Raw genomic sequence first — 72,089 nt, 5'->3', positions numbered from 1 at the left:
ACAAAAGATTTGTATACATATTTATTCATGTAGTATTTTAATGTGAACTCTTATGCTGTAACAATACATTTCCAAAGTATAAATAAACCAATTTTCTGTAGATATTTAACTGTAGAAGAAAAAACAAGTGTTCGCATAAATATTCAAGCTCTACACATTAGTACTTTGTCAAGAACACTTTTGCTGCAATAGTGACCTTAATTCATTTGGGGTAAGTATGTACCAGTTTGAGCTATTCTTCCTCATTCTTCCTGATCGAATTTAGAGAGATCCACTAGGTAGCAATCTTCAAATAGTGTCACAGATTTTCAATAGAGTTAAGATCAGAACTTCGACTTGGCCATTCCAAAACATTCACCTTTCTGTTTTTGAACCATTCCAGTGTCTTTGTCCTTATGCTTAGGGTCATTGTTGTGTTGACAGATGAATCTCCTCTCGAGCTGTAGGTTTACAAAAGACTAGAACAAGTTCTCCTACAATACTGTGTGGTTATTTATGCCCAACTGTTCCTTCAACTCCGACAAGATTCTCAGTCCCAGGACATGGAAATCATCCCCATAGCATGATGCTGCCATCATCATATTTTACAGTAGGTATGGTGTTTGAGGCATGGGCTGTGGTAGTTTTACACTACAATGAGACTTTGTGTTGCAGGTTTGACAGGGCGAGTGTTCCTTAAAGGACAAAGTAGGGCTTTGAAACACCTAGCTATGGACTAATGCAGACTGGACAAAGTCTCCTCTTCACGGTAGAAACTTGCCCCCCCCAACCGATGTTATGCTGTTGGGTGCCTATTACAGAAGCTGGTGACCCTCAGGAACTTGTCTTCTGATTGGGTTGCGACTTTGGGTCAGCCAGATTTCTTCCCATCAGAGTTTCTTTCAGTTTCCAATTGTTTTTAGATTGTGTAGGACATCGTACTCACAGACACCGATTTTTGTTTTGTTTTTTGCCACTATCACTGGAATATTGTCTTAAGAAATACTTCAGAGGGTGTAGTAACACAGTTTGTTCCAACTCTGCTTTAAGATAGGCAGAGGGGTTTTAAGTAATCAATGGAAGTGGGACACCTGTGCAAATTATTTACTTCAACTTGCAAGGCTTAATTTACTTTAATTGCTGCAGAACATCAGTAGGTTGTAACCTCTTAATTGTTCCCTGAAGGCCTTTTTGTAATATTCTGATATTTCCTTTTCTCCAATTTTTGATAACTGCCAGAGGTTTAAATTTAAAGTTTAGGTTAACTGCTTACCCTTTCAGCATTTCATGTCATTCATTACAGTAAATTTGAAGAAACAAAATGGAAAAACTGAGCTATTCTAAAACACACACTTTTTAAGCCTGAATTGCAATCTGATTATTAGGTGGTTACCTAACAGGTTGGTCGGCCAGTTGGCGAACATCTGCCACGTCCTATCAGTTGTGAGAGGCAGATCATAGATATGTCATGTACTCTTTGTATTATTTTGGCAGATACTATTATGACATTTGTTTCTCCCTTAGTAGGGCTCGTAAGGTGTATGCACTTTTGCATCCCCTTACAGAGACCAAACCTTGGATGTCAACACCTGAAGCAAAGCGTCTGATGCTGCGCCATGGTGGCTGGTTCACTTATTTGGCAGGCTGAAGATCAGAGTACTACATTCTCTTTTTAGTCTGAACCGCAATCTGATTATTTGGTGGTTAAATAGACATCTATATATATATACATACATCTAATCTCTGAGCAAAACAGTTCCAATCTGACCTAAAGCAAGAAAATATCAAAAAAAAAAAAAAAAAATCAAAAAACACCTCACAAATAGAAGTTGTGCTGTATCACTAGGAAGTAATTCTTTTGCTTTGAACTTTCAGTTATTCTATTAAACCTCTTTGCATGACAGCGCTGAAGTTGGACAATCCAGAGAGGATATTCATAGTGTACTGCAGGTAACAGATCAAAACATTTCTTGGGTTAAGAATTTTGTTTGCCAAAAGTATACGATTTCCTTTAAAAAATATCTAAACATTCATTTGGAACTCAAAACACCCACGTATCCGAAGAGCGACCCTACAAAGACCTCAGGCAGAAGGTGGCATGGCTTTACCTAATTTTGAGTTTTATTACTGGGCAGCAAACATGCAAGCCATAAAAACCTGGACACAAATAAATGAACATACACAGGCTTGGTCCGCAATAGAAGTAAAATCCTGTAGTACTTCTTTATATTCCCTGCTCTGCTCTCCAATAAATGAAAGTTATCGCAAATATACTAATAACCCAATTGTGCTTTACTCACTCAGAATATGGAACCAAATTAGGAAGCATTTTAAGATGGAAAATCTTTTATCAGTGGCACCTCTGCAAGAGAACCACCTCTTTCAACCTTCGCAAGTATATCCAGTTTTTAATACCTGGAAAAGTTTTGGGATTAAAATGCTCAGAGATCTTTATATAGACAACATATTTACATCTTTTGAACAATTACATTCAAAATTTAACCTCCCAGCTACACATTTCTTTTACTATCTTCAAATTAGAAATTTTGTTAAACAGAAATTGCCCGATTTCCCCCACCTTGCACCCTCCACAATGCTAGAAAAAATACTGCTCAATTTCGAGGAAACAAACACTATTTCCGCAATATATAAAATCTTATTAGAGTCCCTACCTTTCAAAGATCCAAGAGGACATTGGGAAGAAGATCTCTTAATCAATATATCAGAAAACGAGTGGAAGGTAGCAAAGCAGAGAATTCACTCGAGTTCTATATGCGCAAAGCATAGAATTATTCAACTAAAAATTATATATCGAGCTCATCTGTCTCGCTTAAAACTGTCCAAAATGTTTCCAGGCCAGGATCCAACCTGCGAGCGCTGCAACCAAGCTCCTGCCTCACTGGGTCACATGTTCTGGGCCTGCACCAAACTAACATCATTTTGGACAAAAATTTTTAAGTGCCTTTCAGACAGCCTTGGTATCACAATCCCTCCTAACCCATTAACAGCTGTGTTCGGTGTTCTTCCAGATGGACTGGAAGTGGAGAAGGACAAGCAAACGGTGATTGCATTCACTACACTTTTGGCACGCAGACTTATTTTGTTAAATTGGAAGAATCCTAATTCTCCTCTTATAAGTCAGTGGGAAACCGATGTTTTATATTATTTGAAATTGGAAAAAATCAAATTTTCAGTTAGGATCTGTACAAAATTTTTTCAAAACATGGCAGGATTTAATCAATATTATTTTAGAATAAGAGAATTAACTATTATTGCATTTAACTCCCTTCTCCATCTCATATTTATATAGATATTTACTTCTCCCCTTCTTTTGTCTAATGTTGCCTTATTAAAAAGCTTAAAGCAATTTTCCTTTAGCTAAGCTCTCCTTCTCAGGGGTGGGGTTTGATTTGTCTTCAAATTTGTTGGGTTATAAATTGATCTGTTTGTATGGAATGATTACAATGAAAATTAATAAAATAAAAATATTAAAAATATCTAAACTGTTCATTCTAAATTTGATGTATGAAGGCTTCACAAACTCACAAACCAACTCAGGCAACACTTGATTCCCACTTAAGTCAATATCAAACAGCATCTTTCCAACTGTTCTATACACATTGTTGTTGGGAGCAGGAAGTAATGCAGTTACATTTATGCAAATGTCCTAAAACTTTTCTCACTACGTTTTTATCCACATGTAAATTGTTGCTCAGACATTCAAGGCAGAGGAAGGATTGGCATCAGGGGAAAAAAAAAAAAAAAAGAGGGATCTTACATTCAGATAAGGAGGAAAACTAAATTGGTTTGAAAAGACAGTCAGTACTCTACATGGATTATTATAAATTAAATTCATTAATCCTCTCAACATTAAGACAAAATCTGCCTAAAAATGAACCCAGCACGGAAAAGAAGCCTGCTACTGCTGGGCAACTGTCTGGACTTCAGTTGTGTGGCTAAGTTAGATGAATGTTACAGGATTTAAAACTGTGGCATGAAGGGCAATGGGGGAGATGAACCACACTATGCTGATGCAGACCACACAATGGCTATAGATAGCACATATTAAAAATGTGTTATGGATGGAAACTGGCCAGTAGACAGCACAATGTTGCGTTTAAAATAAAATAAAGCTGTTAAGAGAAATACCACAGCCCTTTCACTTCAAGAAACAATGTGGCAGTCATTTAGTAGCAAATAACATAAAAGCAAAATGCTTAACTTTACCAATCAGTCTTTATTTTATATAGCATGACCACACTAAATATAGTGGATTTTCGGGATTGGCAGAGTTGGTTCCCGTCTTACACCCAATACTGGGGGGTCTATGGAGAATGGATGAACACTTCACTACACCGCATTCCACCTGACAGTGCCACAAAGCGATGCTGGTAATCATGAAAGTGCATGTAACTCATTAATTCCTTTGTAAATCACAAATATATTGAATGGATCTTCTTCATTTTTTTCAGGTTTTTGCAACATGATGTGTAGGAACTTATTTTTGACCATAAATTCACTTTAAGGCAGGACTGCATAAACCATATGCATCCTTCATATACAATTCAAGTAATCAACTGGATCACTGCATAGAGAAAGCATGTTTTCAGCTTAATTGTTAATGTTTATAATATAGCTCTGTACTCAATGTGCATGAAAATGCATGGATACACCAGGTATAGTGTAATAAATCAGTCTATTTTAGAAATGTTAAGACTGTATTTTGTTTAAATACATTCACACAAGTTTGCTTGGCAGTGTTCACTTTAATTACTGTCATAATTGAACTTATAACCAATTGTAGTTCATACCATGTGGACTTTACTAAACACTTTTACTGCATCTAACTCTATGCACCATAAATGTAAAACTAAACACAGATTGGTCTGTTTTTTGTTTTTCAGGGGCATCATCAAGGTTCAAGTTTTGCTTAATTTGCACTTCGTTTACATATCAGCTACCAAAAGGAAGTAACTGGAAGTGCTCAAATATACTGAGCTCTGCATAAGAGCTAGTCTGTCTGGCTCAAGTGTTGGAAGACACAGGCATTTAGATAGAAAAGTTTTTTTGTTTTTTTTTGGGGGTCAGAAGCTTGATAAAAGAAGGTCGAAACGTTAAGATTTTAAGACATCACTCCAGGAACTGGATAACACCCATTTTTCTCAAATGTGTTATCAATTGTAAATTTCTGCCAATATATTGCATTTGTGGAAAGAACCGTGGTGCAGCAGTTTAGCATCACAGCTCCAGAGTCCTGGGTTCAAATCCTGGCCTAAGGACTGTCTATGTGGATGCACACATTGCCAGGAAACTCTTCCCAAGTGATGTACATCAGCTTGACTCCTAACTCTGAACATCCTTTGCATAAGCAAGGATGAGTGCATTAGGTTGCCCCGAGACCTACACAGCTCATTTCAGGGTTGGTTCCTGCCTTGTACAAAAGACTGCTAATACAGGCTGCATAACTCGGGAAAATGGATATGCATCTTTCTAAATTATCCTGAACACAAAAATAACGAAATTAAACACACATAGACGTACTTGCCAGGAAGCTGACACATTATTGCCAAACAGGACACAGGAGGTGGTTTACAAGGACAGACATTTAGTGAGTTTTTGGAATCTACAGTAAACATTTGACAACACATACAGAGCAACAGTCATGCAGAAAATAAACACACTGGCAGGGCAAAGAAGCAGCAGCAGTAAACAAAGCCAATTAGTACCAGTCAAACAATACAGCGACCTACCTACTGAACTTACTGTAAATCACATATACAGTGTCTCTTTGTTTTCGACTACATCCTGCATGTTTAAGGTCTCAAGCTCTCTATTTTTGACAAGAAGCTCTCCAATTCAATTATACACAATGAAATTCTTATCTAGTATCATAATTTAGAAGTTACTCTCTTCAGCCATTATTTGAATTAGGTTTTAGAATATACATATGAAGTTGCACATGTACATACTACTTTTTGTACAATCTAGAAACCACAGTATGTCTTTCAAAAAGTTACTGGCCCCCAATCTGCCCCACCATTAACCTGCACAAACATCTGAAATGACAAACTATAACAGATGCAACTCTGCTGTGAAAACTGCATAGGAATTAACTGTGGATAATGATAAACCAAATACAATCATGACCAAACAAAAAGCTTTGAGGTTACCAGTCTTTTTCTAAAGATCATAGCATTCCTGCGTAAATAATTGTATTTACAATATTACAAAAATTGAGGCTGCTGAAACTGTTCTTAACACCCTGACATTAGTCTTTTAAGTTTTTTTTTTTTTTTTAAAGCCACAAACACACAGAGAGAAATGCAAGAGTACTTCAGCCTGCAAAGCTCCATCTGTGTGTATGAATGTATAAAAAATATGTAAAAATAAAATAACATATACTCGCGGATAAGTTCTCCCGCGGATAATTCGGGACTTGATTTTACCGTATAATTTCTGGTATTTTATAATGTTGGTTGTATAGGTCGAATGCGGAAAACTCATGCTAGAGAGATTATGATATGCTAACACCCACCTGAGAGTGTTACAAAGGAGCACACAGGCTTTTTTTTTTTCCCTATGTATTGTGCCTACGTGACCACACGGTAATACCCTAACTATTCCGAAGAAACGTATGCACTGATTTGTGTTTTTTGTATCTCACATCCTCATACACATTTACCATAAGAGCATCCCTTATCTAAGATAGAATGTTCGATCAGAAGAAAATATGAAGCTGGTTTTAAATTAAACGTCATTGAAGGAGTGAAAGAAATTGATAAGTGCGCTGCTGCAACAAAATTCGATGCGTCTAAGAAACTGATGCAAGATTGAAGGAGGCAAGAAGATGTATAACAAAAAATTAACTCACATTTTTGAACAGGCGTATTAAGTCGGCGTCTGATTTTATGATTGATTTTTCAGGTTTCAAGACCCGACTTATACGTGAGTATATATGGTAGCTAGCCTGAAAATAAATCTAAAAGTATTATCTACTGTGGATGTTCCTTAATACTGTGGGACTGCTTTGCTGCCTCTGGAACTGAAGCCCTTGAACATGAAAATGGCACACCGAAAGTCTGCTACGTGTTTTCCTACTATAGTGGGATTCAATTTCCGACAGTGTTGCTTAGTGACAAACATGATCCAAAACCAAATCACTTAACCTTCTTGCCCTGCAGTAACACCAAATGCTTAAAATAATTGTGCTGCTCAAAATATTTGTACTATAAAAGGTGCTATGCAAGTGCTTACCCATAAGTGGAACAATGACAGAATACATCTTAATTATTATTACGACTTACAGTGCATCCAGAAAGTATTCACAGTGCATCACTTTTTCCACATTTTGTTATGTTACAGCCTTATTACAAAATGGATTAAAGTCATTTTTTCCCTTCAGAATTCTACACACAACACCCCATAATGACGTGAAAAAAAAAAGTCTGAGATTTTTGCAAATTTATTAAAAATAAAAAAATTGAGAAAGCACATGTACATAAGTATTCACAGCCTTTGCCATGAAGCTCAAAATTCAGCTCAGGTGCATCCTGTTTCCCCTGATCATCCTTGAGATGTTTCTGTAGCTTAATTGGAGTCCACCTGTGGTAAACTCAGTTGATTGGTTATGATTTGGAAAGGCACACACCTGTCTATATAAGGTCCCACAGTTGACAATTCATGTCAGAGCACAAACCAAGCATGAACTCAAAGGAATTGTCTGTAGACCTCAGAGACAGGATTGTCTCGAGGCACAAATCTGGGGAATGTTACAGAAAAATGTCTGCTGCTTTGAAGGTCCCAATGAGCACAGCGGCCTCCATCCTCCGTAAGTGGAAGAAGTTCGAAACCACTAGGACTCTTCCTAGAGCTGGCCGGCCATCTAAACTCAGCGATCAGGAGAGAAGGGCCTTAGTCAGGGAGGTGACCAAGAACCCCATGGTCACTCTGTCAGAGCTCCAGATGTCCTCTGTGGAGAGAGGTGAACCTTCCAGAAGGACAACCATCTCTGCAGCAATCCACCAATCAGGCCTGTATGGTAGAATGGCCAGACGGAAGCCACTCCTTAGTAAAAGGCACATGGCAGCCCGCCTGGAGTTTGTCAAAAGGCACCTGAAGGACTCTCAGACCATGAGAAAGAAAATTCTCTGGTCTGATGAGACAAAGATTGAACTCTTTGGAATGCCAGGCGTCACGTTTGGAGGAAACCAGGCACCACTCATCACCAGGCCAATACCATCCCTACAGTGAAGCATGGTGGTGGCAGCATCATGCTGTGGGGATGTTTTTCAGCGGCAGGGACTGGGAGACTAGTCAGGATAAAGGGAAAGATGACTGCAGCAATGTACAGAGAGATCCTGGATGAAAACCTGCTCCAGAGCGCTCTTGACCTCAGACTGGGGGCGACGGTTCATCTTTCAGCAGGACAACGACCCTAAGCACACAGCCAAGATATCAAAGGAGTGGCTTCAGGACATGTCTGTGAATGTCCTTGAGTGGCCGAGCCAGAGCTCAGACTTGAATCCGATTGAACATCTCTGGAGAGATCTTAAAATGGCTGTGCACCAACGCTTCCCATCCAACCTGATGGAGCTTGAGAGGTGCTGCAAAGAGGAATGGGCGAAACTGGCCAAGGATAGGTGTGCCAAGCAAGGTTATTATAGTTAACGAAAACTAAAATCAAAACTGAAACTATTATTAAAAAAAACATCTTCATAAACTGAAATAAAATAATTAACAAAACCAAAATAAAAAACTAAATGAAACTATTAAAGTAGCTGGAAAGACTAACTGAAATAAAATAATAATTTACTGAAATATTTTTAGTTTCCTTTTTTGAATGAATATTCTTGCTGTTAGTCTTTAACCCTTGTAAGTTTTAACTCAAACAGAAAGTCATCCACCACGAGCCGTCCACACGTATTCATCCAGTGAATGGCGGTTGGTGACGGAGGGCAGCTGTTCACACAGCATCTGCAGTGACAGAGCAAGCGGAGTGCGGGTGCGTAAAGCGTGAGAAATAGAAAGCGATTTGTGTGCCGCCTTTCTTTGCACTTGTTGTATATCAAGATGTAATTCAAGTGGCTGAAATCAGAATGTGCTGGTCAACAAAAATTTTACCATATGGACAGAAAAATCATGAGTGAGTAACATTTCAGTTTATTTCTCTGGTGTCTGCTTTTTGTTGACAGCAATTCACCTGCCACTTCGCACAGGAGAAATCGTTTTTACTTTCTCATATACGAAGTATACAGAAAGTATAGTAATCATGAAAAAATTCGACCTTGATATTTTGATGAATCTTGACGTTATAGACCTCCCAGCGTCCTAAAATACTGTTTTTTTGGAGTTGTGTGTGTGCATGTGTGTGTCTGTGTAAACACAATAACTCAAACGCAACTGGATAGATGGATGAAACTAGGCATGTGGTTGTTACACTACAATTGTAGATCTGTATTAACTTTTGGGCCAAATCCATCAACCGGAAGTGGTACTTTACCTGAACACATACGATATTTTTTTATTTTTTTTTTTATTTATGCAGCTGCAGAATCCGATTTATTCAACATTACTTTTATAATAATTGTTTAATATATTATTAATTTGATTTGTTGGTGATGGTTCCTTAATGTACAGAATATAAAAATATAATCATTGCCTTGCGGTTTACTCCTCAAAGATCCATCCCCATATATGAGTATACAAAAAAGTCGAGGGGAGACCACTCCCGGTTTTTGAAAATAAAACGGCACTGATCGAGAGACTGACTAGGTCATCATACAAGATCAGCACATTGTTGCTGACCAATCACTTTTGCTTTAAAAACATTGTTTAACAACAAATCGATACAAAGGTAGAGAGTCTGACAAGTGATGAAAAACTAAACATATTAATGGGTTTTTGTATTTATTCTATATTTATTAATTTATCTTTTTTAGTCATATTCACAACTCAAAATACCTGATATTGTGAAAGTAATCCATTAGCAGAATTATATTTTAAAATATTTGTCTCCCTTTATTCAATGTTTTTCTCTCTCTCAAAATGGATAGTTGAAATATCATTCTTTTTGTTCTTAACATCAGCCTTATCATACATATTGCATACTAGGGAGTTTTCCCGCCTTACATGTAATCCAAACCTTCTGGGGTAGGCTCCAGGTTTCCTATGGATGAACAGGTTTAGATAATGTAAATATTGTTCTTAATCTCAGACGCTGTCTGTTGTTTTATGCCTGTCCGTACTCCTATTACCTGCTCTTACTCTGCTCATTATGAGTTTACTGTCCTTTATGTTGGGCTATTCAAGACTCACCACCTCTAACCTGGACACTACATGCTGCTTGTTCTTTGTTTCCCTCAATACAGCTAGGTGTGGTCTGAACACTGATTCAAGTCTAAGAGCCCTGTTGTTCCTAAACCCCTGTGATTTTCATGAGAAAATATTTAAAAAATTATAAAATTGTGTAAAATTGTTCATATTCAGTATCTAGTTTTGATTATGCTTGTTTTTATCAGACAAAAACAAAACCAGATAGTAAACCAGGCAGTGTACTTAGCTTCCACTAATAAACTCGTATCCAAATCTGTTAATTGTACAGTTCTGTCTGATTGTGACACAAAACTAACTCCGTAGGCGCTCCATATTATTATTATTATACCATAATTACTTTATTAATCCCAAGGGGAAATTCACAGTATCTATCTATCTATCTACTAAAACTAAAACTGAAACTAATATATATAAAAATAAAATAGAAATGTCTTTGTGAAATAAAAACTAAACTAAAACTAAAAACACACGATGAAGGAAAACTAAAACTAAACTGAATTTCCAAGTAAGGTCAGAAAAAATCCTCTTTAATAAAATCCCTGTGTGCGTCCAGATGTCCGTGTGTGTGTGTGTCTTCTGGTGAAGTGCACATACTCGGGGCACGGTGCGATGCGCGATATTACTGTCAGAGAAAGTTACAAGCGTTTTACGGAAATACAAACCAGTATTACTGCGAGAGGAAATTAAAAGGTACACAATATAGTGACGCATATTACAGCCACATACAAGCCAGTATTACTGTCAGAGAAAATTAAAGGCATATCACCGATGCACACGCCTGTATTACCGCCAGAGAAAATTAAAGGTATATTACGGACGTACAAGCCAGCGGACGTACAAGACAGTATTACTGTCATAGAAAATTAAACACACGCAATACACGGCGGCAGCCCACGAAGAACGGTCAGCTCAGCAAGTAAACATCAACAAAAGCAAGGCTGAAAGAAAGAAAAATATGACCAACAAAAAAAATGAGGTCAAGGTCCCTTGCCATTTAATATAGACTGTTCCTACTAATGTTTATGCACTACTGTTCTAGCGCCCGTTATTGTAACGGGCTTAATGACTAGTACAGAAATAAAAACTAATATAAAAAGGCAAAACTATAATAACCTTGGTGCCAAGCTTGTGTGGCATCATATTCAAAAAGACTTGAGGCTGTAATTGCTGCCAAAGGTGCATCAACAAAGTATTGAGCAAAGGCTCTGAATACTTATGTACATGTGCTCAGTTTTTTTATTTTTAATAAATTTGCAAAAACCTCAAGTAAAAACTTTTTTCATGTTGTCATTATGGGGTGTTGTGTGTAGAATTCTGAGGGAAAAAATGAATTTAATCCATTTTGGAATAAGGCTGTAACATAACAAAATGTAGAAAAAGTGATGCGATGTGAATACTTTCCGGATGCACTGTATATTATTATTTGCTTCAATGGCAATAAAAAAAAAAGCTGAACAGTTTCCAAAAGAAATTAATTTAGTACATTTTGAAATAACTTGAGTCTTTCAAGTGTTTGAATTAACTATTTAGTTATTCAATATTTTTCAAAAACTATTAAAAAACTCGCCTATTATAGACAAGCCATCCATTGCAGGTTCCTTGTTGCAAAATTTCTTTTACTGAATCTTCCAAAGAATATCAGAATAGGACATATGCCCACATATACTGTATTTTGTTAATGCCTTTGTTACAAATGGTTAATACTACATGTAAAAATGTCCTATTATATTCTGAATGATTTGCACATCATGAAACAAATTCTGACAAAGAATGTTGATCACAGTTTTAAATAATCAATTTTACAAAGATTTGCAAATTTTTACCTGCAGGCAACACAAATATTAGTTATAAATACAGATAGTCGATTTATATTGAGACATTTTCTTCATCTAGGCAGTGTGCAAAAGTAAGTGTCAAAATGATGTTAGGTTAGATCATAGAGAAAAAACCTACGACACAGAAACACTCGAGTAAATGCAAAGAAGAGCAATAAGTGTATTCCTGGACTAAAGGGCTGCCCTGCTCTGTAAGGCTGTGGAACCTAAAAGTCTACAAAATTCTCAAAGGTATCAATAAAACTGATCCATGAGAATTCTTTCAATTGAATAGTAAATCATGTACTCAAGAACACCTATAGAAATTACAGGAAGACAGCACTTAAAACTAAAGCCAACAAACATTTCTTCACACAAAATGTCATGGGAATCAGGGACAAATAGTTTCTTCTTCAGATACTCAACTTCGCTAACATTTTAAAAAGTGCCTGAAACATTAGGACAACTCAACTAGCAGTTAACCAGCTAACAAGACAAGCCTGATAGTCAGATTAATTTCCTCTTCTTTGTCAAAGCTACGTTTTGCTCAATGTATCATATAATTCTGAAGGATTTACAGGAATGCTAGTCATTTTTCAGTAAAACATTTTGCAATTTGAGAGTGTATTAATAAATAACTAACCTGTACTATTAACAATTTACATCTTACTTCTAACAGAACTTTGGGTATGAGCGGTTGCTAAATATGAATGCTTAAAGCTCAGCAACAAAGAAATTTATGTTACAACTGCAAGTATTCAAACACTTTACAATACTGTATTTGAACAACAAATTGTAGTAGCTAATGGTAACAATAATTTAAAAAAAATGTTATAATAAAGAATTAAAAAAAAAACAAACAAAAAAAAAAAAAACAGTGCATGTCTTTAGGTGAAAAACACCAATCATAGACAACTATGAAAGAGCTCAAATTCATTATAAAAGCCTTAAACTTCAAAAAAATAACCAGCTTTTTAGGGGTGGGTTAGAGGTGGGTGAACGCCCCGGTAATTCTATTAAACTCAAGTTACGTTATACTTGCTGAAATGATCTACATTATGAAACAGGTGTGGCAGTTACCCACGAACAGAACATTCTCAAGGTAGTGAAGAAAATGTCAATCTCAGACGACGTTGCCTCATCATCATCCTCAAAGTTATAGTTTCTTTATTGTTGGACACATATACAAAAAAAGATTACTCTTGTTACAAGAAAACTTTCAAAATGAAGTTGTATGACTAGGTACTTGGTTAACTAGACATATACTGTAGTCTCTCCCCCTTTAAAACAGGAGACAACATACTGTATGCCATTTCCAAAGCTTGAATGGAAGACAACGTCTGTTATTTCTTTGAAATACATTACGTATCATGATTAAGAAACTTGACGAACATAAGTGGAGCTTAAATTTAGATGAACCGTTCTTCAAATGAAATATATAATCATACATAACGTGCCTTTGAAAAGGAAGTGCATTTAAATGCATTGCTAAACAAATCACAGGCCAAGGGAGTCCTGCATTATGGTCTAGTTGGCAGCATTTGGTGGTCCTTCAGGAATGAGTGATGTAAAAAATGTTGTAATAAAAGACCAGGCCAAGGCTAGGAGACCAGGGTTCTGAGCTGCATTAGCCTCTTGAAGCCCATCATTCCCTCTGTCTTCTTCCAAGCCTTCATCCATTAGACGTTCCTGCAATGAAGGTGCAAGAGGAAATAACTGGTAAATAAACTATGCCATAAAAAGTCTTTTGTGAGGTATGGATGCAGAGACTTTCATGGTTTCAAAAAAAAAAAAAAAAAAAAAAAGTTCCTTTTGCAAAAAAAAAAAAAAAGTTGATTTGGCTTCCTCAGATACAGTTACCTGTTTATTACTCATACATTCCTCATTTATTGTAATGTCAAGATAAAGAATAACTGGACCATATATGAAAGGCTGCCAGTCAGAAAAACTAATATTCCAATTAAAACCAAGACAATTTAGAGAAACAAATTAACTCAACAATAACATCAAGCATTCAAAATGTGATAGAAAAAGCTAGGATTTTAGGCCAGCATTTTAAATTTGTGAAGCAGAAGCAGCACAAACCACACTGGCCACAGTACTGGGTGGCAAAAGTTGTTTAATTCAGATATTTCAACTGAATCACAATGGCTAAGGACATTACTGTCAACAAAAACCTCACCATGATGTGTTAAAATTCAATGAAGAAAAAGTATCATAATGTAGATAAACCTCAAATAAGTTGTACGTCTTTGCTCTCAGACATTTTGACAGGACATATGAAACAATCATGGATGTACTAATTTCTCATGTAGTATGGTCCAGCATCAATAGCCTATCCCTATTACAAATGTTCACTATTATTCTGTCTTCATCTGTTCTTGAAAGTTTACTTTAAGGTAGGGTGGTCTACTGCCAACAGTAATACAATATAATGCTCATTTAAGATGCCACACCTTTTCCCTAGTTGAGTAAATCTGCCTCTCCTAGTTTTTGGTAAATCCCACATTAGAGGCACATCATCAATCACACTTCACCCTTCTGCAAATGTTATATTTATTATATATATATTTTTTTTTAATTAAAGGAACACTTTTTAATCAGAGTATAGCATCAAGTCAATGAAACTTCTGGGATATTGACATTGACCACAGTTAAGTAGCAGAGGGAGTCGTTAATCAGTTTCAACTGCTTTGGTGTTAATGAAATTAACAACAGGTGCATTAGAGGGGCAAAAATGAGATGACCCCGAAAACAGGAATGGTTTAACAGGTGAATGCCACTGACATTTCCCCCCCCTCATCTTTTCTGACTGTTTTTTCACTAGTTTTGCATTTGGCTATGGTCAGTATCACTACTGGCAGCATGAGGAGATACCTGGACCCTACAGAGGCTGCACAGGTAGTCCAAATTCTCTAGGATGGCACATCAATACGTGCCATTGCTAGAAGGTTTGCTGTGTCTCCCAGCACAGTCTCAAAGGCATGGCGAAGATTCCAGGAGACAGGCAGTTACTTTAGGAGAGCTGGACAGGTCCGTAATCCATCAGCAGGACTGGTATCTGTTCCTTTGGGCAAGGAGGAACAGGATGAGCACTGCCGGATCTCTACAAAATGACCTCCAGCAGGCCACTGCTGTGAATGTCTCTGACCAAACAATCAGAAACAGATTTCATGAGGGTGGCCTGAGCTCATGCATGCATACAACCACATGGGGGCCATACAAACTACGGAGTACGATTTTGAGTAGCTGCAATGAAATTTTGGCAAAATGGAGTAGCCTGCAGCATCATTTTTTCACTTTGATTTTCGGGGTGTCGTTGAATTCAGCCCTCTATAGGTTGATAATTTTAATTTCCATCAAACAATGAGTCATCCTTTTGTTCCTAACACATTACCCAGTCCATATCAGTACAGTGAACCCTCGTTTATCACGGTTAATCCATTCCAGACTCTACCGCGATAAATGAATTTTCGCGAAGTAGGATTCTTTATTTATAAATCAAATATTTTCGCAGTTAGAGTATAGAAAACCTGTTTACGACCTTCTAAATACGTTTTTTAACATTATTAGAGCCCTCTAGACATGAAATAACACCCTTTAGTCACCATTACACTCGTGTTACCCAATATACAGTTACTGGTCATAAAATTAGAATATCATGACAAAGTTGATTTTTTTCAGTAATTCCATTCAAAAAGTGAAACTTGTATATTAGATTCATTCATTACACACAGACTGATGTATTTCAAATGTTTATTTCTTTTAATGTTGATGATTATAACTGACAACTAATGAAAGTCCCAAATTCAGTATCTCGGAAAATTAGAATATCAATTAAGACCAATGCAAAAAAAGGATTTTTAGAAATGTTGGCCAACTGAAAGGTATGAACATGAAAAGTATGAGCATGTACAGCACTCAATATTTAGTTGGGGCTCCTTTGGCCTGAATTACTGCAGCAATGCAGCGTGGCATGGAGTCGATCAGCCTGTGGCACTGCTCAGGTGTTATGAGAGCCCATGTTGCTCTGATAGTGGCCTTCAGCTCTTCTGAATGGTTGGGTCTGGCGTATTGCATCTTCCTCTTCACAATACCCCATTGATTTTCTATGGGGTTTAAGGTCAGGCGAGTTTGCTGGCCAATCAAGAACGGGGATACCATGGTCCTTAAACCAGGTACTAGTAGCTTTGGCACTGTGTGCAGGTGCCAGGTCCTGTTGGAAAATGAAATCTGCATCTCCATAAAGTTCATCAGCAGCAAGAAGCATGAAGTGCTCTAAAACTTCCTGGTAGACGGCTGCGTTGACCTTGGACCTCAGAAAACACAATGGACCAACACCAGCAGATGACATGGCATCCCAAACCATCACTGACTGTGGAAACTTTACACTGGACCTCACGCAACGTGGATTCTGCGACTCTCCTCTCTTCCTCCAGACTCTGGGATCTTGATTTCCAAAGGAAATGCAAAATTTACTTTCATCAGAGAACATAACTTTGAACCACTCAGCAGCAGTCCAAAGGCGAGACGCTTCTGACGCTGTCTCTTGTTCAAGAGTGGCTTGACACAAGGAATGCGACAGCTGAAACCCATGTCTTGCATACGTCTGTGCGTGGTGGTTCTTGAAGCACTGACTCCAGCTGCAGTCCACTCTTTGTGAATCTCCCCCATATTTTTGAATGGGTTTTGTTTCACAATCCTCTCCAGGGTGCGGTTATCCCTATTGCTTGTACACTTTTTTCTACCACATCTTGTCCTTCCCTTCGCCTCTCTATTAATGTGCTTGGACACAGAGCTCTGTGAACAGCCAGCCTCTTTAGCAATGACCTTTTGTGTCTTGCCCTCCTTGTGCAAGGTGTCAATGGTCGTCTTTTGGACAACTGTCAAGTCAGCAGTCTTCCCCATGATTGTGTAGCCTACAGAACTAGACTGAGAGACCATTTAAAGGCTTTTGCAGGTGTTCTGAGTTAATTAGCTGATTAGAGTGTGGGGCACCAGGTGTCTTCAATATTGACCCTTTTCACAATATTCTAATTTTCCGAGATACTGAATTTGGGACTTTCATTTGTTGTCAGTTATAATCATCAACATTAAAAGAAATAAACATTTGAAATACATCAGTCTGTGTGTAATGAATGAATCTAATATACAAGTTTCACTTTTTGAATGGAATTACTGAAATAAATCAACTTTGTCATGATATTCTAATTTTATGACCAGCACCTGAATTAGACAAAATAAGAGAAAATAAGACATATTAGACGTTACAAATATCATATTATTATTGTACTGCACATTTAATTACACACACACACCTATGAAGGCACGAGCTCAGTAGTAGAGTCTTCAGGTTATAAGCTGGAGCGCTGATCGCACCCTCAGAGGACACAGACGCCCCTGGGAAAACCCCTGAAACAGCTGACTGTCTACCTTCACATTGTTCCTTACCCTTCTTACTTGCGCTATAACGCGCGATAAACCTCTCACGCAGTACTCTGCTTACTTAAAAGTATTGTGCAGCGCCTCTCAGCTTTGGAATTGGTTGTTTTGTTTCTCTCTCTCTCTCTCTCTGACATTCTCTGCTCCTGGCGGAACTGTCATCTCTGACTTGTCATGGAGCATGTTTAAACTTTTGAAAAGAGACAAATGTTTGTTTGCAGTGCTTTGAATAAAGTTCTTTTTTTTTTCTATAACCTCCTGTGTCTCTGTGCAAATCTGCAACCCAAGCATGACAAGGTGGTGCAGTATCTTCAGCAGGTGCGTCGTTGTCTTCTTCCGCTGAAGGAGTACTAAGAGTAGGCAGTGGGTGTCTGGGTGCGCGGCTGAAGAATATCTTGATAGGCAGTTGCTGGCGCTGTCTTTTCATACGCATGAGGAGGCTTTTGTAGGGTATTGCCATCTTTGATCATATCCAAGAGTTTCACCTTCTCCTGGATGGTAAGCATCTTCCTCCGGCGCTTAGTTTCATTGTCAGAAAAAGCAACACGTTTAGGAGCCATCGTGGGGCATAGATAAAAGTTCTCAGAAAGCGCATGCGTAGTGACGTAGGCGTGTATGAGAAAAAAAATTGCGATAGAGTGAAGCCGCGAAAGTCGAAGCGTGATATAGCGAGGGATCACTGTATAGATATCCAGCATTATTTTTCCCCATTGAGATCTGATGTGTTTTCAAAGTGTTCCTTTAATTTTATGAGCAGTTTATTAGAAAGGACTTGATTTTATATTAAGATAAATACATATAAAGAATTTTGACACAGACTCAAAAACTTTACAGCAAAAACTGATTGTAATTTCCTGGCAAAATGTTGTATCCATCCTCACACAAGAATATATTGGCTTTGACTGGCTGCAAACACAGCTTGAATTTGGCATGGCACTATTACAATAGCTAAACCTTACAGCTTTAGTAGAAATGTATAGACAACCTCTTGGAGTTTTGGTATCAATTTTCAAAAGGATAAAGCCTAATTATCTAATTTTAATTAACATTAGCTCTAAGAGATAGATAATACAATCTCCCTTCAAGATAAAAGTAATAAAAGCATTGTGACCATATTTCCAGTAATATTTAAGGATTGTGTATGACCTCAAAGCAGCAAGAAAATAAATAGTTCAGGTAAAACCTCCACTCTTGAACTTTCATAATTGATCTATACTTAAATCTTTCTAAAACTGCTTGTGCAAACTTTGATATCAGTTTTAATTGCTCAAACTGTGTACACATTGAATCTTTCAAAAGGAGCTGTTTTTGCAGCTGTGTGAAATATTTTATAATTAAAGTGAAATATTAACATTTCACCTAAGGAGTAGATGTACAAGATCTCTCATGAAGAGGACTATGAACACCACCCGTAACGATGAAATCAAATTAATTCATGCTCTGTGTATAAATCCTACAAATAAGTTATACAGAGGCTATGGAAATTCTTTCACATAAATAGTGAAATACAGTGTCTTCTACATACTTACAGGGGCAAAAATGAAAATGTTGCAGGATTAGACGCATGACAAAAATGTCACAGTCCAACACTAGATAATGCAGGTGCCATACTACCACAAATACAGGCCAAAATAATGTTGAGCATCCCAGAATTCAATGAGTAGTTGCACTAAGATTCTTATGATCATCATTTTAGAAACCTACATACAGTGCTGTGAAAGAGTACTCGCCACAGGCCTCTATCAGCAGGATAATGTGCCCTACCACACCTGCCAAGGTCTTAAGGAGCCCATGCCTTGATAGGTCATGGTTGTTTTGATGGCATGAGAGGAGCCAACACAATATTAGGCAGGTGGTTTTGATATTGTAGTTGGTCAGGGTATATATAAAAATACCCTTTGTATTAACAAATATGTTGTTTTTCAATTTTCCTTGTCTTAATCAACTAGAGCTACACTCATGTACTTTTCAATAGGACAATACAAATTTTATGATTTAAAAAAAAAAAAAAAAAAGAAAGTGCACAATTCCTAGAGTACACTAAAAAGACGCTTCATACCATTTCCTGCATGTCCTGTTGTGGCTCTGCTCCCTGCTCCTCGGCATTAAGATCACCACCTGGATTCTGTACATCTTGCCTGAATGGAAACCAGCCTGCTTGGTGCCTGTCGATAAAACCAGAATTAAGAGATTCTTAGGGCTGGGATAATTTATATTATTACGTTCTCTCTAGATGCAGAAAACAAAATTAGTATCACACACAATTGAACTAAGAAAGAGACCCAAATATAAATATTTTTGCAATAGCCAGTCAAGAGCCCTTTCCACAATTTCACTTACAAGTAAACAAGCAGCATGGCTCCCATCACCATAATGAAGCGACTGAAGGAGGAATAGAAGTAGACTATGCTCAGCAGAATGGCAGCTCGAGAGAATGTATACATCCAGTCCAGCCAGTCCCGGTTCAAGTCATCATCGTTGATCACTGGCCCACCTTGAGCATTCATTTGGATATTCTGGTTGACGGGTCTGTTCTCTGGAATAGCAGCATTTGGAAGAACTGGGGGTTCGTTCTGTGCTGGTGGTGGAGGAGGAGGAGGAGGAGCTACAGACTGTGAAGCCACTGGAGGGGCAGGCAGTATCGATGTAGGTGCATGTGATGATGCAGTAGCAGCTTGACTTGAAAAATTGAAGAGAAATACACATTTTAAAAAGTGTTGCTAAAAGTCCTTCAGGGGTTAGTATCTGATTAAACTAGAAAAGGCTGCATTAACAGAAGAAATGCATAAATTAGGTCCAGAAATTATTTTATAGTGTAGCTTTAACAGGGTTGTTTAAAATTGAAAAAAGGCAATGTGAGCACTAAAAAAAAAAGATTAACAAAAGTTGAAGAGCCAAGATTTTAGGAGTACAGTGAGTACATAAAAATCACTGTATTGTCACATTACAAATAAACCAACAGTAGTTTCCTATGGGGCGGCACAGTGGCAGTGCTGCTGCCTCGCAGTAAGGAGACCTGGGTTCGCTTCCTGGGTCCTCCCTGCATGGAGTTTGCATGCTCACCCCGTGTCTGCGTGGGTTTCCTCCCACAGTCCAAAGACATGCAGGTTAGGTCGATTGGCGATTCTAAATTGTCCCTAGTGTGTGCGTGTGTCCTGTAGTGGGTTGGCGCCCAGCCCGGGATTGGTTCCCTGCCTTGCGCCCTGTGTTGGCTAGGACTGGCTCCAGCAGACCCCCGTGACCCTGTGTTCGGATTCAGCGGGTTGGCAAATGGATGGATGATTGGGAGTCATAGGAAACTATCCAATGTAATATACTAAACATTGACTGCTATTATACAGTTTACTCATTTTGTGAGATACATTTTTAAAACATATACTTTGAGGTCTAAGGTCTTCACTTTTGTTTTATATCATTATCACAGAAAGCATACAGGCTTAATGATGCAGGTTATGTTACTGCAAAACTTACACTTATGTCAAGGTAGAGGTCTATAATTTACTATGTGTCTGTTGTTTCAGGCATGTATTCATCAATTGCCAAAGTCCTAAACAAAATACATCCAAGTAAGTGATTTCTGATTGGCTCAGGCAGTACATTTACAACTGCAAAGCAAACTGCCTTAAGTTGCACTGCTACCATATTAAATAACTTTACTAACTAACAGAATATAGATTTGCTCAATTACAAAATAGCAAAATCTTCGCCTCTCATATTTTATACATTTTATTGCTGTGTGCAGCATGCAATAGGTATTTTAACCCTGGTTAAAAAGTTCATTACTTACTACTGCATATAATAATGTCGTGCATATATTTGTTGCCACCAAAGAATCTGCACTGGGTTGTATGCTGGGTAGATGGGAAACCCAACTGAAAGTCCAGGTTGTACAGGGAGCTGATTAGCAAGGCTATAGAGAAAAACAAATGCACATGAAGACTAAGATTCTTTCCAAATTTTCAATAATTTTTAATTTTATTTCCTTAAACTACATGAAAACATACTGTAACAGTTCTCTCATTTTTACAGTGTAATTAGTAAGTGACTAAAAATTCAAACCATTTTTCTTTTTGCAAACCCAAGTTCAGAGTCATGGAGAAACCCAGAACTTGTCCTGGAAGTACTGGGCAAAACGCAAAACAATTCCATCCAGCCCATCACTGGGCATTCTACACACACACATCTATACCCGCACCTAGTACACCAATTTACAATTCTTAAATAGTTCTGAGGAGGGGAAAAAAACACAATTGCATTGTCTTTAATTTATTAAGCAAATTAACAACTCCATTTGTTTTTGTTTTTTAAGCCATATTTAAAAATTGATATCAAATTGTTTTATTTTTATTTGGTACTTTGGTGATGATGTTTCCAATCCAAGAAACTGTCCAATCACATAGAAAGCAAACTTTCCTTTTATTAATAGATTAATAAAAGCCTTTTACAAATAAAATTTAAGATTTTAAATTGTTACTCTGACAATCTGTGTAAAGAAGAAAAAATATTAACAAATGTACCCTTGCATAAAATACGGGGGAGCACGACTCTGCTCAGGGCTAACTTGCAATTGCTGGCTCCGATGTCTTAAACTCTCCATACTTGAACCTGCAGACTCAGATGTTGTTTCTGGACTTGCAGATGTTCCTGAGTTGTCCAAAGTCTACATGAAAAAAATGCTTCAACGTTACCAAATAATGCAATGACATATATGCAGATTTACGACAGTATCCAGATGTAACCATTTCAGCCTCAAGTTAAACAAAACTTTAAGAGAAACCCTGTTTTTATTTATGACTGACTATATTAATAGTCCCCTCCTCGAACCGCCACCTTATCGTGGTGGAGAGGTTTATGTGTCCCAATGATCCTAGGAGCTCTGTTGTCCGGGGCTTTATGCCCCTGGTAGGGCCACCCAAGGCAAACTGGTCCTAGGTGAGGGATGAGACAAAGTGTGGTTCAGCAGACCTTCTATGATGAGTAAAAAATTTGGACGGCGTTTTCCCTTGCCTGGACACGGGTCACCGGGGACCCCTCTGGAGCCAGGCCTGGAGGTGGGGCTCGATGGCGAGCGCCTGGTGGCCGGGCTTGCACCCATGGGGCTCGGCCGGGCACAGCCCGAAGAGGCAACGTGGGTCCCCCTTCCCATGGGCTCACCACCTATGGGAGGGGCCAAGGAGGTCGGGTGCAGTGCGAGTTGGGTAGTGGCCAAAGGCGGGGACCTTGGCGGTCCGATCCTCGGCTACAGAAGCTGGCTCTTGGGATGTGGAATGTCACCTCTCTGAAGGGGAAGGAGCCTGAGCTAGTGCGCGAGGTGGAGAGGTTACAGTTAGATATAGTTGGGCTCACCTCGACGCACAGCTTGGACTCTGGAACCAATCTCCTTGAGAGGGGCTGGACTCTCTACCACTCTGGAGTTGCCCCCGGTGAGAGGCGCCGAGCGGGTGTGGGCATACTTATTGCCCCCCGACTTGGAGCCTGTACATTGGGGTTTACCCCGGTGGACGAGAGGGTAGCCTCCCTCCGCCTTCGGGTGGGGGGACGGGTCCTAACTGTTGTTTGTGCTTATGCACCGAACAGCAGTTTGGAGTACCTGGGGACTCGGGGATGGGCTCCCCCATCTCTGGGACTGATGTCACGGAGGTGGTCAAAAACCCCAGGGGTGGGTGAGATTCGCCTGGAGTTCCTCAAGACTCTGGATGTTGTAGGACTGTCTTGATGGACATGTCTCTGCAACATCGCATGGACATTGGGGACAGTGCCTCTGGATTGGCAGACCGGGGTGGTGGTCCCCCTCTTTAAGAAGGGGGACGGGAGGGTGTGTTCCAACTACAGAGGGATCACACTCCTCAGCCTCCCTGGAAAAGTCTATTCGGGGGTTCTGGAGAGGAGGGTCCGTCGGATGGTCGAACCTCGGATTCAGGAGGAACAGTGTGGTTTTCGTCCTGGTCGCGGAACAGTGGACCAGCTCTACACCCTTAGCAGAGTCCTGGAGGGTGCATGGGAGTTTGCCCAACCAGTCTACATGTGTTTTGTGGACTTGGAAAAGGCGTTCGACCGTGTCCCTCGGGAAATCCTGTGGGGGGTGCTCCGGGAGTATGGGGTACAGGACCCCATGATAAGGGCTGTTCGGTCGCTGTACAACCGGTGTCAAAGCTTGGTCCGCATTGCCGGCAGTAAGTCCCGTTTCCAGTGAGAGTTGGACTCCGCCAGCGCTGCCCTTTGTCACCGAATCTGTTCATAACTTTTATGGACAGAATTTCTAGGCGCAGCCAGGGTGTTGAGGGGGGTCCGGTTTGGTGGACTCAGGATTGGGTCAATGCTTTTTGCAGATGATGTTGTCCTGTTTGCTTCATCAGGCCGTGATCTTCAGCTCTCTCTGGATCGGTTCGCAGCCGAGTGTGAAGCAGCTGGGATGGGAATCAGCACCTCCAAATCCGAGGCCATGGTCCTCAGACAGAAAAAGGTGGAGTGCCCCCTCAGGGTTGGGAGCGAGATCATGCCTCAAGTGGAGGAGTTCAAGTATCTCGAGGTCTTGTTCATGAGTGAGGGAAGAATGGAGCACGAGATCGACAGGCGGATCGGTGTGGCGCCCGCAGTGATGCGGGCTCTGCATCGGTCCGTCGTGGTGAAAAAGGAGCTGAGCCGTAAGGCAAAGCTCTCAATTTACCAGTCGATCTATGTTCCTACCCTCACCTATGGTCATGAGCTATGGGTAGTGACCGAAAGAACGAGATGTCTGGGCTCTCCTTTAAAGATAGGGTGAGAAGCTCAGTCATCCAGGAGGGGCTCAGAGTAGAGCCGCTGCTCCTCCGCATCGAGAGGAGTCAGATGAGGTGGCTCGGGCATCTGATCAGGATGCCTCCTGGACGCCTCCCTGGTGAGGTGTTTCGGGCACTTCCAACCGGGAGGAGGCCCCGGGAAAGACCCAGGACACGCTGGAGGGACTATGTCTCTCGACTGGCCTGGGAACGCCTCGGGATTCTCCCAGAAGAGCTAGAAGAAGTGGCCGGGGAGAGGGAAGTCTGGGCATCTCTGCTCAAGCTGCTGCTCCGACCTCGGATAAGCGGAAGAGGATGGATGGAATAGTACATCCTTATTTTAAAAAATATAAAAAAAAAAAATGGGGGCCACAAGCCATTTATATTGTACACTATTTATATATTTAAAGCAAACAGTGTTCACAAAGTTTAACTTTCCCTTCAAATGAAAATAATTCCAGGGAATCTCAGGTGATCTTTACAAACATGCAGTGATCTTGAATCTTGTTTCTTTCATTCTAGTCTGTTATTGGTCATACAAAGCAGTATTATATAAAGTTTGATCATCTAAAATGTAAATCTATTTTTCCCTTTACTGGTATATCAAAACAAAATACACAAACATTAAAATATTCTGTTTAATAAATAAATACTATGGACAAAATATTGCATTCCACTGCAGCTTAAGCCCGTGTTTTTACATGGGGATACCCATCAGAACAATTAAACACTAATTCTTACATTGTGACCACACACACTCATCAAAATGTCAAGTATGGTTAGCAATCAAAAACAATGCATCTGACTTAGAGAAAGTGGCCCATTTATCAGTGTTTTTAGATTGCTTTTAGGGTATCCAAGACCTTGGTGTGATTAAAATACAGATCTAACTTAAAAAGCTTTGCTAAAAACACACTAAGGCCATTAATTGGCCCAATATTTCCAATCCCAAACATTACTGTCAGATATTTAATACATAGTGCAAGGAGAAAATACGATTTTTAATGTATTAAATGTTTATGAATACTAATCAATAATTATTCATAACCCAAATTTGAGGACTACATGATTTTATTTTGAATGAAAGGGGAAAACTAGGATAACTATTACCTGGACTATGGGTAATTATTCAAAATAAATGAAGTATCAGGAAAAAAAAAAATCAGTTGTTTAGTAAAAGAAGATTGCTAATTAATACAAAAAAGAAATTCTGTGTGGCACAGTGTGCCTAGTACCCATAGTAAAACAATGAAGAGCAGTTTAATAGGTTAATATTGTTTTGGAGTAAAAAGAGAGTGTTGCTCTGCCGTGTTAGTGTCAGTGTGCAGTAAAGTACAGCACCGTTAGGTAATTAAGCACGGGTGTATGCATTATTTACAGTGCCATCTCTCATCAGTAGTTCTGTGGTCAAAACAGGGCAGGACCTACAATACCAATTATAAAATGTCAAGTAACAGCAAAGTAAAGAGGTGAATAGATTGAAAGTACGAGGGAATGAAATTGCCATCGAGAAAACGTTTATTTTTATAGCACATTTTCATGCAAATAATGTAGTTCAAAATGTTTTATAATGTCTTATAAAACAGATACATACATAGAGTGATAAGAAAAACAGAAAAAAGTCTAGCTGGACTAAGAAATGAAAGAAAGCAAGACACATGAGAGCTAGAAGAGGGCTGTGATGTGTGTGTGGTGATCTCTTGCTTAAAAATAGAACCCTCAGAAAGCAGGGCCAAACTTCCCCTGTTACAGCCAAGGCCAGACGAGACATTTTGGACTGGGGTTATTCTGCAGGTAGTGACATGAGGTGGCAGAAGCAGAGTCCAAGGGTCCAAGTACTGGGAACAAGGGCACGCCTACTGAAAGGGAGAAGGATGGATGCAGTGCTCATCAGAGGGGGAACTGCAGAAATTTAAGCAAGCATGAGTACAATGATGGAGTTGACAGAATAAGCACAAGGTTTCTAGAGTGCCATGTTAGTATTTATTTATTAAAGACCTGAAAACTGGAGTTGGATAATTTACAGTTGCAAAAAAATATGCACTTTGCACTGGTCTGTCCTCAGTGTACAAAACTACTAGGAGGTCAAGTTAACAACTGAGTACTGGGTATGTCCCAGTACTGTGACAGGTAATGTGCTGAAGCAGACCCCTGAAAGGCAGCCTGCTAAAGTTCATCTCAGTTTATTTCAGATTCCTATCAACAGAGTGCTATACAGAATATCCTAATGTATTCAATAAACCCATCTGTCATGCAATGTAATTTCAGATGCATGACTGCAAAATTAGTACATGGAAAGCCAAAAACTGTCTAGTCCAAAACCTTTATGCAAAGAAAACATTCTATATTTACTTAGGATTCTATAAAATCATAAACATGATAATCTTTTAAAGTGAGCAATTTCTATAAATTTATACTAAAAAGGTACGTACTGTTGTTCCCAGTGATTCAGGTGAGCTCCTGCTTTTGCTCATGCCAGGTCTTGGTGATCCAGGTGGAGTCCGTGAGGCACATACTAAGTGTACCATGTGATACTCATCTTGCTAGTTTGTAAAGATAAAAAGAGATATTTACAATTGTTTACATAGTAAAACTAAGCTTGATAATTTAAAAAGTGATCAAGAACTGCACCACACTGCAGCAGAGCCAAATATATGATTATGTCCAGTTGGTGGTAAATCTTCCAATTTGCTGAAGTAGATGAAAGCAATATATTCTACTAAAACACATACAGAATGAACATGTGTAAGAACTGTCATCATAAGGTGTTGGGTTAAAACAAGTCAGAAAGATTTTAGTGCACCTATATATGAATTTTATAAGCACTGAAGCCTTTTTGTTCCTCGAAAAAATATACAAAAAGCGTTGCATGTGTGGTTTGGAAAATGACATTTATTAAATCTCATCTTTCTACTATAAAATGTGCAGAATTCAGAAGTTTAGAAAGTATAATGATACAAATAATAATGAACAATAATGCTAATACAGTAATCCCTCCTCGATCGCAGGGGTTGCGTTCCAGAAACCCCCGCAAAAGGTGAAAATCCGCGAAGTAGAAACCATATGTTTATATGGTTATTTTTATATTGTCATGCTTGGGTCACAGATTTGCACAGAAACACAGGAGGTTGTAGAGAGACGAGAACTTTATTCAAACACTGCAAACAAACATTTGTCTCTTTTTCAAAAGTTTAAACTGTGCTTCATGACAAGACAGAGATGACAGTTCCGTCTCACAATTAAAAGAATGCAAACATATCTTCCTCTTCAAATGAGTGCGCGTCAGGAGCAAAGAATGTCAGAGAGAGAAACAGAGAGAGAGAGAGAAAGAGAGAGAGAGAGAGAGAGATAAAAGCAAACAATCAGAAATCAATAGGGCTGTTTGGGCTTTTAAGTATGCGAAGCACCGCCAGACAACGCAGCTGCTAGGAAGGGAGCAACGTAAAGGTAGTATTTCAGTATTTTTTTAGAGGAGCGTCCGTATCGTCTAGTGGTGCGAACAGCCCCCCTACTCACACCCCCTCCGTCAGGAGCAGAGAATGTCAGAGAGAGTGAGACACAGAGAAAAACAAACAATTAAAAATCAATACATGCCGTTTGAGCTTTTAAATATGCGAAGCACCATGCAGGAAGCATATCGCTTGACAAACCAGCTGCAAGAAAGGGAGCAACGTGAAGATAATCTTTCAGCATTTTTAGATGAGCGTCCGTATCGGGCGAACAGCCCCCCTGCTCACACCCCCTCCGTCAGGATCAGAGAATGTCAGAGCGAGAGAGAGAGAGAGAAAGGCAAACAATCAAAAATCAATACGTGCTGTTTGATCTTTTAAGTATGCGAAGCACCATGCAGGAAGCATATCGCTTGACAAAGCAGCCACATTTAAGCCCAGCAAGGAAGAGAGCAATGTGAAGGTAATCTTTCAGTGTTTTTTGAGGAGCTGCCGTATCTTCTAGGGGTGCGAACAGCCCCCGTGCTCACAATATATTTGAGGAGTTTTATTTAATAGGTAATACGCACTCTGGTTGGGTAGCTTCTCAGCCATCTACCAATAGCGTCCCTTGTATGAAATCAACTGGGCAAACCAACTGAGGGAGCATGTACCAGAAATTAAAAGACCCATTGTCCGCAGAAATCCGCGAACCAGCAAAAAATCTGCGATATATATTTAAATATGCTTACATATAAAATCCGCGATACAGTGAAGCCACGAAAGTCGAAGCATGATATAGCGAGGGATTACTGTAGTCTATATGTTATGGCCAAAACCCGAAGTTCAGCCAGATCCCGAATTGGCCGGCCATTTCAAATTTTGGCCGCGAGGTGTGGCCAAAGTCCGAATTACTAGAAATGACCAGCGTATATGCTACTTTGGCCAGCCATTTCGCGAAAAGGGCGAGAACTCCCTGGCCAAAATCCGATGCGCTGATGTAACACTGTCCGCTCAAGGTGCAAAGATGCTTAAAAACTTTCAGAAGTGAGTTTTCCATTCTGCACGAGAAACTGCTCAAGGTGCGTCTTGTTCAGAAACTGGACGCCACTTGAGACAGCCTTCCCCCTCGCCCAAACACTAACCTGAAGGTCAATAAAATTGGTCCCTGATGTCACTATTTTAGGGCTACAATGATAACAGATGTGAAACCTACTTATACGTCTAATCTTAATTATTATAAAACAACCAAGTGGCGTTGCTTTCTGAATAAGAGCCGCCAAGGCTACACTTGATGCTACTGCACTACAAAGTGCGCAACAAATCGCTGCTCATGCCTTTTTTCTTCCGACTTTGGCCGATCGCCCCATGCCATTTCGCAAACTGGCTGGACAAATACCAAAATCGAGGAAAAGATTGGACATTGGCCGGTCAATTTACAGCGACATTGGCCATTTCCCGATTTGGCCAGACACGTCCTGCTTTGGCCATAACATATATACTGTCAAAATGTGTCATTTGTGTGGTATATCTTGAAGTACAAATGAAATGCACAATCCAACATCACACTCAGGAAAATAGTATCTTAATTCCTTACAGATTTTCTTCCAAGACTGATCAGCTTTTGAACAGCACGCTGCACATCTGGGATTAACACAAGTATCGCTTTCAGACTCATCAGAATCACTTTTGATTTCACTATCCAATGACAAATTCACTTCATCATCATGGCATGCATCATTGTCAAGAGCGTGCAACACCTGGGCTGCTGAAAGATGTTTCATACAAGACACCATTAGGAGGCTAGGAGAAGACATACAGTGCTATGTAAAGTCTTGGGCAACCCTGATAAAAATCACCATCAATTTATAACTTGCTAAGTTTTTGAGGCAGCAACTTCATTTTAACATAATTTTACGCCTTATGGAAACAGCATCATTTCAGTAGTGAAATATTTTTTATTGGACCAATAGAACCAATTTAATGTGCATTTAAACAAAAATAGGCAAGTGCATAAATTTGGGTGCCCCAAAGGAACAATCCCATCAATATTGATTACAGTCTCCTTTTGCTGAAATAACAGCCTATATACGCCTCCTAAAGCCACTGACAAGTCCCTGAATTCTGGCTGGTGGTATTTTGGACCTTTCTTCCATATAAAATACCTCCAGTTCAGTCAGGTTTTTACATTTTCAATGATGTTCAGGTCTGGGGACTCCCACTCTAGAACATTATACTTGTGCCTCTGCATGAAATTCTTGGTAGATTTTGAACAGTGCTTTAGATCACTGTCGTGCTGAAACATCCAACCCCGGCGTAACTTCAACTCTGTGACTGACACTAGTGCTAGGCAGGATGACCAAAATTCTGTAATCACAGAATTTTTCAAAATTGTACCGGTTTCACTGTATTTTTTCCCCCCATGCATGAGTGGATGTTAACCACATTTTCCACTGCAATTACTGCAGTAGACTCGCTCTCTATGTCAATACTAGGTGGTGTAACTCTGGACATGTAAACGTCAAAATCTCCACTTGCCGTAGGAACATCTAACTGTTGGCCATAAGTTTGCATCCCTATTACTTGCTCAGAGAGTTTGGACACGTCATTGTTGTTATTGTTTACATCTCTCCTCAGGCAGACGTGGAGATGGCGAGTGACATCATCCATTCTGCTGTTGCTAAGTTACAAACGCAGCACCCTGAGGCGCTTGTGCTAATCGATGGGAGATTTTAACCATGTGACGCTGGACAAAACATTACCTGCCTTCTCCCAGTATGTGGACTGTAACACCCGGGGAAATAAGACTATTGACTTACTGTATGCAAACGTTAGACGCATAGAGCGCCACCCCGCTGCCTGCGCTTGGGAAAGCAGATCATAACCTGGTTCTGCTTCAGCTTCACTACAAACCAAGAATGAGGGTCCTACCTGCAACCACACAATCATTCAGGAAGTGGTCCCCTGAAGCAGAGCAAGCTCTGAGAGACTGCTTTGGAACTACGGACTGGGATATCCTGCAGGGATCACATAGTGAGAACATTGAGGAGGTTGTTGACAGCACTACTGACTGCATCAAATTCTGTATGGACATTGTAGTTCCAGTAAGAACAGTACGCTGCTATGCTAACAAGCCATGGATTACAAGTGACATCAAGGGCCTTTTGAACCGGAAGAAAAGGGCTTTTAAAGGCAGTGATCAGCATGAGCTCAAGCGCGTGCAGAAGGAACTCCGAGTCCAGCTCAGGGCGGCGAAGGAGCAGTACAGGAGAAAGCTGGAGCAGAAGTTGCAGAATAACAGCATGAAGGAAGTGTGGGATGGGATGAAGATCATCACTGGCTGCAGCTCGAAGTAGGGTGCCACCATCGACAGAGACGTGAAGAGAGCAAACCAAATGAACAACTTCTTTAACAGGTTTGACCACCCTAACCCACTCTCACCTCGGAGTACTGCACCCTCCACCCATCCTTCTGCTGATACCAGCATAGGAGAGACATCCCCATCCACAATTACAGCAGCGCAGGTGAGCAAAGAGCTGAGGAGACTTCGTGCTAGCAAAGCAGCGGGTCCACATGGAGTATCGCCATGACTGCTGAAGGTCTGTGCACTGGAGCTGGGGAGTCCTCTACAGCGCATCTTCAACCTGAGACTGGAACAGGGGAGAGTCCCTAGGCTTTGGAAAACATCTTGTATCACCCCAGTCCCAAAGGTATCACATCCTTATGAGCTGAACGACTTCCGGCCTGTCGCTCTGATGTCACATGTGATGAAGACCATGGAGCGGCTGCTGCTTCACCACCTGAGGCCACAGGTACACCATGCCCTTGACCCTCTGCAGTGGGAGCGGAGGATTCCATCATCTATATGCTACACCGATCACTCTCCCACTTGGACAGAGGCAGTGGTGCTGTATTATGTTTCTAGACTTCTCTAACGCCTTCAGCACCATCCAACCTCTGCTCCTTAGGGACAAGCTGACAGAGATGGGAGTAGATTCATACCTAGTGGCATGGATCGTGGAATATCTTACAAACAGACCTCAGTATGTGCGTCTCGGGAACTGCAGGTCTGACATTGTGGTCAGCAACACAGGAGCATCGCAGGGGACTATACTTTCTCCGATCCTGTTCAGCCTATATACATTGGACTTCCAATACAACTCTGAGTTCTGCCACGTGCAAAAGTTCGCGGATGACACTGCTATTGTGGGCCGCATCAGGAGTGGGCAGGAGGAGGAGGAGTATAGGAACCTCATCAAGGACATTGTTAAATGGTGCAACTCAAACCACCTACACCTGAGCACCAGCAAAACCAAGGAGCTGGTGGTGGATTTTAGGAGGCCCAGGCCCCTCATGGACCCTGTGATCATCAGAGGTGACTGTGTGCAGAGGGTACAGACCTATAAATACCTGGGAGTGCAAATTGGACTGGACTGCCAATACTGATTCTCTGTGCAAGAGAGGACAGAGCCAGCTATACTTCCTTAGAAGACTGGCATCCTTCAACATCTGCAAGAAGATGCTGCAGATGTTCTATCAGATGGTTGTGGCGAGTGCCCTCTTCTACGCAGTGGTGTGCTGGGGAGGCAGCATAAAGAAGAAGGATGCCTCACGCCTGGACAAATTGGTGAGGAAGGCAGGCTCTATTGTAAGCATGGAGCTAGACAGTTTGACATCCGTGGCAGAGCGACGGGCGCTCAGCAGGCTCCTATCAATTATGGAGAATCCACTGCATCCACTAAACATTATCATCTCCAGACAGAGGAGCAGCTTCAACGACAGACTGCTGTCACTGTCCTGCTCCACTAACAGACTGAGGGGATCGTTCCTCCCCCAAACTATGTGACTCTTCAATTCCACCCGGGAAGGGGGGGGTAAACGTTAACATTATTCAAAGTTATTGTCTGTTTTTACCTACATTTTTATTACAAAAAAAAAACAATATTAAATTAAAAGAGTATCAGTATGCTGCTGCTGGAGTATGTGAATTTCCCCTTGGGATTAATAAAGTATCTATCTATCTATCTAGACTGGCTAAGAATAACCTATTCCACTGTCATAAGCATTGTACATTGTACAAAAAAAACATTTTAATGTGCACACAAGTATTAATACAGGTTTGCAAGGCCCCATGAAGTGATAGTTTTCAAGAGGGTGGCACTAATGAAGAGAAGGAATTACATTGCATGACAGTTGCAGTCAATATATAGAACCTTTTATTTGAAAAAACATTTTGCAAACAACTTAAACTAAAATTGACAACATATTTTCAACCATCCAAAGAGGAATTTAGACTTAGTAAAATATCCAGAGGTGCTTGTCAAAAGTTGTATTGCAATGAACGTCTTAGAAAAGGAATAAATAGTAAATATTTTTTGTAAACCAACTACACTTTCTGTTAATGTTAACAATCTCTGTCCACTGACACGTTAAAGTGACTTTTTAAACAATTTTACCATCATTAAACTGCATAATATTTAAACTAATAAATAATAACAATAAAATCCATAAATAGTGCAACTTCCAGTAATAATACTATTACTTCAAGACTTCAAGCCCAGGTGCATTACACAGTATTCACCAAATAAAAATAAAATAAAAAACAAGTGCAACTTGGTGATGACATCTTTACCAACTGAACCATCATTAAGGCATATTGCATTAATATGGACCTTGCTTCAAGTTAAGCTGTGTACAAACACAATAAAACTGCAACTTACATTTATAATGCTATTTGTGGTATAGCCCTACGGAAGCATATTAGGGCCACGGTAAAGAAAAGAAAAAAAAAAAAAACTATATGTCGAGAATAAAGTCAACATATTGACTTTATTCTCAACATTTCCACTTTATTCTCATAGTTAATTTTTCATTAAAGTAGAATGTCGTAAACTAAACTTCATGCTAAAATCATTGTTTAATTTACTAGATTTTCTCAAACCGCATCATAAGTTACTGTAGCACATTAAATGCTTTGTGTTAAGTGATCCCCGACTCAGTTGTTAATCTCTGCACTGAGGAGGCACAGGCAGCGATCGCTGCACAGAATACATTCACTTCATGATATTCCTGCTCTCTGAAAATTTAGAATGCTAAGATAAATGCTTGATATCATTTTCATGATGAAAAGCATTAAAGCAGGTATTAAACATGCATGGTAGTGTGGCGGCAGTGCTGCTCCCTCGCAGTAAGGGGTCCCCAGGTGTATGTTCAGTGTAGAGAACTTTACAGCAGATATAGCAAGGCTCCAAAAAACTTGATGTATGAATGGGTATCACACAGGTTTAACTTAAATATTGTGTAAATGTTGGGTTCGTGATCTGGTGGTCGGAGATACGAACACAGAATTCAATGGATGTTCTTCTGAGCGGACTTTCTTTATTGCATGCGTGCTGTCCCTCTCTGACGTACCAAACCCCCAGTTCCTATCCTTCCTTTTTCTTTCTCCACATCACCACACAATAAACGTCTTTGTGAAATTAAAACTAGTTATAAACTTAGACCACGGTGTACTCAGAACTTTAAAAAAATCTTAGTTATACATGTTTAATTATGCCATCCATTCAGGGTTGCGCCCATCCCAGCAAGCATTGTGTGCGAGGCAGGAGCAAATGCTGAACGGGGTGCACCAGCACATTGCAGGGTAAGTACAAGCAATACATACACTAGGGAAACGGTGGCGAACCTATGACATGCGTGCCAGAGGGGGCATGCACGCCGTCACCCGAGCAGAGAGTTTGTTACTTGAAAGCCAGAGGGATGTGGGGCCGGGCTGCTCCCCTTCCCCCTCTCCATGCGCACCTGAGGACATTTCTCACATCACCCGCCCCTCTGCCCAGCAGCCCAATTGGAATGCTTCCTCCCTCCTTTGTCTGGGGTAAGGAGGGCGACTTGCATGCAGCGTGAGGGTGCACCATGGATGGCAGCCAGTTGAGTCTATGGCAAAGGTGATTCCCGTGGTGGGGTTGGAGAAGAGCTGGGTTGGAGGGGATGTGGTATAACGGGTCCACAACTCAAAATTGAAAAGGCCAGTTTTAATAGATAATCGTCACACTCATGGCTTAGAGGGGGGCATGATAGTGTGGCTGGAGCGGTTCCCAGGAGCTTTGTGATGCGGGCAGTCCTCACTTAAGTGCACAGGTGAGGAGTTGTCTGCATCTGTAATTGTTGCCGGGAGCTGCTAATCGCCACACCTGATCCACGTCCCCGTAATATATAATAGAAAGCGCAAGGCAGATGGAAAGGGGAAAAAAATGATGAGAGAACAGGAACGGAGGTTAATGGGGAAGACCTGCGTGAAACACTTGAGAAGATAGAAGGGATGACAAAGGACAGCACAGTTAGTTCTGAAAATGAAATCATTAAAGTGTGGAATTCTCTGCCAAATAATTTTAAGTCAATGAAAGCAATTGGGATTGCTTTCCTTACTTTGTTTGGATCATCTTATGCTTGTGAGCAGCTGTTTTCAGCTTTGAATTATATCAAATCTGACACCAGAAACAGACTAACAAATGACCTGAGTGCTGCATGTGCTACTCTCAAACTTACAAAGTATGAGCCAAGGCTAGACAAATTATCAGCATGCATACAACAGCAAAAAATCACATTAATTGTTCAAAAGCATGCCAAATGCAAACTTTTCCCTTTCAATAAAAAGTTGTTTGTATCATTGAAAGCTCTGTTATTGTTTTTCTTTTAACACAAAAAAATGTTAATGTACGAGTTGTTTTTTTCTAAACTAAAACCTCAGTATTCAGATTAAATTGCTGTGTTGGCAATTTGTGATAAATAAGTGGGTTTTGGGTTGCAGTCTGGGCACTCGGTCTCTAAAAGGTTAGTCAATATAGCATAAAAAAAAAAACACACATCCTACATGACTTTGAAAGGAAACTGAAGCACACCAAGTAAACCCACCAGAAAAAACAGGCAAATTCAAGGCAGGGAACACCCAGGACCCCCTTGCTGCGAGGCAGCAGTGCAACCTCCACGCCACCATGCCCACACATGATTAATACATGCTTTAATGCATTTCATCATGAAAATGATATCAAGTATTTATCTTAGCATTCTAAATGTTCAGGGACCAGGAATATCATGAAATTAATGTATTCTGTGTGGTGATCGCTGCCTGCGGCTCCTCTTAGTGCAAGAGGAAGTCAGTTTAAGAAGCACGTAGCGATTAACATGGGTTGGGGAACACTTAACACAAAGCATTTAATGTGCTACATAACTTATGATGGGGTTTGAGAAAATCTAGTAAATTAAATATTCATTTTAAGATTAAGTTTAGTTTACGATGTTCTACTTTAATGACAAATTACAAGAATAAAGTCAACATGTCAACTTTATTCTCGTCATAAGCGTCGAGATTAAACTGGAAATGTCGAGAATAAAGTCAACATGTTGTCACACTATTACACAGTACCCAGGTACATTACACAGTATTGAAAAAAATAAAACAAGTACAACTTGACTTGCAGTATTATCCAGTAGTATAGAAACAGTATTCACACATTTGAACATAATGGTCCACATCCGGCCTTTTAAACCCAAAGTATCTCTAGACAACAGACACGGCTCCTTTTTTCGGCAAAAGTTCTTCTGTGTCATCATGTTGAACTTTATCATCTGCTACAGCTTCAGTTTCGGAATGTTCTCTGTCCATTTTCACCGTTCAATACCTTCACTAACGCATGTACTCCATTGCATGCGTGTTTAGCAGTGCAGCAGTGAAAAAGGTCACCCCCCCTTAAACAGTTTCCCGCTGCGCCATGTTTAGAACGTTGTTTAGGCTATTTCAACCAGTGTTGCGGTATAAGAAAAATCCACATCATAACAAAAATAAACAGTTTTTGGTATGAACCGATATACCCCCAGCACTAACTGACTCTTGAACATTCTTGTCAAGAATCTGCCGATACTGGGAGGAAATCATGCAGCCCTCAATTTTAATAAGGTTTTCAATACTAGTGCTAGCCACACAGCCCCATGAAATGATGGACCCTTCACCAAATTTTACAGTAGGCAGCAAGTTCTTCTCCTGGAATGCTGTGTGTTTTTTTTTTTTTGACATGCATAGTGACTCTGGTTGTGACCAAATAACTTGACCTTAGCCTCATCTGTCCATATTATTTTTCCCCCCCCAAAATGTTTATGGCTTGTCCATATGCGCTTTTGCATAATACCTCACGCGACTGTTCTTATGGCGAGTACTCTGAAAAGGCTTATTGCGCATCACCCTTCTACCGAGCTGTACCCTGGTGCAAAGTGCGCTAGACTGTGAACCATGTACAATGACACCATCAGCAGCCAGATGTTCTTGTAGCTCTCTGGAGGTAGTCTATGGTTTGTCTGTGACCATCTAATCACCCTTTGGCTCTGACATTCAGATATTTTTCTTGACCTACCACATCTTACCTTCAAAAGGACTGCTCTTGTAGCCTTCCATTTCCCAAATACATTTGACTGTGGAGACAGACAGTCCAAACCTTTGTGATAATTTCTTGTACCCTCCTCCTAATTCATAACAACAAATTATCTTAGTTTTCAGGTCAGTAGAGAGTTCTTTAGAGGTTCCCATGTCGCCACTCTCTAAGAGAGGACAAGCACAACTAGCAATTACCTATGTTAAATAACCTCTCATGATTGGATGCATCTGTCTTTGTAGTTTAAGGTTTAATGAGCTAATCAATGCAATTTTGTGCTGCAATCTGTCAGCATTAAATACTACAGGTCTTCAAATTAATGCAATTAAACGGATGGCCAAACATTTGCACATCCCATTTTTTACATTTTATTTCATACAACTCAATAATGCTACACTGAGAATTTTGGTCTGATAAACATCCCCTTGTCTACATTTCTCTAGGGGGAAAAAGGCATATTGCTGTGATCTTCTCTTATGAAGACACAGCAAATTATCATGCAACCACAGAGGAGTGCCCAAAGTTTTACATTGCACTGTACCTATATAGTTTTTCAAGAAATGCTCGGCACTAACACTGATGACACTATCAAAGCCCGAGTAATCCTCGGGACTAACACTTATGTGCAATGCGTCTATACATTTGTCCGAGTGATGCTCGGGACTAACGCTTTTAACATGTTTTAACAGCCTGAGTGAGCAGTATAAAGTGTTTACTGATGGAAATTTTTTTTTTTTTTTTTTTAAATGGTAGAGTTCCTCCACTGCCTCATTTACTGCTTCAGAATCATCCACATTTACTCATTTAGGCAGGCATAGTTTATGTTGTTGTCATGCTCTTTAAATTATTTACTTGATTAATTGTGCCCTGTGTGCAGTTACCTTGCCAATCTTGGTGTAAACAGATGGGAGGGGAAAAAGCAACAATATGTACTGTTTGTGTGTGGTAGTCATTTACTAAATCCCATGTGGAATAAGTCAAGATGTATCAAGGTATTCAATGTTATTCCCCAGACCTAGTAGACAACAAACTCTATTTATACCTATTCACTTGCAGAAGTGCATTTTCGGCAAAACAGGGGGCAATTTCACTTATATTGATATTACACTTTATAGTCAGGGAATCTGGCATTTATAGTTAATGCAGTTTGGCTCTTTCAGCTGTTTAAAATAAACCTTGCCCTCAACAACAGTTTGTTGAACATTTTGAGTATCTTATTTTAATATAAAAAAGTCTTTCAGAGAGAGAGAGATTGATTAGGAGCACATGCTGATACAGCGCATTACTGCACCCACCACGTGATGAGCCAATTCTGTATCCCACATTGGGATCCAAGTGCAGCCATGCAATGGGTGGCACCTCAGCACCACACTAGTTCAGATGGAATGGAATAATGCGATTTTTTTTTTGGTGGCTGGAGTGGCAATTCTGCCACCAACCCCCAGGTTTTCCCTGCAGGTTTGAGGGCTTACATGCCGTGCTGGATACAGATTGACGTCATACCCAAAATGGAGCAATTCCAGGTAAAATTAAAATGGTGCATTAGATACCACAACATTGGGGAATGTTAAACTCCAATGGCTTAGAATTAGAAAAATTTATCTTCCTTTTGACAATTTACAACATACATCTCCATTACTTCTATAAAAATAAATATCAGCTAAACTAGTAACTACAGAAATACAGTGGAAAAACCTGAATTCCAAGGCTACAGACATTTTTATGATGTAGAGAGGGGAAAAATACCTTTCTCAAAACATCTCTTAGCTGAAGATGGTCTGGAAGAAGCTTTCCAGAGTATACTAGCCTTTGATCCTTGGATAACTAAAAGAGAAATTAAAAAGTAGCATAATTATTATCAGCATTGTGCAAAATTTTTGAATTTTCTTCATCAAATAATGTCATTTCAATACCACTTTAAATCAGTTTTTCCTTTAACTTTAGAACAATTAATTGGCTGCATAACATAACTTATAGTCATTATATAATCTAGTGCAAAATTAAACAAGAATTCAGGTGCGCCTACTAGTAGCAACATATTTGCGTATGACACCCAGCTCTGCCGCACTAACAAACCTACTTTTTCCTTTCCACCTTCCTCGCTTATTAATTGCATTGCAGAAATTAAATCCTGGTTTTCTTCAAATTTTCTTAAATTAAATAGTGACAAAACTGAGGTTCTTCTCATTGGTACAAAATCAACATTATCCAAAAGTGATCATTTTTCATTAGTTGATAATTACTCTGTCTCCCCTTTCCCACAGGTTAAGAGTCTGGGTGTCATCCACTTTATCTTTTCAGTCCCACAACATCAACTCCTGGTCTGCTTATTTCCACCTGCATAACATTAATCGTATGCACCCCCTCTCACTCCGTACACCACCGTTATCCTTGTTCATAGCCTTGTCACTTCTCATCTGGATTACTGCAATTCCCTTTTCTTTGGTCTTTCTCACAAATCTCTTTATAAGCTTCAACTGGTCCAGAATTAAGCAGCGCGCATTATTACTTGAACCCCCTCTATTCACCGTATCACTCCCATCTTGCAGCAGCTTCACTGGCTTCCAGTTAAGTACTGCATTGAATTCAAAATTCTTCTGTTAACTTTTAAGGCTATCCACAACCTTGCCCCTCCATATCTGTCCATATCTCCTCCATGTTGCCATTCCCTCCCACACCCTTGGGTCCACTTCCTCCATCCACTTGACTGTCCCCTTCATCCGTTTTACCACCATGGGGAGCAGAACATTCAGTTGCTCTGCTCTCCAGCTCTGGAACTCATTACCTTCTGATCTTAGAAACATTGATTTGTTCTCACTTTTCAAATCTAAACTTAAAACTCATATGTTTAAGACTGCTTTTTCTCTGACCACAATTGCTCAGATTTTAAATTTTGTATTTTTAGTTTTGTTTCCATTGTGTGTTTTATCTATTGCTCGGTGTCCTTGAGTGTTTAGAAAGGCATCTACGACTAAACAAAATGTATTATCAAAATGACAAATTAGTGGAAACTGATTGGAATGGCCTGAAGTTAAGAAAAATCAACTCAAAAAGCAAACCTGCCAGCTGATACCTTTACATATTTAACTTGCACAGTGGAGTCAAGATCTGGAAAAGTAATTAAACAGTGTTCTTAAATCAGCCACAATTTAGGGTGGGCTGCCAATCCCCACACAACTTAAAAAGAACCACTACCATGACAGCACAGCTAGTTTTCCATATGATCTGCAGCATACTTAGCCTATCCTCCAGAATCCACTGCCTCCTATGCAAATCCCAATCACTGAATAAACAGGAATACTCTTATTACAGCCACAATAGTTTTACTATCCTTTTTCTACAGTTTACCAACAATTTAATGCCTATATTTTATCACGCATAGAGTGATCTTGTACTCAAATTTATTCTGCTGTGTTGAACTGTACACAATAGGATTCTAAAATATCCTTTGGTATTTTATTTGGATGGACACATGGATGGATGGATGTTTTATTTTGTATAGGGACAGACAAAAAAAAAAAAAGTAGGATTTATTATTTGCTTGCTAAATCACAAGTTATTGGCAGTTTCTGGTTAGTGCCGAGCAATAAAGCAATCGGTATATTTAATAAAATGCTTTTTCAATTTTGGGGTATAAAATTTGAACAGTTTTCCTCCATCTTATTAATACAGAAATGGACAAGGTATGGGGCCCTATCATGTACCACGTAGGTTAGAAAAACATCAGCCAAATGGATTGTACTTGACAGTATCGCACATTCCCATGAAGACGACACACGGTCACTATAAAAAAAAAGTTTATAGAGTGAAGGATTGCAAAAACAACTACATGGCAAGTGAAGCCAAGGAGAAAAACCTGTCAAGTGCTCAAATGACATAATGCCCAAGAAAGAGCACACATCATCAAAAGCTTGGAAGTGATTCGGCTATCACAAATCAGACCAAACCAGATAAATCTGGCATGCTGCCTCAAAGTACCATGCCAGTAGCAGTACAAAAACTGTTAAAACAACAAATCTATTCCACCACCTAGACTTGATGTTCTTTTGGATGATTTAAGTGGCTAAGACTAGCAAGCTTTATTGGGCTGAACAGCCTGTTCAATTATAGACTGTTCTAATTCTAACCTCAGAAGTCACATACCAATTAAATATGAACATTTCAAAAAGAACAGTCAAACAATGTGGTTGGTTAAGCATTTAAACAGTGGTTCTATGCCTAGAGAGCAATTTATTGTGTTTTTTTATTGTGCGGAGTGGTGGCTCTGAGGCTAGGGAGCTGCACTGGCAATCGGAAGGTTGCCGGTTCAATCCCGTAAATGCCAATATGGACTCTGCTCTGTTGGGCCCTTAAGCAAGGCCCTTAACCTGTCCTCACAGGTGGCGCAGTGGTAGTGCTGCTGCTTTGCAGTAAGGAGACTGTGGAAGATTGTGGGTTCACTTCCTGGTTCCTCCCTGTGTGGATAGCGCTTTGAGTACTGAGAAAAGCGCTATATAAATGTAATGAATTAAATTAATTATAATAATTAATTATAATTGCTAAGCGCTTTGAGTAGTGAGAAAAGCGCTATATAAATGCAAAAAATTATTATTATTAAAAATTATCATCATTTGCAGCCATGGCCACATAACAGAACTAAAAAGGCATTAGGACATCACATATACAGTTACCCATCTTATGGCAAAAGACATGATGCCAGCAAGTGTCAAAAAAGTGGCTTCAGAAAACATTTGAAAACACTCAACTTGAGGTATCAACATCCTGGCCAAAAACATTTTTTTCACACTGCCGGGTTGCAGTTTTATGACAAATTTTCAGGGTTTGCTTTTTAGCATTAGCTGTCTTTAACACTTAAAATAGTTCATCCAAAGTTACATAGTATTTCAACAATTTATGGCCTATTGCAAACTGTATATATATATATATATATATATATATATATATATTAAAAAAAAAAAAAGTTTATTGCGTGCCCTAGAGCAGCTTTGGCCTGTTACACCTCTGCAATAAACCATATCAGATCATATCATTTCAAATTTTTTAGGTATTACTCATGTTATAGTTGTTCTTTAGTAACTAGATGCTTGTCAGAAAGAAATCAAAGTTTTTATTTATTAGGCATTAAAACTGAAAAAAAATAATTCCTATATTTTAAATGCATATTGTCCTGTATGGTATGACAAAGTACAGCACACCATAAAATATACAGATTTTACAAATTTCTTCAAAATCTGTGAATCCACAAAATTTGAAATGCTTTGATAGTATCCTTTTAGAGGTACATAACTATGAGCTTCTAGTTGCCAGAGAAATGTGACTCGATTTCAGCAAAGTTCTGCTAATCAGTTGGACCCACCCATCCTTGTTAGCCTTATTTGGCAAATGTCAGCTACTGGTATTGTTTTATAACCTAGCAGACAGACAATATGGATTAGCATTTCAATTGTCTTTGCTTATAAACCTTATATACATGTGACATGGCTTCATCTTTGGCACCGTTGCTCAGAGAGAAGGAAAAAAGAAAAAAAAAATGAAGGAAAAAAACTCTTTGGTATAAAATGTACACTGCACGTACATGTAAATTCTCAAAGAACTGAACATTACTTTTTTGATTCATAGGTGCCCTTCTAGAGAGTATGAACACATGCCATACCGAAACTGGCTAATTACACAGACACTAACTCAGATCACCATCGGCAAGTTGTTGTGCATACGTTCAAAGTCACCATTATGGACTGTTAATGCGACGTGTTGTGGTGCATGGACAGCTATGAAGAATGGGAACCAGTAGAGCTGGGTGGTGTAGCAGTCAGGAGCCGCTAAGATTCACACTGTCAAAAGTGAAGGTGATTTATTTATTTTAATAGAAGAGATCCCAGGAACGACCCCAGCCTTGAATTGACCCACACACACTCACAACAGAGACCAATAAAGCACACTGGGAAAGGCAAACAATTAAGAATATAATGAAATAAAATTAACTGAATGAAAAACAATAAAACCCACCCCTGACCCTTTTGGCGATATTACATTTAACATATATACACGAACACCACACCGCAAAGTCCATGTAAACCAAACCGGATGAAAATGAGAGGTGACGAAATTAAGTCCAGCAATCTGCAAGTTGAAAGGGTGAAGGAAAACACAGTCCTACCGGTAGATGCTGAAAGGATGAAGTCGGATGGATTGTTCAGGATCGCTCCTTTTCTTCCGGGAAAGCCAATGAAATCTAAACGCAGTCCTCAGAACACAGGTAGACAGGTGAACCAGACCCCAACAAACGAATACAGTCCAGGACACAATGCTTAAATACGGTTCAGTTAAACAGCAGGCAGAACGACAGAGAAATGCAACACACCACGTACAACAACAAAACTTTTTTTTTTTCCCTTTTGCCCTCTGCCCTCCTTTTAAACTCCTTTGACCACCTTTGACGCCAGCAGCCCTAGAAAGGACTGCTGGGAGATGCAGTTCTTATTTAGTAGCACTGCTACAGTGGTATGACCAAAATTCTATATTACGGTATTTTCAAAATTATACCAGTTTCACGATATTAGAGGTATTTTTTCCCCATGCATGAGTGGATGTTAACCACATTATCCACTGCAATTACTGTAGTAGACTGACTAAGAATAACCTATTCCACTGTCATGAGAATTGTACAAAAAAACATTTTAATGTGCACACAAGTATTAATACAGGTTTGCATGGCCCCATAAAGTGATAGCTTTCAAAGGGGTGGCACTAATGAAGAGAAGGAATCACATTGCATGACAGTTGCAGTCAATATATAGAACATTTTAATTGAACAAGTTTTGCAAACACCTTAAAACTATAATTTTAACAACATATTTTCAACCATCCAAAGAGGCATTCAGAGTTAGTAAAATATCCAGAGGTGCTTGTCAAAAGTTGTACTGCACTGAACAGGTCTCCCTATTATAAAAAAAAATCTTTTGGGGGAGACTAGACGAGATCTTCTCGGAAGACAATTTGACATCCCGCGAGAGACACTTCAACGTCACGCGAGACAAGGCAGTGAGACAACATTTAATACAAGTTCACCGACATCTAACCTAGCAGTTATTGGAATGATTTTGGCAGACACACTTCATGTGCTCCCACCTCTTAAAACAACGACAAGCGACAAACAGAACACACAGCGCGCCAGCAGCAGCAAGCCAGCAGATGATCCGACCGCTTCTCCTTAGCGTGTGTTCATTATATCCTTACCTCAAGGACAATAGTTCCAGGAATAAAAAATTATTTCTACCTTCCTTTCGTTAACAAGAATGCCTCATAAATATGGAAGACATATTTTATTAAATCAAAATCAAAGCGTTTTTTATGCTAGGACCTTTGTTACCATAACTCTTTTAGGGCGGATGTCGACTTTTGTCGACAGGAGGGGTTGAAGGCGAATGTCGACAAAAGTCGACATCCAGGGATAGGGGGCGACAATCAGCTGTTAATGGCGACAAATCTCACTGTCACGTCACAGGCATTCCCTCTGTGCTTGGAGGAATGCTAGACTCGTTGACTCGGCAACTAAACCTTGCGTGTGCGTGAGTTGCGAAATGTAAACAATGGCAAGATGGCAGCGACATGTGAAAGGGGAGCCAAGCAAGTGCAGAAAAGAAAACACTCGGCAGACGATGTTTTGTGCATTATTGCGGAGTCTGACTCCTGATTTTTCAGAATCGGATTTTATTGGCAGTGATCAGGAGATCGAGCAAGAAGCAGGCATCAGCTGATCAGACACCAGCCGATGCCGCGCCAGCGGATCTGCTGCCAGTTGAGTGCCTTCGCGCAGCCGATGCATCTACGGCAAGGTTCGCATGGGATAAATACACAGACATTGATCCGTTGAGAGCCGATCTGGCTACCGGAATTTACAAGACGGCATGGCTTGCTGTTGGACACGACAGATCACCAGCTGCTGTACTTCAGGCTGCTCTCTCCTGATGCTGCTTTTCAGCTACTGTCAGACAAGACAAACAGGTAGGCAGAGATTTTTTTTGAATCGCGGGCTGCGTTTGCATCGCATTCTCGTTTTTCAAAGTGGAAACCCACAACAAAAGACGAGAAGAAAGCGCGCTGTGGCATTACAAATAGAGATGGGACAGAACTGGTGATATAACTGCAGGGAGCATTGATCCAAACGTGTTTTGTCCTCTGGTGGCTTAGGTACGTGCTGCTGCAAAGTCTTATTCACTTCTATAATAAACAGAAGCAAATCCCATGGGGTGAGCCAGGCTATAATGCCATACATAAAGTTCATAAAGTTTCAGAAGATGAAAAGAGGTGACAATACGGTTTTCATGCAGGCAGAAAACTTGGTGGCAGTGGCATGGCACAATGGCAAATGGGTGACTTGTCTCTCTACAGTACACACTAACAATATATGTGAGAAAGTGCAGCAACAGACAATTGAAAAATAGGCACCAAAGCAACACATACTGTAAGGAGTGCAATGTGGCAATGACTGAAATTGGCTGCTTTGAGCGAGATCAGACTTTGCTGTGTAAAATGTATGTGATATGTATGTGAAATCATAGAGTATGCAGGCTCATACAACATGCAAGACAGTAACATTTGTCAAAAGTAAATATTTTTTGTTGATTTGATATGTTAAACAATTGCTTTGTGTTCTTTTTTAAAAAATGTTAGTTTTTGGAAAAATATTCAGCCCTGGGAGAAAAGAAAAAAAAAAAATTATCCCTAAAAGAGATAAGCTGTGCTGTAAGATGCAAAAGACAAGGTACTTTTTAAATTTATATAAACACTTTACAACAAAATTTTATGTGGCAATTATACTAGGATGATGAAGAAATAAAGGAAAAGTTTGGTACTTTTCAAGTTTAAGATAAACATAGTATTATATCATATATCACTTTTCTAAAATACATACAGCAATCATATCCTTCACACACAAAGTATAGCGATAAGAACAAAAAATATTTAAAACTTGTTGATGTCAGAGAGGTCCTTCTGCATTAACCATTGTAATCACCAGTGGTGTTGCTTGTAGTCGGGGTGTTTTTCCTGTGTATGGTGCACAAAAAGGATGCGTGCCCTTACACTTTTTAACTTGTACTAGTGCACTTAAAGGGGTCAAAACTATCTACTTTAAGCTGCAGGAGCCCCAATTTCCTTATTTACAGCAATTTGAATCTACACTTTCATATTCTAGGGACTCAGTACAACCCCAGTCAAAGTCTTAGCATTCTTTTCCATGTCCTGATGTCAGTGCTGTTTTAGCTGCCTTAAAGTGGCTCTTAAGAGAGTCACTTAATATTATCATACTGCATAGAGTATGTAAAATTCTTTACAAGAGAAGAATATCAGGGGCTTTTTCCAAAGGAGTTGTTCCTGTCCTTCCTGATATTATGCCTGGGATCAAAACAGGAATCTGTGTTGGCATCCTCTTCAAACTTTAGAACAATATTGATGAGAAAGAAATTACCTTATTAAGGAAAAGGCATTGACGTTTCACAAGAACATGGCATAGTGATTTAAGAAAAGTATATTTAAGCAAGCTGTATTTTTTTCCACGAGTTTGGTTTTGCACCTTGCATTTTACTAAATGTTAACCAGTTTATGTGCATTTACTTTTAAAGAGATCATACGTTTTTGTCCTGCCATTAATAAAAAGCTAATCTTGCATTTGGGGCCTATGTATTCTGTCTTCCCTGTGGATCACCATTGGAATGAAAAATATTTGTAAGCATAAAACATGTAATTACCAGCACAGCCTCCCTGTCATGCTGTGGAGACATTCCAGATCCACAGTGCGGTCCACGAACGTGCTGTGCTCAGAGGAAAAGGCAAAAATAAGATGTATTGGCAATGAGGTCCAAATTCTATGTAAACATCTACATGTTTACCACATTTCTTGGATTTTAACATGACAACCAAAATTATTACAGTTTAATGATACTATTTTTAAACCTCACACAAAAGAAAAAAAAAATTCAATACTGTGGTATTTGCGCACACACGAATCTGCACAGCAAAAATCTGCAATTTTTGACTTGACCTATGCATGTTAAATTTATAGAAAAAAAACATTGAAATACTTGCTTAATCCAATTTCAGGTTGCTGGGGAGTGGAATTTATCCTGGAACTGCAGGGCACGGGTGGCACAGTGGTAGCACTGCTGCCTTGCAGTAAGGAGACCTGGGTTCGCTTCCCGGGTCCTACATGCATGGAGTTTGCATGTTCTCCCCATATCTGCGTGGGTTTCCTCCAGATGCTCCGGTTTCCTCCCACAGTCCAAAGACATGCAGGTTAGGTGCATTGGTGATCCTAAACTGTCCCTCGCTTGGTGTGTGGGTGGGTGTGAGTGTGTGTGCCCTGCAGTGGACTGGCGCCCTGCCTTGCACCCAGTGTTGGCTGGGATTGGCTCCAGCAGACCCCCTGTGACCCTCTGTTAGGATATAGCAGGTTGGATAATGACTGACTGACTGCAGGGCACCAGTCTATTTTGACATGTAAAATATAGTATTTCTGAAAAGTAAAAGGGAAAAATCTACAATATTTAAGAAACTGTAACAGACACTTCAATCACCAAAAACTTTTTATAATTAGAATATGCAAAAATATATCTTGTTTTTCCTACAGAAATAATTTATCATATCAACTTTTCAAATGTCATGTCAAAGTCTATCCCAGATGCATTGGGTTCAAGGCAAGAAACAGCCGTGGAGAGGGCACCAGTCCATGAGTTGCATAACTTATGCACAGTCAAGCACACTCACAAAAACAATTTCTAATTGCAACTTGACCCGTCATGAATCACTTTGAGGATGTGGGAAGGAAACCAGAGTCCCCTGATGACAAGGTGAGAATGTGCAAACTCCACACAGTAAATGACCTGGCATAGGGCTCTAACGCAGGCTGCTGGATCCGTTAAGATACACCACTAATCATTGTGATACCCTACAGAGCCTGTCTGTCTTAGTCTCTCTTTTATTACTTTTTTGTAAGCATTATTGTTGTATACACAAAGTGTGAATTATTATACTAGGGAGTATTTTTTTTTTATATATAAAACACTCAATTTAGGTTCACATAGAATAATAAGACCATGCTTTTCCATTAATCCATCCATTTTATAAAGTTTTTATATCAAATTATAAGCGCAATGAAATATTCTTTAATCCTTTTGGATCTAAAGCCAACTTAAAATTGTGTACATATGAATAAGCATGTCACCAATATCCAGTGAACACCCTCAAACACCTTATAATGTGTGACAATGTCAATGTCATAAATGCCTTACTAATGATTACATTTATTAAAATGCCAAGTGAACAAAGTTTGGAGCAAAAAAGCAACACTTCAAATCCAAACGAGATACAGATGCTTAAGGTAAAGCGAGAGGCAAAAGCAATTATTTTACTTGGCGCCCTGAAAATTGGGGTTACACATTAATATATACTACTTGACAGAATTGCGCAATGCTGGTCAATAAAGCAGACAAATGGGCAACATTCAACTAAAAGTAGGCCAAGATACTCCTGACCTGTCTGTAAGTACTCTCTGAAGGTCCTAGTTGCAGTGAACACGAAGCACAGACAGAACTTGCACCTCCATTGGAATAATACGACTGCACGCTATAGAGATCAAGAGATTGAAAGATTGAAGCTGCTGGCAGGGGTCCATGTAGTCATTCTTGGTAACCAATAATGGCCTATGAGCTACCTCTCACCATAACCTAAAAAGTCAAGCATCTCCCTAATAATGGGCTCTTTACATAACACACAGCTGGCAAAATTTGTCTGAGCAATGCTAGATTGCTGAAGTGAACGTCTCATTTTACCTAAATGACATACAAAAATGACGGCATACAATGCAGGTTGCTTTGTCAGGGTCCAAAACAAAATTAATGTAACATATTTTAGAACCATATACATTGATGACTAAATGGAATTAAATATTCCTTTTATTGTTTGCTCTTAAAAGTCTTTCAGTACTACCCTTCTGCTAGGCCACATCACTTTTGAGGTCTATCATTTTTGTTGTCCTATATCGATTAACCACTTTTTGCTTAGGTGTTAAGGTTTCCAAAGTTGACATTAGATTAACCTATTTAGGAGCAAGTCTCTCATCAAGCTGAAGGTTGAGTGGGCAGAAGCCTACTAGTTTACATGCAAAAAGAAAAGTTCATTATGTATCCTTTTCATTTTGTATATGTTTTAAGAATTTTTTCAGTTGAATTTCTGGATTTATACGTCTCAATCTGTACAATGATTTCTGAGGAAGGTCAAACCATTTTTCTAAATAAAGCTCCTGGTCTCCTGAAATTGTGAGGCAGCACTGCTTCACTTAATTTTGTAATTTTCCCATTGTCCGTTTTTAGTATAACATTGACCATAGCAGCCAGTTAAACAATGCAAATGTGTAAATACACACTTTGATAAGGTTGTTTTAGGCCAAAATATAATTAAGCAGCAAGTTCATAAAAATCATGACTTGATTAAACACACACAGCAACTTGGCCTTTATTTTAAAAATTAAATCATTGAACTAAACAAAACAAGTATTGATTTTTGCATTTTCTACAGAATGTGTTACATTAGCATTAAAGACTGAGGTAGTTTTTTTTCCCTGTTGCTCTACTGTACCACAATCTTTTACTGGTACATGTACACAATAGCTTGGTTATTAGCTACATTTATGAGTCAAAGATCCATGTCCTATGAAATGTGTGACTACATAGGTAATATCTGCCAAATTGTAAAGAATGGTTTTTGCTCTTTAGATTGTTAAATTGTTCATTTTTGTTATGCTAGCTTAATAGCTCTTCACTTACAGCAGAACAGGTTACAAAAGTTCATCACCACACCTGTTCAAAACAGTCTGCAGACTGGTGTTATTCGATTAGGTTGACTTCCTATGAAAGTTACTTTGGATAAAAGTGTCTGGTAAGCAAATAAAAGTACATATTCCAGACATCTTCCGCACTTTCCCTACAGGACAAAACATCCCAGACCCAACCCCCCCACCCCCGAAATTACATAATACCATAACTACAGGCACACTAATCCACAGTTCACATGTGGGTGAGTAAGCAAAGAAAAATAAAAACAAACATTTTCAAATCTTATCATAAGTAAAAATGGCACCTACCTTGAAAGAACAAAATAAATATCAGGTAATTATGCGACTATCTCCTCTGAAGAGAGATAAACACTGCATATAATTGACTAATATCTATTTACTTACCGGTTTACTTGGGTAAACTTTAGAAAGGTGTGATTTCAGTTTTTCCACAGTCCAGTTTAGAAAACAGTTTATAGTCTGATCATCATATTTTTGGTTTGGAGCCTTAATGACCAAGGTCACTGGACTGTCAACTGTATTGGGGTCCATGTTTCATAATAATCAATGCACTTCTTACGAAATCTTGGTTAAACACTGCTTTCAAGCAGGTTGTCAAGTTTTCACACAATATGGTAAGAGCACAATGGCCTTTGGAAACAGAAAATGTATCCCAAGAAAATCCAGTATTAATATGGCCAAGGAGATGAAACTGATTGAGATGCCATATCCTATAGGCTGATCATTTTTGTTCAGTTTTAAGAGAGATGATGATATCTGGGTCTCACCAAGCAAACCCTTTGCATCACGCAGAACCAAGTAGCAACTGGTAATACCTGGAAAACAAAGTCAAGGATGACATCTGAATACAGTCTTTGTTTACATACCTCACAAAATCATACATATGCATGTAAATGAATTATAAATAGCAATAAAAATATCAAAATTCAAGATACTATGATGTGAAACTCAAAACTTAAAATTAATAAAAATCATCACCCAAGAAAGTTAAAATAGAAAAGACGCAAAAATAAAAGTATAAAATATACCACTGTTCATGACACAAAAGCAAAGAACAAACCTAAACTGCAATGTATTGGCACGGGAGTGAAAAGGCAAAAATACTCAGGGGCTTGTTTTTTTGTAACTATTAGTTAGATCCATTCAGCTCAAGCTGAATGCAACAGCAGATTTTCATTGCAGTACTGCCCTAATTCAAAGGCTAACATTTTTCTCCCATCAATTAACGACTATTACTAAATATATAAAACAAAACAGTAACACCACAGAAACTTTTGATTAATGTGTGCAGTATAAATATATTCCCTGTCGCCTTAGCAGAACAGCACTGCTTTACACTTACTAAGTCTAACGATCGGCCCCGGATAGTGAAGCATGGCACTGCTAATAAGCAAAATTCTGAAGTTTTCTTTAGCAGGATGTGCTACGTTATCTCAAGTTCTGTTGCTTCTGTAAGGCTTACACAACCCTTATGCAGATGTCAAGTTTATGTTGTACCTAAAAGTGCGCAAACGCACCATGTAAAATGTTCAAAGACAACCATTTTGTAAATTATGCAAGGTCAAGTGACACCATAAGAGAATAAAAGTTCACGATATTCACACTTGCTACTACTGGATAGAATCTGAAGGGTGCCGAGGATTTTCTAGCAGCTTGGGCCACTCCAAATGATAAAGCAGTAAAGCAATACTGAAAATAAACTAACACGATCTACATATCCTTTTCCTGGCACCTGCTTCATTACAAACGAGCTCTGATACGCCACTGCCGGGGCTTTTTTAGCTAGCCGACTGTTGAGCAGATCGTTATCTACAATCTCCCTACGTGGTAGGACGTGGTTCAAACCAAACATGAAGTAGGGAAGTTTGGGAGATGCTTTAAGCCACCGGACACTTTCAGCGAGGTCAAAAATCTGGACTGACGAGCAGCTTTTGTTCCATGCATGCTTCATATAGTAGTAACCAACATCATACGACGCTTTACAAAGCACTAAACGTTACAGCATTGGATAATTTAACAAAGGGTTACTGCACTGTGGGCATCCCTAGACTGGACAGTCTTCGGTCAGGTCAGAATCAAAAAAGGCCGCCCAGTCTGTTTGCCAACATATGACAGCAGTAAAAGAGGTGTTGCTTTCTGTAACGCTGCATATACTATCTACGGAAATCCAAGATTTATTCGCTAAACAGTTAATAAAAATAAGAGACAAAGCCTTCAATTGTCTTACATTATTGTGCCAAAAGCCGCTGGTGCTATCTAAGTCGCCCGTTGGATATGCAGGCCTTACATTTACATCGGAAATACGATAAATACCTTTGTAACTGCTAAAATTCTTCTATCGCCGTCGTAATAATAATACTTCCCAAAACGGGCAGCTTCCAAAACTCAAGGCGTCACATACCTTACTTCAACACCCGTGTCAAATCACGGGTTCAACGCCCCATTTGCACCCAGGACTTGTTGTGATCAGCTGTAAGATGGAGTCAGAGCGGATGTTGGCAGCGGAAATACGCCACGAAGGGGCGGGGCCACCTACTTTTTCCGGTGTTTTGAAAGCCGAACTTGTCATATGTTAGGTCATGTCTGCGCCAGCTGTTTCTGTTGGAAAGATTTCTGGGTTAAGCCGAAAGTTTATTCATAGTTTTGTATAACGGATACCTGACTTCCAACGCACTACTTTTCTTATTCAAACACTGTAATGTAGGAATAGTAAATAATCACGTAGCACATTGGCACGATTGTTAAATAAATTCAAAACCTTTTATCCTTCTGAAATCCAGGCACTTCCAGGCAGGTGGTACAAGTGCATTGAGAAAGGTGGACATTACATTGAGAAATGACATTATCAGTTTTGTTAAGGTTCGTTCCATCTTCAAACAACTCACATTTTCTAACTTTCACTTGATTCCCCCTCGTATTATTAAAATCACTTTTACACCAATAGTGAGGCATTAAGAGGACAAATTCAAATACTGAAAACATTTAGAGAACTGTGCAAACTTTAAAAGTATTTTTCATTTACTTCTTGTTTATTAAAAAATCATATACAGTACATAATGAAGAATTTTGTGAAAGATGCATTAACAAAATAAGTAAAAAACAGATTCAGGTTTTCTGTAACAAAACACAGTTTCATTATCTTTTTAATAGTCTAAAACAAAGTTTTGTTGGAAAATGCAAGATGATAAATATCTTACTTTGTTAGTGAATATTTAAATGAAGAATACCAAACCTGCTCCATCTTGTAACTCCCACAAGGATCCAACATAAGGAACAGCTACTGCATTACACTGAAACAAAGATATTTGACTTTTCACAAAAGGAACTTAACTGAAAACATTTTTTTAACACATGTATCATATATATTAAAGTAAACAGATGAAGCAAATTTCATTTAAAAAATTTCTTGAGGGAGAAATGTATGTATTAATTACCATACATAAACAAAAATAATCAAAAACTGCTTTTCAAAAAATATATATAGATAAGAGAATCCTCCACACCCCCAATCACAATCCTGTGAGGAACTCTATAAAATCGAAAGGGTTAAACAGACTATATTGAGCTTGATATCAGAGAGTGCAGCAGCTAATAAATGGACCTTGAAGAAAATAACATCCTTTTTAATTATTTTATTTAAGACTAGGAAAGTATCTCTCTGAAAAAGTCACGTCTCATCCCAGGCTAAAAAGTCTAATCTTGTCCCAGGATTTTTTTATGTTGCGTCTCTGCCGCTCGCGTATATGGATTTCACTTGCACCCTTTAGACCTGAAAACTCCTCTAATTTTTTTATGCTAGTTTTGGACCATATTTTGTGCAGGAAAATACACCATTATGATAAAGAGTAAAACAATAAGTGTCTTCGCAAAAATGATCAGAAGGATTTGAAGTTGTGCTTGCCACAGCAACCGACAACAGGGTTTTAATCCCTAATGGGATACAAGGGGTCAAAGTTATGTCAAAATATGAATCAAGTATTTGTTTTAATTATGTACTTTTTCCTCATTAGATTAGATTATCTTAGATAATCTTTATTAATTTTGATTCATACAGTAGCAAAAACCTAAAAAAACAAGTATAAAGACTCATAGGACAAATAATACAATCAGTCACCAATAAATAAGTACAGTATATTGTGAAGAAAATGCAAAATGAACTTAAAGAGCATCAGCATTTAGTTTGTGTCATAAGGAGTCAGCATTAAATTGCTTGATAGCAGCAGGCAGAAAAGATTCCGAGAGGTGCTTCTTAGCACATCCTGTGACTAAAAGTGCTCCAAGACTGCATCTCCTGGAGGGGATGGACAGGATTTTTCATAATGGTATCCAAGTTTGCCACCATCCTCTGTTTCACAACAGTTTCCAGTGTTTCAAATCTTAGACCTGTGATGGAGCAGTCTTTCATGATATGTTTGTTCAGGCATTGTGCCTCATGAAGTTAATCATTACATATCTTATGAACACCCTGAATTAGGACGGCTTATGATAATTCCAACTTTTTTTTTTTACTTTTGCTATATTTATGGATGTAACACAAACCTGCTAACAAATTCTTAGCAACTGTGTTGTCTGGTACTAAAGCTCAAGTTCAAGCTCAGGTAGTACTTTGTACAGTGTTCATTTTAAGATCATATTGCAACAATCTGTAAATTTGCCTCCACAATATTCAGAGCTCCTTCTGCTAGAAGAGGAGTACTGTAGTAGTAGCAATAATAGTAATAATAGAAGTAGTAGACTTGTCATGGGTACACAGTGAAACTTTTACTTGCTTGTCCAGGCAATATGTTTCCATACTCTGGTAGTACAAATAAGATCAGCAGTAATGGCAAGCTGTACAGAGTGTGGAACAATGACTTTAGAGTGATGTGCCTTGGTCATAGATGTAACTTGTATAGGTCTATTTAAAATAAAAAAAAAAACATTATTTGGTCTAAATATTTTTCTTCTTTGTTATAGTGAATCACTCTAGAAGTGAGTAAAGTGTCCTTTTCATTCCATACATCAATATAAACTATTTATTTTTTCTGTTCAAATTTTTGTCACAATTGTATGCCTGTAGTAGAACGAGTGAGACTGTAGTGATCACAAAAACAATTATGTGTTCTCCTTGTCCAGTTTAGCAGGCAGAGCCTTTTCCCATTTACTTTAAGAAAACTAGGGGGCTATGCTCACCAGCCCCCCTGGCCTGCGCTACATGCCAGGCACTTTGCGTCTCTGCCACTCGCGTATGTGAATTTCACTTTCACCAAACAACAAATCTTTTAATTCTCGTGGATACGCCTCTTCATTTGGAAGAAACACTACTTATGCCTGATGGCAACACGAATTAGATGATCTACAAGTCTCCGACTTAAAGTTTAAATCTGAAAAATATATTCAATTTCTTTCGCTGTTCCATTATTTCACCAAGTAATAATTTCCGTTTGTTTGTGCTAATGCGATCTTTACTATCAATTTTTTGAGACTTTCGAATTTTAGTACTTTTACTATCTCTAACCTGCTCTGCATGTGTATCGTGCCAATGTTCTTGAATTCTTTACGCCATTTTACTTTGTCATGTACTCTTTTTCTTTTATTTCCGGCACCAGGCGTGGTTAAATCTCTTGGCACAAAGTCTCTTCTTGCGGGACTTGAAAGTATCTCTCTGAAAAAGTCACGTCTCATCTCAGACTAAAAAGTCTCGTCTCGTCCCAGGATTTTTTTATATAATAGAGAGAAATGGACTTTGGATTTTGAAACATGTTTTAAAATCCCTAGAACATGTTTTGAGCATTTTTGGAAAGATGTGTGTCACCTTTCCTGGGTGTTGTAATAAAAGCAAGGTCCCCATAAGGCCATCCTTTGCTAATCACTGATGGTACAAACATGTTAAGAATTCCTAATCAAGTGGAATGCACAGCAGGTTAGAGATAATGAAAGTACTAAAATTTGAAAGTCTCATATAAATGATAGTAAAGATCGGATTAGTGCAAACAAACAGTAATTATTACTTGGTGAAATAACGGAACAGCAAAAAGAGACTGAAGATAGATAGATAGATAGATAGATAGATAGATAGATAGATAGATAGATAGATAGATAGATAGATAGATAGATAGATAGATAGATAGATAGATAGATAGATAGATAGATAGATACTTTATTAATCCCAAGGGGAAATTCACATACTCCAGCAGCAGCATATTGATAAAAAACAATATTAACTTAAAGAGTGATAAAAATTCAGGTATAACAGAAAATAACTTTGAATAATGTTAAGGTTTAACCCCCCCCCCCCCCCCCGAGTGGAATTGAAGAGTCGCATAGTGTGGGGGAGGAACGATCTCCTCAGTCTGTTAGTGGAGCAGGACAGTGACAGCAGTCTGTCGCTGAAGCTGCTCCTCTGTCTGGAGATGATAATGTTTAGTGGATGCCGGGGATTCTCCATGATTGACAGGAGCCTGCTCAGCTCCTGTCGCTGTGCCATGGATGTCAAACTGTCCAGCTCTGTGCCTACAATAGAGCCTGCCTTCCTCACCAGTTTGTCCAGGTGTGAGGCATCCTTCTTCTTTATGCTGCCTCCCCAGCACACCATCATGTAGAAGAGGGCGCTCGCCACAACCGTCTGATAGAATATCTGCAGCATCTTATTGCAGATGTTGAAAGACACCAGCCTTCTAAGGAAGTATAGTCAGCTCTGTCCTCTCCTACACAGAGCATCAGTATTGGCAGTCCAGTCCAATTTATCATCCAGCTGCACTCCCAGGTATTTACAGGTCTGTACCCTCTGCACACAGTCACCTCTGACGATCACGGGGTCCATGAGGGGCCTGGTCCTCCTAAAATCCACCACCAGCTCCTTGGTTTTGCTGGTGTTCAGTTCTAGGTGGTTTGAGTCGCACCATTTAACAAAGTCTTTGATTAGGTTCCTATACTCCTCCTCCTACCCACTCCTGGTGCAGCCCACGATAGCAGTGTCGTCAGCGAACTTTTGAACATGGCAGGACTCCAAGTTGTATTGGAAGTCCGATGTATATAGGCTGAACAGGACTGGAGAAAGTACAGTCCCCTGTGGCCCTCCTGTGTTGCTGACCACAATGTCAGACCTGCAATTCACAAGACGCACATACTGAGGTCTGACTGTAAAATAGTCCACGATCCATGCCACCAGGTATGAATCTACTCCCATCTCTGTCAGCTTGTCCCTAAGGAGCAGAGGTTGGATGGTGTTGAAGGCACTAGAGAAATCCAGAAACATAATTCTTACAGCACCACTGCCTCTGTCCAAGTGAGAGAGGGATCGGTGTAGCATATAGATGATGGCATCCTCCGCTCCCACCTTCTCCTGGTATGCGAACTGCAGAGGGTCGAGGGCGTGGCAGACCTGTGGCCTCAGGTGGTGAAGCAGCAGCCGCTCCATGGTCTTCATCACATGTGACGCCAGAGCGACAGGCCAGAAGTCATTCAGCTCACTAGGACGTGATACCTTTGGGACTGGGGTGATGCAAGATGTTTTCTATAGCCTCGGGACTCTCCCCTGTTCCAGGCTCAGGTTGAAGATGCGTGGTAGAGGACTCCCCAGCTCCAATGCACAGGCCTTCAGCAGTCATGGTGATACTCCATCTGGACCCACTGCTTTGCTGGCACGAAGTCTCCTCAGCTCTCTGCTTACCTGGGCTGCTGTAATTGTGGGTGGGGGAAAACTCTCTCCTATGCTGGTATCAGCAGAAGGATGGGTGGAGGGTGCAGTACTCCGAGGTGAGAGTGGGTTAGGGTGGTCAAACCTGTTAAAGAAGTTGTTCATCTGGTTTGCTCTCTCCACGTCTCTCTCGATGGTGGCACCCCACTTTGAGCCGCAGCCAGTGATGATCTTCATCCCTTCCCACACTTCCTTCATGCTGTTATTCTGCAACTTCTGCTCCAGCTTTCTCCTGTATTGCTCCTTCGCCGCCCTGAGCTGAACTCTGAGTTCCTTCTGCAATATATTGTTCGGATTTAAACTTTAAGACTTGTAGATCATCTAATTCGTGTTGCCATCAGGGAAAAGTAGCATTTCTTCCCAATGAAGAGGCGTATCCACGAGAATTAAAAGATTTGTTGTTTGGTGAAAGTGAAATCCACATACACGAGTGGCAGAGATGCGAAGTGGCTGGCACATAGAGCAGGCCGGGAGGTTGTGAACAGGGGGCAAAGCGAAAAGGGAGCAAAGCCCCCTAGTTTTCATAAAAACAATTATTTCTGTCATATATGAAATATGATGAAGGTAAAAATTAGAGTAAAGGTTATTTCCATGCTGAAAAAATAGTGTTAGAGATGCATATTTTTTTCTTTTGTATGACCCCACAGAGAATGCCATATCCCTTACACTTCATACCGTCTTGACACATCTGTGTAATGCAAACTGCTATACCAGAATCCTCTTTATAGATTACAGGTCAGCATTTAACATTGTTATACCATTAAAGGTGTCCACCGTACTCCTCAATTTAGAACAGAAAACACTGTTTTTTTAGGTTTGTTGTCTACTTATTGAAATTGCGGCAAAATATGCACTTTCTTATTTTTTTAACAAGAAAGAAACTATATGCATGGCGTAACATTCTGATACATTCGGGTACTTAGTTTGCTAATTTGAAAATTTGAGAATTTTCAGTTATTTGGTTGATCAAAGAGACAGATATCACATTTTTATTTTTTAAATATTTTGTAACGGTGTGAAGTGTGATGGAGATTTGCTCAGACCATCACATGCGGCTGTTTGTACATGTAGGCATAAGCGCCGGGATTGCACCCATGTATGGTTTCAATTGCTTGTGCTGACTACTGAGTAGCTATTTTGCCAGAATGAGGAACTATTGGACATGTAAAGGAGGAACATACTGTACACAAAATACATAAACTGAAGTGACCTCTCTCAAGCTAATTCTGAGATAGTAAACTAAGAATGTTTCTCTGTCTGTTTAAAGGATAGGCAACATGCAAGATGGAGTTGCTTAGGTCAGGACAGCTTAAAGTATTCACTGATTCATCCATTTTCTAAACCTGCTTATCCAGGGCTGGGTCACATGGCAAATGGAGCCTATCCCAGCAAGGAAAGGCATAGGCAGGAACAACACCTGGACACACACTGGCTAATTTAGAATCACCAATTCAACTAACCAGCATGTTTTTGAACTCTAGAAGGAAACTTGAGCAAATCCACGCAGGAAGCACCCAGGGGGCAAACACCAGGCTCATTGTGAAGTTGCAGCACTATCATTGCATCACAGTGGCACATATTCGTGGTTAATTAACATAATTACATTGGCAAAAATACCCTTTATTTCAGACTTACTTTGGAGACTTAGTGCATCTGCCCATAATGATCATGCTTTTTTTTTGTAAGTTCTCTTTGAACTGTAAAAATTATTTTGACCTCATTTTAGGGGTTTTAGAGGTCTTGGACTCTCTTGGTCACATCTGTTTTGGCGCTTGCTTGATATATTTTTAACAGTGTTGAAATTAAGCAGCATTTTTCTGCAATGTCATTTTGATTTTCTTTCAGATGCCACTGTTTTGAGGAATATTTGTGGATGGTTGCTGTGCTGTTGCTAGGCAGGGTCAATGGGAATTGGGCGGTGCATATAATTTCCAGGTCAAGAGTATAAAGGTCATGCTTTGCACTTCTTGGTTATCCTTGATTGGGGTCTCCCAGAAGACCTTCATGTTCATTCTTCATTGTTTTGGAATTCCTAGTTACAAATATTTTTGTCCTAATTTTTAACTATGATTTATGATTTTGGCCATGGTTATGTGTTTCTTTTAATTATTTGTTTATCAAACTTTCCAGCATTGTTAATTATTATTATTATTATTATTATTATTATTATTATTATTATTATTATTAGCTAGGATAGGCTCCAGCCCCCATCTCCCACAACCCTGGTCTGGATTAAGTGGGGTTAGAAAGTGACATGATATGACATTGCCAGCTTCCAATTCCAATACCACACACCTCATCCAGTCATTATAGTTACAAGAGGCTGATCAGCATTCCATAGGAATTTCATATGGATGGAGATCTGTTAAGTTTTGTTCTATTATGTTTTGAAGCATGAAAATCTTTAATGCAGATGAACAGTCACTATGGAGATCACAGTGAACTTCTCTGAGAATGTTATTGACAGCTTCTCTTAATTATTTAACAATACTAGGTGAAAATCTTTAACAGAAACTGAAAAGAGTGTCATGCCTCCTTAACTGCTACATTCCATAAAATTTCCTTTCTTTGGTAGCTTCATGATTTCTCCTTATCTTAAAATCTCTGGTGCTTGTTCTTTTCATACCCATGTTTAAAAATGTGTTATTTCCTTTATAACACAATTTCCTCCAAACTTCACCATTTCTGCCAGTATCTGGTCCAACCTTTGCTTCTAAATGACACTTGTGACTTCTTCAATAATGATCAGTCCCATGAGTACTTGCAGTTCTCTTTGTTAGTCTTTGTTATAAAAGGTAAAACAGTTTTTGATTTTGATTGATTTAATATCTCTTTGAAGTGCTCAGCTTAGTGATTCATTTCTTCTTTTGAGAAACCCAATTATATTTAATACTTATTCTTGATTGATACATTTAGGTTGCTTGTTTCTTCTGTTAATTCTCCTGAAAATTCAGTATAACAATTTGATGTCCCTCCTGTCCTCTGTTCATATTGTGTTGTCATGTGTGCCTTCTCAATTTTAATGCTTTCCTGACTGTGGTTACATAACTCTGTCCTGCCACTGAGGTCTCACCAGTGCTTCTCTGCAGACAACATTGAAGAAAAAGTGTCTACTTTGAATGTACCCATAATTAATCAGTCATAATTAATATGAATTACTGCATTATGTTACTGATATATATTGCTTTTATACTGTATTTGAAGGATAATAAAAATATCCTGAATCTAAACCTCGAAAGGAGTATGACATTACTTTTATACCAGCCGATTAGCTCACATGTGCATATATAAATTACAAGTTTCTTTTAGTTGTGGTTGATGCTAAAAACAGAAAATTAAGTTTCATTATGTCACTGAATTTGTAATACTAAAGAATAATACACTTTTGTAGATTCATCCTTGCCTAGTGGATGTATACCTGGACCAGTCCCTTCATGTGCCACAGTCAAGAGGTGGGCTGCAGAATTTCTTTGGAACAAGACATCTCTCAAAGATGACCCAAGGGCTGGCATCAAAGAGCCAAAGAAATGTTACCATTGTGGAGAAATTCTATGGCAACAAACACTATAGGAAATTAGTTATCAGTCAGTCAAATTTATTCTTCATTAACAAATACAGTAAATGTTGTTTTGTCTATACAAACTAACTAAAAATTGACCTCTGAAATGAAGCACTGCTGCATTTAGCATTCCAATGATAACCATTAACTAATGAATTTTGTGGAGGAGAAATGTAATACATCAACGTTACCCAGGGTCCAAGCAACCACCAAATCAATGAAAGTATGGTGTTTTCCAACTCCAAATAAATTCAAGGTTAGAGCAAATGTCAGCAAGATCACTTTCAGCTTTTTGAGAGTGTATACCGTATTATTTACATGACTCAAATGACCTTCATAACCAATCATTTTTATACATTTTTGCTTTTCTATTGTTTGGCAGGCAATTACAGAAAAGTGGCAAGAAAAGTCGTTAAACACTCTTCTTCTGCTTCATGACAGTGTTTCTTCTCATACCACACAGGCTGCCAAAGTTACTCTATTAAATTGCATATTCAAACAGATTACACACCCACAATAGTCTCCATACTCAGCCCTAAATGACTACCACCTTTTCCCTAAATTGAAGGGCTACCTTTGTGGGACGGTCTATGTCCTAGGTCACCAATAGGTGGACCGTGGTCCAAATCCAGACCCAATAGCCATTCTATACAGGCCCAGGCCTATTATTATATTTTGATGGATCATTTCTATTTTAATATGCTCAACCTTTCTTACATTTATGGTAGTCTTTTTTAACATTTTCTCTTTGCCTTTACAGTAACCAATCAGATCATTTATTCAGAGCAATGTTGCGAATTGGGCACGTGTGCGTGTATATGTGAAAAATACACAGCAAAACACACATGCAGCGCTGAGACTATGACTATAGTCAACAAGAGTTATGTGAAAAGATCACTCAAATTCCCATGTCAGCATCAACAACCACAAGTAAATCAAAAACATTATGCCAGGATGTGCTAGAACAGCTGGATGAAGCAATTCACAAGGCACCATATGTACTGTAGATGAGTCACGTGATGGGCCTGACAATTCTCAACTGTTAGTTTATGTCAAATTATTCATTAAGGGGGAGAAAAAGTTCTCTGAAGACCTGTTGGATGATACATCCCTTCAGGCCAGTTCAAGAGGAGAGGACATCTACTTGGCCATAAAGATGATGTTAGCAAAGAAGGGAATAGAGCAAAAACAATTGTTTTCAATAAGCACAGATGGAGCCCCTACCATTTTAGAGAGAGAGAAGGGAGCTGTGGCAAGAATGAAAGAGGACAATCCTGAGCTCAGCTCTTACCATTGCATAATTCATCAGTGCTCCAGCCTGTCAGATGAGTATGCTGAGGTGATGAACACAGTGATGAGAATAATAAAGTTTCTCAGGACATCTTCTTCCCATCAGCATCACATGCTCAGGGAATTCCAGAATAGAAATTGCAGCTTTCTTGGCACAGCTAAAGAGCCAGAAGGCAACACCATTTTCTCATTTTGTAGAAGATGAGAAGACGATGGCTTTTTTGGTTGATATCACTGTGTGAACTGAATTTAAAGCTACAGGACAAGGACAATTCATTGTGTGACCAGTGTTCACTCTTTCCAGGGAAAACTTGAGGTGTTCAAGGATGACCTGCAGAGAGACTGTGCACACTTCCCATCAGTGAAAGGAACAGATTCAAGGTGAGAGAATTTGATCTGCTTTTGTTGACTTTGTTGACAAGCTAATGCTAAACTTCAGCAAAATTTTGACAGCTTCAACCTCAGACATCAGCTCACTCTGTTTATTTAGAACACATTCCTTATTACAGATGTCACTGGGTTCTCAAAGGAAGTCACACAGCACTTCAAATGGCCAAAGTGCTGGGCCTCTCCTGATGCAACCCTGGAAGACCAGTTTGAAAGAATTGACCCTGCCACTTTTTGGTTCCAAATTGTCTCAGAGACAGCTTTCTCAGGTCTGAGGAAAGTAGCCCTGAACAAATGGACCATGTGTGGCAGCTTTCTCTACTATGAACATTATTAAAACTAAATATCACACTAGGACCACTAGGAGCACCTGCACATGTGTATGAGAATGATCCTGGATTACGTACAGAGACAGAAGCAAGTACAATAACCAAAGTCTGCCCTGGAACTGTGGCAAGTTCTCCAGGATGCTTGGAACAACCTTCCACATGAGTATCTTCAAAACTGCATGCAAGAGAATTGCTGCTTTTTTAAGAAAAAGGGTTGTCATACCAAATGTTGATTCCATTTTTTCTGTTTATTGTGCAGTTTGATTAATAAGGAAAGGTAATAAGGTAGACATAAAAACTTATAACTGCTACAGAAACAGCAAGAGTTATTCAGCAAACAAACACAGAGCATAGGCACGAAGATTTGGCACATCTTCATTCACGACGGTCTTGGATGAAAGCCGAAAGGAAGTTCTAGGCCTGATGAGTTCAGCCAATGATACTAAAATTGTGACTTGGAATGTTCACACATTAAATCAAACAGGGAAACTGACGCAACTATTGTGTGAGTTCGACAAATATCACATTGATGTGCTTGGAGTCAATGAAATGAGGTGGATGGGCAGCAACAAATTGGTCAGTGAAAACAAAACTGTTTTATACTCAGGTCATGAGGAGAAATGCATCCAAGGATTAGGGATGATGTTAAGTGCAGCCGCATCCAAATCACATGTTGGCTGGAACCCTATCAGCAGTCATGTCATCACTGTCAGATTCCGCTCCAGGCATGCCAAGACCACTGTTGTCCAGGTATATGCACCAACTGAGGATGCGGCAGAAAAAGACAAGGACGCTTTCTATGACCAGTTATAAGAAGTGTTCTACAAAATACCTAGCCATGATGTCAACCTACTTATTGGCGATATGAATCCGCAAATTGATTCCTGTAAAACAGGTGATGAGCATGTGATAGGCCCACATGGGTCCACCAACTGCACAACCGACAAAGGAGAATGGCTGTTGTTTTTTTGTAACATAAATAACCTATGTGTTAGCAACACATACTTTGTGCATAAGATAATACATAAGACAACATGGTGCTCACTGGACGGTAACATCAATAACGAAATTGACTGTCTTTGCATTAACAAGCGATGGACATCGGCGGTTCACGATGTTAGTGTATACCGTGGAGCAGCTATATACTCAGATCACCAGCTACTCGTGAGCTGACTTCGCCTCAGATTCTGGCAGAAATGCAACCGGCAACCAATAAGGTCATTCGCCGTAGAGAAGCTAAAAGACAGATCCATTGCCACCCATTTTCAAATAGAGTTATCAAACCATTTCCAGGCACTGCAAGATGATGAGTCATGCGGCGTTGAACAACAATGGACAGTGTTCAAAGCAGTAGTTACTGAAAGCACTGAGATAACATTGGGTCGCCGGAGAGGTACCCAAAGAGAACGATGGATCTGAGAAGAAACTTGGCCACTGATAGACAAGCAGAAAATGCTAAAACACAAGCGAGACCAAGCAAAAATCGACTCCGTCAGCAAGTACAGAGAACACTGACTTAGACTGGCAAGTTACGTGCAGTTGCCACGCGGACAAGAGAGCATGGATTGACAAAAACAGCCTTGAAGCACAGGATGCAGCAGACAAAAATGACACAAGAACGTTGTATTGTATTGTTTGAGAACTGACAGATGCTTGCTGCCATCACAGTGTCCCGATAAAAAAAATGAAACAGGATAAGTCCTAACCAGCCAAGTCGAACAAGATGCCAGATAGGTGGAACACTTCCAAGAAGTCTTGAACCAACAGAACCCATCTGCAACCTATACTTTCCCTGTAGACAATGATGTAGCTGAACTTGATGTCAACCTTGGCAAAATTGAAACAGCTGAAGTTGAAAAGGCACTCAAAGCACTAAAGAATAAAAAAGCCCCTGGACTCAAGTCTATCAATGCCAAACTTTTGAAATGTGGGGGCAACTGTATAACGGAGCAACTGACGGCCTTACTAAATAAGTGTTGGCAGAACAAGGGTGTTCCCATATGACTGGAGAAACTGGGTCATCGTCAAACTACCCAAAAAGGGCAAACTCAATGACTGTAACATTTGGCGAGGCATCACACTGCTATCAGTGCCTGGAAAGGTGTTTACCATTGTGCTACTGCACCGCCTGCAGGGCATGGTAGACCAGATCTTGAGAGAAGAACAGGCAGGATTCAAACACGGCCGCTCATGCTGTGATCAAATTTTTATACTTCGCAATGTCATTGAGCAGTGCATCAAATTTCAGTATCCATTTGCCATAAACTTAATTGATTTTAAGAAGGCATTCGACAGCGTACACCGACAATCATTATGGGCCTTAGTTAGTTCATTTGGCATACACAGTTTATTGACATCTTCAAGAACCTTTACCTGAACTCCCAATGCTGCATGAGAACAGATACGGGCATTACGGACTTCTTTGACATTGCAACAGCAGTAAGACAAGGATGCATTCTATCACCTTTCTTGTTTCTGTTGGTCATTGATTATGTCATGCAACGAGCAATGAATGGCATCGAGTATGGCATCCCATGGACACCAAAGCAATCAGTGGACTTTGCCAATGACATTGCTTTGCTGGCATCATCACAACAACATCTACAGGACATGACAACCAACCTATATATGTAGGCCGCAAAGTTTGGTCTGGTTATCAACAGGGACAAAACAAAAGTTATTGCAATCAACAACACAGTGGACGGTATGCAGATTCTGATGGACCATCAACCAGTTGAGCAGGTGAAGACATTTACATATCTTGGCAGTGTCTTTTCCAGGGACAGTGCTATAGATGCGGACATCAGTTACAGAATTGGGAAGAGCGCAATTTGGAAATCAAGGGCCATCAAGTTGAACACTACCACGACTGTACCAATCTATCACTATACCAATGGCAATCTATGCCAGTGAAACCTGGAAAGTTACAAATCAAATCACCAGGAAGCTAAATGTCTTCCATCACAAATGCCTACGGCGAATTCTGGGTATCACTTATCGTGATCACATCACAAATGAGGAAGTACAAAGAAGAAGCGTAATTCCTGCTTTAAGCGATATCTTAACAAATCGTCGAATGCAACTTGCAGGCTATGTATTTTGATTGCCAGAAGACCGACATGCCAGCAATGCTATGAAATGGATACCACAAGGTGGAAAATGGAAGGGAGGTAGGCCTTGTATGACTTGGCATCGAACCCTTCAAGAAGATCTTGCAAAACTTGATGTCAGTCTTGAAGAGGGCAAAATCATTGCCAACGACAGAGACAACTGGAGATCACTTGCTGCCCAATGCACCATAGGGCGCAGGAGGACCTAAGTCTAAGTAAAGTAAGTTGGTTAATAAAAACTATTGCCTAAGACTTTTGCTTACCACCGTGTGCGTGTGTGTGTATATATATATATATATGTTGATGCGTTCTTCAAAAACAATGAATCCATCATCACTATGCAACACGCCTTCCGAATGCACTTCAGCATTCCTCCTAACGGTGACGTCCCAGATCGGAAAACAGTTCTTCATTGGGTGGCTAAATTTCGAAAGATGGGTACAACATTAAACAGAAAATTTCCAGGCCATCCTCGGACAGTATGAACACCTGAAAATATCCAAGCTGTAAGGGCATCAATTTTGCAATCTCCTAGACATTCAGCACACAATCTTGCTTCTGCCTTAGGCATTTCCAACACGTCTTCGATGGAGATTTTGCATGAGGACCTTATTTTCCATCCATACAAAATGGTGGTAGTGCAGGAACTCACTGAATGAGATGGGGAGAGCCGTAGAGAGTTGTGTGTGAACATTCTGCAAACCATTCATTGAGATGCCATCATCATGTGCAGTGACAAGGTACATTTCCATTTGAATAGCAAAACATTCGCTATTGGGCTGAAACCAACCCTTGTGAACTTCATCAGAGTACCCTGTACAGTGAGCATGTTACAGTTTGGTGCGTCATTGCAGAATGTAGCATGTTAGGCCCTTACATATTTGAAGGGTGGGTGGGTGTGGGGCAACAGTCAGCATCTCATCAAAACGTTACATTGAAATGCTCGAGAACATTTTGTGGCCCCAGCTGGAAGAAATGGATGTGGTGGAGGCCTGGTTTCAACAGGACAGAGCAACAGCTCATACAGCACGAAGATCCATGCAAGTTTTGCGGGAGATGTTTCCGGGGAAGCCGATCTTCCTGCGTGGTGATGTTGGGTCGCCTTCACATTTGCCTGATCTCGCTACATGCGATTTCTTCTTGTGGAGCTATCTCAGTTCAAAAGTATACACACAATGACCTCAAAACCTTGAAGCCCTCAAGGACGCCATTCGCCACAAAATTGCTGCTATTCCCTTGAAATGACCAGACAAGTCATGCAAGCATTCAGAAATCATCTCGAAGAGTGTATCACTAACGATGGCCATCACCTTGAAGGCATCCTTTTTAAAACACAGTGAATATTTTGTATATCCTTTCTTGTGGCATAATGAAATTTATTCTATCTTTTAGAGTTTTTGCAGAATAAACATTTGAAATGTGGCACTCCTTTTTGGCTCACCCTGCATATATATATATATATATAGCAAAATACCCGCGCTTCGCAGTGGAGAAGTAGTGTGTTAAAGAGGTTATGAAAAAAAAAAAGGAAACATTTTAAAAATAACGTAATATGATTGTCAATGTAATTGTGTTGTCATTGTTATGAGTGTTGCTGTCTTTTATATATATAATATACACACACACACACACATAAACATATATATACATATACATATACAGTGGTGTGAAAAACTATTTGCCCCCTTCCTGATTTCTTATTCTTTTGCATGTTTGTCACACAAAATGTTTCTGATCATCAAACACATTTAACCATTAGTCAAATATAATACAAGTAAACACAAAATGCAGTTTTTAAATGATGGTTTTTATTATTTAGGGAGAAAAAAAATCCAAACCTACATGGCCCTGTGTGAAAAAGTAATTGCCCCCTTGTTAAAAAATAACCTAACTGTGGTGTATCACACCTGAGTTCAATTTCCGTAGCCACCCCCAGGCCTGATATCACTGCCACATCTGTTTCAATCAAGAAATCACTTAAATAGGAGCTGCCTGACACAGAGAAGTAGACCAAAAGCACCTCAAAAGCTAGACATCATGCCAAGATCCAAAGAAATTCAGGAACAAATGAGAACAGAAGTAATTGAGATCTATCAGTCTGGTAAAGGTTATAAAGTCATTTCTAAAGCTTTGGGACTCCAGCGAACCACAGTGAGAGCCATTATCCACAAATGGCAAAAACATGGAACAGTGGTGAACCTTCCCAGGAGTGGCCGGCCGACCAAAATTACCCCAAGAGCGCAGAGACGACTCATCCGAGAGGTCACAAAAGACCCCAGGACAACGTCTAAAGAACTGCAGGCCTCACTTGCCTCAATTAAGGTCAGTGTTCACGACTCCACCATAAGAAAGAGACTGGGCAAAAAACGGCCTGCATGGCAGATTTCCAAGACGCAAACCACTGTTAAGCAAAAAGAACATTAGGGCTCGTCTCAATTTTGCTAAGAAACATCTCAATGATTGCCAAGACTTTTGGGAAAATACCTTGTGGACTGATGAGTCAAAAGTTGAACTTTTTGGAAGGCAAATGTTCCGTTACATCTGGCGTAAAAGGAACACAGCATTTCAGAAAAAGAACATCATACCAACAGTAAAATATGGTGGTGGTAGTGTGATGGTCTGGGGTTGTTTTGCTGCTTCAGGACCTGGAAGGCTTGCTGTGATAGATGGAACCATGAATTCTACTGTCTACCAAAAAAACCTGAAGGAGAATGTCCGGCCATCTGTTCGTCAACTCAAGCTGAAGCGATCTTGGGTGCTGCAACAGGACAATGACCCAAAACACACCAGCAAATCCACCTCTGAATGGCTGAAGAAAAACAAAATGAAGACTTTGGAGTGGCCTAGTCAAAGTCCTGACCTGAATCCAATTGAGATGCTATGGCATGACCTTAAAAAAGGCGGTTCATGCTAGAAAACCCTCAAATAAAGCTGAATTACAACAATTTTGCAAAGATGAGTGGGCCAAAATTCCTCCAGAGCGCTGTAAAAGACTCATTGCAAGTTATCGCAAACGCTTGATTGCAGTTATGGCTGCTAAGGGTGGCCCAACCAGTTATTAGGTTCAGGGGGCAATTACTTTTTCACACAGGGCCATGTAGGTTTGGATTTTTTTTTCTCCCTAAATAATAAAAACCACCATTTACAAACTGCATTTTGTGTTTACGTGTGTTATATTTGACTAATGGTTAAATGTGTTTGATGATCAGAAACATTTTGTTTGACAAACATGCAAAAGAATAAGAAATCAGGAAGGGGGCAAATAGTTTTTCACACCACTGTATATACATATCTACATATACACATATTTACATATATATATACATATACACATCCACATATATATACATATATATATATATATATATATATATATATATATATATATATATATATATATATATATATATATATATATATACACATATCAACATATATATACACACATACATAAACACACACATATACATACACACACACACACATATACCGGTATATATATACATATATATATATATACACACATATATATATACATATATATATATATATACACACACATATATATATATATATATATATATATATATATATATATATATATATATATATATATATATATATATATATACACACACAGACACATATATATATAAATATTTACATATCTACATATATACACATCTAGATATATATACACATATGTATATATATATATATATATATATATCTAGACATACATACATAGATAGATTGACACATATATATATATATATATATATACATATGTACATATATATATACTGTATGTAATTGTGTTGTCATTGTTATGAGTGTTGCTGTCATATATATATATATATATATATATATATATATATATATATATATATATATATATATAGCAAAATACCCGCGCTTCGCAGCGGAGAAGTAGTGTGTTAAAGAGGTTATGTAACTATATATATACATAAACATATATACATATATGTACATATCTACATATTCACATATCTACATATACATACGTATATATACATATACACATCCACATATACATATATATATATATATATACATATACAAATTTACATATCTACATATATATATATAAATATAGACATACATATATACATACATACATTCACATATATACATATCTACTTATTGGCTCCTGTATTTAGGATATAGCAGGTTGGATAATGGATGGATGGACATCTGTATGCATAGCCCTATTTGCCCATTTTCGTTTTTTTTCTTTCTTCAGTAATATTTCAGTAAACCCGGAGCTTGTCAGTTCAAATCCTGGTACTGACACCACTGTGTGACCCTGAGGAAGTCACTTCACCTGCCTGTGCTGCAAAAAACAAAAGTAATGTAACAAATTGTACCTCAGATGTTGTAAGTTGCTGGAATAAAGGCATAAGTAAAATAGATAAATATGTATTATACACATAGGAACTATTCATTTATTTTCAGTTAAGTCATCTGCAGCAAACTTTTATAAATGAGGGTTTCTCATTTTTAGATAGTGCAAACTGTTTCTTCTTCATTGACATTTTCTCTTGGAGAGCTTTTTTCATTTCATTGAAAATTGAAGCAGCAGCTGCCAAAATATGTAGCTTTCTTATTAATTTTTCAACATTGTGTAAAATAAATGTATAAAGTAACATAAAAGGTTTAAATACTGGTTATCCTTTTACACTAAAATATTACTAAAGAGATACAAAAAAAGTAAAATGGATATGTTCTTTTTCTTTAAGGAGATTAAATATTACTGAAGAAAAAAAAAAAAAAATTAAACAGCCAAATGGGGCTATGCATACGAACTTAAAAGGTTTAAATAAAACAGAAATATATATTTTATTTTTACTTGCTTAACTTGTGGAGGGTGTATCCTGTAGCAAAGCCCTAACTTTTTTCGTGAAAGCCCGTTTCAGTCAATAAGTCTGAAAAAAACGTGTAAAGATATTGACAATAAGCTAAGCAAACCCAGGAAGACATGGAATCGTTTAAATCAAGTATCATTACATTTTCCTTTCTTAAAGAGAAGTAAGGCAGTACTTATAAGCTTACATATTTATATATAGATATACATACATATATATATATATATCTATATCCGAAGCCGTGCAAGCACACTCTTGAGAATGCAACGTATAGTTGTACAGAAGAAAAGCAATCTTGCCTCAAATGAATGGCAACCTTTTGTAGGTCTATGAACTTAATTTAAACTTTAGGTTTACACGGTGCTTTCTTTCCGAAGTACCTGCACTCATGAATATGTCTGTATGTGTCAGTCGGTCAAATCCACGCGCTTCGCACCGGCGAAGTACCGCTTTTAAATTTTTATTAAGAAGAAAATAAAACCTTTTTAAATTGAGGGAAAGTATACTAATAACAGTTTGTTAAGGATCCGTTTTTTTGTGAAGCTGCCTTTACTCGAGTGATCACTTCGACCTGACTTGGTGGCCAACTATAAGCGTTACCTGGTAGGTAACCACCCATACAATCAGATTGTGAATCAGACTACGAATGCCGTGAATGTAATTACACACTCACTGCACTTGCTTACGGTAATCGAACCTCGGACGTCAGCGCTAGAGGGGCTTAGCAGTGGTGAAGTATTGCTTTTAAATTTTAATTAAGAACAAAAGAAAACCTCAGAGGTTCGATTCCAGTAAGGGAGTGAAGAGAGTGTCCGGTTACCT

At 39.2% G+C, this 72,089-nt stretch overlaps 1 protein-coding gene across 1 annotated transcript; it reads right to left on the bottom strand.

Annotated features, from left to right (window-relative positions):
- Positions 1-13,258: 13,258 nt before the first annotated feature.
- Positions 13,259-52,533, bottom strand: herpud2 (HERPUD family member 2). The gene is made up of 9 exons (XM_028817502.2): positions 52,430-52,533; positions 50,413-50,843; positions 38,925-39,002; positions 26,758-26,868; positions 22,085-22,227; positions 21,355-21,477; positions 19,908-20,246; positions 19,627-19,732; positions 13,259-13,814 (listed from the first exon to the last, which is right to left on the bottom strand). The coding sequence occupies exons 2-9, from the start codon at positions 50,557-50,559 to the stop codon at positions 13,653-13,655; spliced, it is 1,209 nt and encodes a 402-aa protein (XP_028673335.1). The 5' UTR covers positions 50,560-50,843; positions 52,430-52,533; the 3' UTR covers positions 13,259-13,652.
- Between the last annotated feature and the right edge of the window lie 19,556 nt (positions 52,534-72,089).

This window comes from Erpetoichthys calabaricus, chromosome 13 (assembly GCF_900747795.2).
Source record: "Erpetoichthys calabaricus chromosome 13, fErpCal1.3, whole genome shotgun sequence".
Classification (NCBI taxonomy): domain Eukaryota; kingdom Metazoa; phylum Chordata; class Cladistia; order Polypteriformes; family Polypteridae; genus Erpetoichthys; species Erpetoichthys calabaricus.
Note: the sequence above shows the minus strand (reverse complement) of the source record. Positions and strands in the feature narration are given on the sequence as shown.

What these genes read in the sequence shown, in the direction of transcription:
- herpud2 (XM_028817502.2), bottom strand. Translation starts at nt 50,559, where the DNA reads ATGGACCCCAATACAGTTGACAGTCCAGTGACCTTGGTCATTAAGGCT. An exon ending in AAGTTTACCCAAGTAAACCG is followed by an intron (nt 39,003 to 50,412) that starts GTAAGTAAATAG and finishes TTTCTCTTTTAG; the next exon opens with TTATCCAAGGATCAAAGGCT. An exon ending in CTGAATCACTGGGAACAACA is followed by an intron (nt 22,228 to 26,757) that starts GTACGTACCTTT and finishes TTTTTCATGTAG; the next exon opens with ACTTTGGACAACTCAGGAAC.